This window comes from Vicia villosa, linkage group LG4, assembly GCF_029867415.1.
Source record: "Vicia villosa cultivar HV-30 ecotype Madison, WI linkage group LG4, Vvil1.0, whole genome shotgun sequence".
Taxonomy (NCBI): Eukaryota; Viridiplantae; Streptophyta; class Magnoliopsida; order Fabales; family Fabaceae; genus Vicia; species Vicia villosa.
The window spans coordinates 82,533,133-82,605,221 of NC_081183.1; the positions used below are offsets into that span (position 1 = coordinate 82,533,133).

Below are 72,089 nucleotides of genomic sequence, written 5' to 3' on the forward strand. Positions count from 1 at the left end.
CTGCACGTGGACACAACATGGCAGCCCCTAATTCTCAAGTTGTCATCAGTAGCCAATTTGTTTTGCAAGAGCTTCCAAATAAAAAGAGATTTAGAAGGGGGTAAGTCATGTCTCCAAATAGTTTTGGGCCAACTCAGAGGAGTGGAAGGATTCTTGAAATTATAAGCTTCTTGAAAAGATAAAGATCCAGAAGTACTTTGAGGCCAAACTAATTCATCTTCCATGTCCATATTTCTAAGCAAATGAGGAAAAAGCTTATCATCCAAAAAAGGAAAAAAATTCTAACCAAATTGTGGGAATCTGCCAGGAACCATTGCAGATGAAATCTGAAACCACCGAGTCAATAGAGATACCCTGCTGCTGCAGAAATTCGATAGAAGTGTGCACGACGAGAGGAGAACCACACCAGCTGTCTAACCAAAAATTGATGTTGGTCCCCTTGCCTAAAATCCAAGTCGAGTGATGATTAATGTTGAGCCATTCAGAATTAACAGAAGACCAAATCGAAGAAAAAATGTGATATTTGATCGTGGACCTGTTCTTCAAAATCCTGCCCCTATCAACTAACTTATCAGTCAACCACTATTTTTACCAAATAGATTCTAATATTCAAATCAAATATTAGTATAAACACAATTTGTACATCTTGAAAAAAATAAAGCATATATGAATATTCAAAGAGTAAATAGAATATGTTACGGTATACAATATTTTTACATTGATAAATGCTACTTGTACACTAAAGTGTACACTTACACCGTAAATTAGAACATAAATATATATTAATCAATTTTTTAATAATTTTTTTCTTACTTTGGCAACTGTGCAGGGATAAAAGAAGTATATGCATACGATGTTAAAGCATTTGGTGTAGAAAAAGAGTGTATACATAACTCTGTTGTTTTACATTTAATCAACGAAGTACATGTTTCTTTCTAAATCACATTTTTATTTTTAAAATACTAATATAATATGATAAACATAAAAAAACGTATTAATTATATATAATATTATTTTACATGAAATACCTTTAAACTCATATTCAAATCACATTGAAAATAAAAAAATTAACACACATTATTTTTTGAGAGTTTTTAATGCACCCCATACTATTTAAATTATTAAGTTTATTTTTTTTCTCTTTATTTGACATTATATATGTATAACGATTGTATTAAATCATTTAGAGTGTTTTTGAATAAGTCAATTTAAAATTCAAAGAATTTTGAAATTTCACGAAATTCAAACGCTTTATTTGAATTCCCTTCATTTTTAAAATTTATTGACTGGATGAAGTATTTGAACTGCTTCATTTTCAAAATTTATTGTTTGGATAAAGTAATGTAATTCAATTTATTTATGAAAAAACAATTATAAATTTAATTTATTTTACATAAGTTTTAGTGACAGCAAGCGTCTGTAGGTATAAGTCCAAAATAGTTGTTACCTACCGGCGTTATTCATAGGTAGAAGTTTAAAATTAAAAAAAATAGTTTTAACGTTTATAGGAAAAATCTTATTCACGTATAGAAATTCATCATATTTAACAACAAATTTACAAACTCATTATGAATACATGTAAAGCTAAACATTGAAAGCCTATAACCCAACTATTGTCTGTTTTTGTATGTTGTAAAGCAAATTCATCAAAATTCTCTGTTTTTGTATTTTGAAAAGCATAAATATTAAAAAAAGAACATATGAATAACTCAACTAACTTTGTTCTTTGTATTATAAAAGTCTAAGTATGAAGAATATATATATATATATATATATATATATATATATATATATATATATATATATATATATATATATATATATATATATATCAAATGTCTACCATAAGAATGTCATACAAAAACATAAACATTGTATTATAAATCTTATCATACTCGGCGTTAAAATATAAACTACTAATATAATAATTTCATAACAAATGTCAAATACACATGTATAAGAGAGTCCAACTAAAGCTTTCATCCTTCAATTGTTTCCCTACAAAAATAAAAAATACAAAGTTAATAAAATTCTATCTTACTTTTAATATATTAGCAACTAAAATAAATACCAAGGCATAAAAAATTACCTTGGTCTCAAGGCATGGAAGTCAGTAGATACTTTTTCTTCTCCCTCAATGGAAGAGCTTTGAGAATTGCTATTTTGTTCGGATTTTCAGTCAACCAATTTATTGCTCCATAGTGTAAAATGTCATTACAATCAACAATCATCTCCATTTCATTCAACATTTCTTGCACCACTTCTTGAACATTTCCTCCCATCATTTTTTTACTAACTTGCACAAAATCTTTCAATGACTCGGCCACTTCTCTAATAGAGCTTATCATCCCTTCTTTATCTATACTCTTATAAGCACAAGTATATTGCCCTTTTCCTTTGTTGCGGGACTTGGTTCCTCTAAATCAATATGCACAGCGGATCCTTCTTCATCTACAACGGCCTCTTTTCTCATGACATCATCTTCATCAAATACATGTTCTACTTGAACTCCATTAGCCTTATCTTTCGCACATATGTCTACAATGTCATTCCAATTCAGAATAACCTTAAATCAGAACCTTTTCTTCGTGTGACTTAAAAACAAAATAAAAACAATAATGTCAATAACTTGAAATATGAGTGTGGAAAACTAAAATAGTCATGTCAATGTTCTAATAAACCAAATAAACAACATCACCAAGACTTCTAGTTAAAGCCTATAAAAATGTGTGCTTTACAAAAAATTGTCCATAAAACAAAGCCAACTCAACAATTATTTCAACAATATGGAATAAAAACATTTGCATAGTGTTACTATAAATTTCTATCATTCTGAAGTGTTATTAAGCTATAAAGGTCTCATTCCGCTCTTTGAATATATAACATAGTTAGATGAAAATTTATATCAAAGTGCTACTATAAATTTCTATAAAAGTGTTACTATAAATTTCTCTCATTTTCATTATCAGAAATTTTTACACACTACTACAGAAACCGGTGATTAGCATTCTCGAGTCAGTGCAATTGTGTTTTCAGAAAATTACATTATATTACACACTTTGAAAATTATCTTTATAAGTCCTTGATAATCAAATATATTGCATCATTGTAACAAAAGAAAAAAAATATTTCTAGATTGCAAGAAACTATGATTATAACTCATAGATTCTCCAAAAACATATTTTATACAAGAGAGCTATTTGCATGCAGGACAATTCAGATGTTGATTTCAGGACTAGTTTTAGGATTAATATTTTGTAACCTTAAAGATGATCTAAGAGGAACAAAAGAAAAGGTTGCTCTATTTGCTTTCTTATTAACCTTTCTGCTATCAAGCAGCATAGAAGCTCTACCAATTTTTCTACAAGAAAGGGAATTCTCATGAAAGAAATATCTTTCAAAAGCTACCGCATGTCGCTTATGTTATTGCAACTGGGCTAGTTTACTTGCCATTTCTTCTAATCGTAGCCATTTTGTTCACAGTTCCTTTATATTATCTTGTTGGTATCAGCACAAACCCCATTACTTTTATGCACTTTCCCTTACAGATATGGCTTGTTCTTTATACAGTTAATTCAATTGTGGTGTGTTTTAGTGCTCATCTACCTTATTTCATTGATAGGAATTCAGTGATTAATGGTTTTATAGGTTCTTTCTTCTTGCTCTCTGGTTACTTCATATCAAACAATGAGATTCCTAATTACTGGATTTTCATGCATTATATATCACTTTTTAAGTATCCCTTTGATGGGTTTATGATCAATGAGTTCTCAAACTCAAAAAAGTGTTTGGAGTACATGTTTGGTTCATGTGTGATGAAAGGAGAGGATGTGCTTAAAGAAGAAGGGTATGGAGGAGAAGGTAGCAGATGGAAGAATGTTGGTGTCATATATTGTTGGCTTCATCATGGTTTACATATTCATTTCTTATGTTATTCTAAGATACAAATGCTCAGAGAGAAGGGTCTAAAGCCTATGGTGAGTTTGTAACACCCCAAAATTTAGAATTATCTATTTAATTGAATATTTGTGATTATTTGCATAATGTGTGATGATAGGTTGTGGGTCATTAGCCGGGGATATGTGATAATTATAATTACTGGGATTTTAATAATTTAGTTGTATTATATTAAGGATAATAGTGCAATATAGTTATTAAATAATACTACCTCTGTTCCTATTTGTAAGAGACAATTTTAAAAAATCACACAAACCAAGGAATATTTTCTTGTATTAATTTTTCTAAAAAATTAACTTGTACTTCCAAAAATATCCCTAAATTAAACATTTAGTAGTATAAATATAATAGTTAATGTTTGTGTAACTACAAAACTACACGGTTTTGGCCAATGTTGATGTCATAAAATTTGGTCAGCATATCTTCTCTATTTACAAGAATAGTTATAACAAAAATTTTAAATTTTGGCTATCCACATCCTTATCAGTAAAATTTAGATCAAATTAAATTTCCCACTATTTTTTTTCCAAAACTTCCCACCAAATTTTAAGCAACTTCCCACCAATTTTGGTCATGCATTTGTCTTCTCTATATAAAGAGAATTGGTGCTTCATTTTCCATCATATTGAAAAATACTTATTAAAATACACTATCATTTTACTTTCATCTTCTAAAATTAAGACCATGGAAAATGAAAATGGTGAGTAATTTCTTTTCAAATTCCTCACTGTGTGACACGTTATATATGGTTTTTTTTTTCAATTTTGTTTACAATTCACTATAGTGACACGTTGGTATACATGGTGATACACTTAAGCATGTTTTGATTTTTTTTAATGGTGATACACATTAATAGTACTATATGCACATGGTGATACACGTTAGTACAGATGTATACATTTTCCTTTTCTTTTCAATTTTTGTTAATTTTCTTAACCAACACATATATGAATGTTCACTGTTGTTTTAATTATACAACTATATGTTTTGATGATTTATCGCAGACTCGGTGACAAGTGAAAGTTCTAAAAAACGTGGTTTCCTTAACAACGAAGATAGAAAGGCAATATGTCAAATGCTGATTTGCTCTAGTGATGCTAATGGGAATCTAATTAGAAATGGAGTAGTAGAACGGGTAACGGCATCATATAATGTTCATAGAAGTGTTATTTATCGCATATGGAAACAATTGAAGGACACATGAAATGTTTGTCATAACAGAACACAAAATTGTGGAAGAAAAAGGGTTCAATTAGATTTAGAGAGAATGCGCCAAGTTCCGTTATCAAAACGGTCAACATATCGGTCCCTCGCTTGTGCTCTAAATATTCCTAAGACATCATTGGTAAGGTTGCATAAGGTCGGAATTATACGACGGCATACAAATACACTTAAGTCTTATTTAAAAGAGAATAACATGATTGCTTGTTTAAGGTTTTGTTTGTCAATGATTGAAAAAAATAGCTTACCTCATGATCCAAAATTTATTTCCATGCATAATATTATTTTCATCGATGAGAAGTGGTTTTATATTACCAGAAATAAAGTCACTAATTACTTGTATGTGGATGAAGAAGAGCCGCATATAACCTGTAAAAGCAAATTTTTTAAGTAAAGTTATGTTCTTATGTGCGGTGACTAGACCTAGGTTTGACAATGAAGAAAATGAGACATACTCGGGAAAGATTGGTATATTTCCATTTGTGTATGAACAACCTGCAAGAAGGAGTAGTGTCAACAGAGTTGCAGGAACAATAGAAACAAAGCCCATAGCTTCTGTTACAAGAGAGGTGAATAAGGCATACTTGATAAATAAAGTTCTAACTGCCATTGAGAATATGTGGCCAAGAGAAGATGTAGGAAAGACAACTTTTATTCAGCAAGATAACGCAAGGTCTCATATTAGTAAAGATGATCCAGATTTTTGTCGTGCAGCAAGTGAAAGTGAGTTTGATATTCAATTGACATGTCAACCCCCAAATTCACCTGATTTGAATTTTTTGGACTTAAGATTTTTCAATGCCATTCAGTCTTTACAACAAAAGGAACCAGTAAAGTCAATTGATGAGCTTACTGGTGCAGTTCAAAAAGCATTTGATGAATTTTCTACTATGCATTCCAACAAAAATTTTAGTACTCTTTAATCATGCATGATTGAAATAATGAAGATAAATGGATGTAACAAGTATAAAATTCATCATATGAAGAAAGACATGCTACTTACACAAGGTGGCATACCTATTCAAATGAGCTGTGATTCTTCACTAGTACAAGAAGTCACTGAATATCTTCAACATTGTGATTCTTAAAGTTTTTACATGTTATACATACATCAACAACTTTTCTTATTTGGAATGCTATATTATAAGAATATTTCATTTTTGGAATGGTATACCATAAAACTGCTTTCATTTTTAGTAGTGTTGATTTTTTGGAATGCTGTACTGCATGTTTTTTAAGAATTTGCAATTATCAGTATGTGATTCTAATCTTATCCTCACTTAAACTATAAATTTAAAATTAGTTTACACAATAAAATCATTCACTTTGAGATTATATCTAATTTATTGTCAAGTTTGAAGTAACCAATTATTAATTCATTAACTAGATAAAAATTGAAACGCTTCATAATGCAACACAACAATCCATGGCATTTACAATTCATTTTCATGACCCTATTCTATTCTTAAAAATTATTTTTTAATAATGAAAATAACCCAGTAAGAAAGTAGCAGAATAAAATGTACTCATTAATTATAACAAACCGCGTCGGCAACTTTTGCAATCCTTTTATCGAGTTTGTTTTTGCAGTAACATAGTTAGTAAGAGTCGGGCAAAACATAAATAATCATGTGGAATAACTATGCTTATCAGGTGGTTTAATGTGTGCATTACTTTTGGAGCGAATAAAACATGATTGTATGATCTGTTTATAACAGTAGCAATAATGTTTTGAGAGATACAGCAACTTAAGTCATTTTTGAAAGTGACAAAAAAAATATCATGATTCACCATATTGCAGAGGTTTAATTTTTTATTCACCTAATATATAAAATATCATGATTCACCATATGTAATATGGATATGTTATGAAATATATATATTTCGCGTCGGCAACTTTCGAAACTGTTACATTACATTAGATTCCATAGAAATATATTTGGAGCATATTTATAGCCTCATTCTTCAAAGCTTCACGCATACGGTCATCTTCTTCCTTCTTCAAAGCTTCGCGCACACGGTCATCTTCTTCCTTCTTCAAAGCTTCACGTATACGGTCATCTTCTTCCTTTTTACCACTGTTATTTTCTTCTGCTTCTTTCCTATGCCATGTCTGCTGTTTCTTTCTAATGATTGGTTGCCTGCCTTCTTCCTCACTCTCAATATCTAATTCTTCAACAATCTCAACACCTTCGCATGAATCGTCAGTATTGGAAAACTTATTCAAATCAAAAAGATTTTTCACTTTTCTTTGATGAGAGTTCATTTCCATACTTTTCTTTGAAATATGAATAAGATACTAGTAGTTCCCTCCTTTATAACTAGTGGGAAATTTGTTTTCCCTCCAAATAATTAATATCAAGGGAAAATGAAAAGGTTTGGCTTCATATGTATACTTCATTACGTGTATGGGGAATACACAGAGAACATTCTCTCCAAACCATTAATACACAATAAATGATAAATAATGTATATTGTTTAATAAGGGTATAAATGAGATTTCTAATTTAATAAAATTTAATTTTATAATGTGTCTCTTATAAAAAGGACCAAAAAAAAGTTACAATTTGTCTCTTACAAATAGGAACGGAGGTAGTAATAATAATAATTAAATAGATTGTTAAGGTGAGAATGTGACTAAATGCATAGTGGTAAATATGAGTGAGTAAGTGAGGGCATTATAGGAAGATCATAAGAAGGGTCCCAGGGGTAAAATAAGAATAAGCCAAGGAATGGAAGAAATTCATTTAATACGATCATGGAATAGAGAGAAAACACGAAGAAGAGGCTAGGGCTTACAGAGAACTCGGTAGAATGCGAAGGAAGGGAATCAATCGTTGTAATCTCGGATTATTATGATTGATATTGGGTTAAGTTAGTCGTAGGTTTTTGTCTTGTATGATGATTTCGTGAAAAGTATGATAAATTGCATGATGAAATTAGTGATGTTGATGAAATGGAGATGCCATGAATTGACCCTGTAGTGTGTATATGATGTGCTTGATTTTAACATGAATTTAGAGGGTCTGGACAGAGGCGAGATCGCAAACTGCGAATTGCATAATCGTGATCATCGTCGCGCGAGCTAGTCGCCCTAACATCGTCGGGCGAGCCTATGGCGAGAGAGAAAAATGAGGCCCCTGGAAAATGTATGGGGAGGGACGTATCACCTAAGCGTCGCAGGGTGAGAGTCATGTGAGGGCTTTGGGGAAATGGGTTTTCACCGGGCGAGCCTATGGCGAGAGAGAAAAATGAGGCCCCTGGAAAATGTATGGGGAGGGACGTATCACCTAAGCGTCGCGGGGTGAGAGTCATGTGAGGGCTTTGGGGAAATGGGTTTTCACCGGGTGAGGTCCAGGCGAGAGGAGAGCGCTCCAAGGTTGTCAAGCGAGGCTTAGGCGAGCAGACCTAGCAGTGACTCTTCAAAATGCTATAACTTGAGTTTCTGGACTCAGTTTGATGCACCGTTCGAAGCGTTGGGAAGCTGATGCGTAGAACTATATTATGATTGAATTATATAAGTTATTTTATGCATGGTTCCAGTACCTATGTGTTTATGAAATTGAGTTACAATATGTTGCCCTGCTAATATGTTCTATTTTAATGATGAAATTGATGATAATACTGTGAAGTTGTTGTAAAGATGCTATGATGTTATATATGACTATGTTTTAATGACATGCATGTTTAAATATGTATACATGCTAGGTGAAATGATTTATGTTAATAATGACGTAATTGACTAGCCGTGGTCAAATTTTATGACGTTATTGTGCATCATGCATTCATAGCATTTTAGGACGATGGTCCGCTTATGATGTGCGTCAATTTCATTGTCTGGATTGAGTGTGTTTGTGATGTGATCTAGTTTTAAGAAGGAATTGATCCTATGGTGGGGATCATGGAGGGTGATAAACCAGATGTTTATAAAATTTGGTACCACATGCATTGAGTCAGATTTGTGCATTAACATCCTATGCGACATTGCATAATTTTGTTGGTGAATTGTGATGTGATGACAATTGTGAGTTATGTGATTTTATGATATCCTTATGAACGAAACGTGACTAAGTGAATTGTGATGTACCGACGAGTACGAATTGTGATAAATTATGTATGTTGTGATATGATGATGTTTTGTATGACTACGAATCTTTTCCTTATATCTTTTGTAGTGAATTGTGATTACTCACCCTTTCTGTTTGAATGTTGCCTCCATGTGGGCAACGCACAAGTGACCAAGAGTAGTTGTAGAAGCGTTGAAGATAGCTTTAGAGTGTTTTATTAGTTTAGTTATAATAGTGGTGTCTTGCTCTGATATGTAACATCGGGTTGAGAACGCTTGTTTTGCGAATGATTACTATACTTTGATTAACTTGTTTCTCGAGGTTTTCGGATGTTGAAAATGGATTTGAATCTAATTTGTGATGAGACTAAATTATTATGAGCTTTGTTTATGAAGAAGTTTATTTTGTTACAATAAATATGTTGTGATGTTTTAATGAAAGGTTGAAGTATAACCTGATGTGTGTGTTGAGTTGACATAACCTGTGTTATGGAGCAGGATTTGTTATGATTTTTTATGTGAAGTGTGGCACCCTTGAGTTGGTGATTTCATTTGATTTCTTTTCGTAAATTATATGCGAAATATTTGTGGCTTTAGAAGGATGTTACAGAGTTTGTGAATTGTTGTTACTTTACTCCCTCTCTCTCTCTCTCTCTCTCTCTCTCTCTCTCTCTCTCTCACTTTCTATCTCTATGGAGTTCACATGTCTTGGATTTTACTTATGATAGCAACCAATGAATATATCAACAAAAAAGTGTAAATAATTGTAGATTCTGCCAGTGGCAACAAATTGAGGACATTTTGGCATTTTAAAATGCTTTTTTCAGAAATTGAATCATTCAAATTGAGCACACTGCTATGGCAATAGATAAACTTCTTTGAAATAACAATATCCTATTATGATACAATTCTGTTGCGTACCATAATAATAACAAATAGAATATAGGAAAAGAAATGAAAATGCATCAATACAGAATAATTGTATTGTGTTTCATTAGTGATGAAAAAGGACAATGGGTAGAGAATAAGATCCCTAACTATCCACAAAGCAATTCCAAATTAATACTATTTATAAAAATAGTAAATGCTTTCATCTTCAAAGTCAGTAGTTTAGCCTAAGAATTTATCTTAATATACTAGTACTTGATATGAATGAATGAAACAATCCTTAAATTAATGACGAACAACAAGAGAAAATATGAATTTATCAGTAGTTAAAAATGAATACCTTGACATGTTCATTCCATGTATTTTCATCTTCAACATTAATCATGCATTTTGTGCCATCCCAATCAAACCCACTTTGACTGAGAATATCACTAATTATCCCATACCATCCTCGACAAAGTTTGATGCGATTTTTGACGTTCTCTCTTATAACCTGAACATTGAAGCATGTAGATAAAACATCAGTTGAAGCGTTGTATGCTACTGTTTTCCAAGCTTCGTCACTTTGGTGGTCCAAACTTCTTTGATCTCTAGGTGCTTCAGCTAAAACACACTCCATGTCCAAATTCCATGTGAAATAACCTCTTACGTCATATTTCTTATTCTCAATATTTCTTTCATCGATCTTTTTTTCCCAATGACTTGTGGCACAAATTTCTTGCATTGGCTAAACTAGAATCCATTTCTTGAAATTAACTAAACACACATGATAACAATTAAATCTCAATAATTAAGAAACAAAAATCTATTAGTAAGATATCAATCAAAAGTAGCCACACAATATATAAGAAATTCATTAGCAATCAAAAGTAGCCGCATAATAAGATGTTAATCAAATTTCAAATCAACAAATAAAAGCAGCAAAATGAAAAATACAAACTAACAACTTCTAATAATGGTCTACAACAAATAAAAAGGAAATCAATCTAAAATCCACTAAGACTAAGAAATATTTCTTCTCTCTTGATATTAAACAAACATTTTTATCACATATGTGTCACGAAATATTGTCCGCTCTTCAGTCACTTGAACACTTGCGACCTTATCCTCACCATTAGTTGTTCCTCTTTCTATTTGTTGATTGGTTAACTCCTCATCAATAATAGATAAAATATCCAAGTCTCGAGCCTTTAAAAATTGATCACTTTTTTTTCATCTATTATGAAATTCTGCAACATGAAACAAGCATTAATAATTCTAATTTGTGTTTTTATATCAAAAAAAGAAGGAGTTCTTAAAATACTCCATCTTTTCTTCAATATACCAAAGGACCTTTCAATTACATTCCTTGCACTTGAATGGCAAAGATTAAACAATTCCTTGTAATTTTGAGGAGTGTTTCCAACCCACTCTTTGAGATGATATCTAGTCCCTCTATATGGTGCTAAAAATCCATGGCCATTTGTATATCCCACATCCACAAGAAGGTATTTACCTATAGTGATTTTTTTTCAAAATAAAGAAAAAATCATATAGTTACATTTGATCCACTAAATAAAAAAATGTCAATCTATTACCATTTGGAATTCAAAGAGAAATTTGACGATGTAAAGCATTTTGCAATACCCAAGAATCTCTTGCAGACCCTGCCCACCCCAGAAACACATAGATGAACCTTAAATATGGACCACAGACTCCAAACACATTTGTAGATATGTCACCCTGCAGCGGTGAAAAATTGAGACTAAGCCATTAATTGACTTAACTCGTTATTTTAGTAGAGTTGCCACCGCGCTTTATTGTTTCCAAAGGAAATGGGAAAAAGAGAGAAATAAAATCCAACGAAGTTTTTTTAATCAAAACTAATAAAATAAATAAAGATTTTAGGTTCGGGGGTTGGTTATGCAAGGGGAACGTATTAACACCCCTCACATCTACGGTACTCCGTAGGAACCTCTTTGAAAATATATATTTGTTATTATTGTTATTGTTTTTGTGTTTATGTGTTTTTGTTTAAATAGAGTGGGATGGTGAGAAAAGAATTTTTTAAAAGTGTGTTCGGCAAGACATTGCATCTTGTGCCTACATACCCCTTAAGTGCAATAGGGAAGTCAGGGCATTTGTAGTTCCTTTTAGAGTGAAAATAAAGAGCCAAGTGGCAAAATCTTTTTGGGTATTGAGCTTTAACAATACTCAATGGGTTTTTAAATGGTAAGCTTTAACAATACTTAATAAGTTTTAAAAGGTGTCAAGCTTTAACAATACAAGGCAAGTGTAATTTAAAAGAGTAGTGGTTGAGCTTTAACAATACAAAACCATTTTTAAAACAAAAAGAAAGTGCTAAGCTTTAACAATACTAAACACAAAGTAAGAGAGTTAGAAAAGAGAGTGAGTACCTTGACAATTTTAGTCAATACCATCTCGTTCCTTTGCATTTTAGCATCAATGAAGAATCATACATCTCAAGCATGCGTTAAGGGTGAATATCTCAAGTGGTGTGTGAGACATGGTATGTGTATCATGGACACAATTAAGGTATGAAAATTGTTATACCCCAAAATTTGCCCGCATCTTTTTCCAAAAAGAAGGCAATAGACTTCTGTCTAAAAATTGGGAGTTTCATATAATCTTGGATTTTATTTCATAAATATCCTGATTTTATGAATACTCGGTTTTTAGAATATTTCTTATACGGTATTTTGGTTCGCTGTTGAATTTATTCTTACACAAACGCCAAGTACTGTTTATCACTTCACACACGCTATTTATTTGAGATTTATTTGCAGATAAATAGTACTGACGCAATTGGTACAAAATTAAATTTTGCAGGCGCAGAGTCCGGGGATTCAGACTGTACTGGTAACAAGTAAATTATTATTAGTTTTTGTTTCCCACTAATTTTTGTACTATATTATTGTTTTCAAATCTTTTCCTTTCTTTTCAAATCTCTTTCTTTCAAATCAAATCCTAACTTTATTCCATACATCTCTCTTTTCAAACCCTACCATACACTTTCTTTCAAATCCTACTACCACTCAAATTTTCCTTTTTGTACGGTATCACTTCATTCCCCAACGTCTCTATCCTTCTTTTCACTCTATAAATACCCCTCATTTTTTCCATAAATTCTCACATCAAATTTCACTCATTTCTCAAACTTCTACCTCATAATTATTTTCTCTTCTTCCTCGGCAAAAATGGCAAAGTGGATGGATACGTTTTTTCTTATGGTCATCACTGTTTTGGTGGTGATCATGTCCTTTTTCTGTCTGCATAGTCCTGAAAAATGCGGACCTGGGTTGCTTACACTCCCGTTCATCTATATGATGTTATTTATAGCATGGGTTTTTAATCGTCATTTTTAAAGTTTGTCGTATCTTTCGCTTTCAAATAATGTACCGTTTATTTTATTTGTCGTATTGTTCATTATATTATGTAATATTTGTACTGTCAATATTAAATGTCGTACTATCTGTCGTACTGTCGTTTAATTATTAAGATAATATTATGTGTGTTTTCTGCTAGTTAAATCTTTATTTTTCTGTGCATTAAATACTTTTCAAGGTTATTATCGGTAATTTCGTTCGCGTACAGTATATTTTATTTATTTATTATGTTTGTGTTTTTCTAACAGCTCAGGTAAATAAATTTTCACCATTAACACAACAAAAAAACAAAAAGAAAAAAATTAACTTTAACTATTGAATTTTCACTTTAACTGTTATGTTAATCCTCGGACAGCCAATTAACAGTCAAACCCGATGACAGCACGATTCTCCGTGTTTTGTACCATCAATCAAGTCAATCTTTTGCATTTCAAAATTCCAAGATTTTTGTTCTAGAAGTCTTATGATAATCACATGATCAGCAGAGACTCAACACTGCACAAAAATCAGGTACGCTTAACTGTGTCCTACACAAACAGTCCCTAACTAGGGTTTTTGTTTTTTTTCAGGAGAACAAGTTTATTTTTAAGACCTCAAATGGATTTAATGGACCTCCATATGTATCAAAGTACCACCAGACAAATTTTTAAACTTCAATTCGCTCAAACGCACAGTCAGCAGCTCAAACAGTCAACAAACGACCAGTTTGACCGAAAAGTCAACAGACAGTCAAAAATGAATTTTTTTGTCAACATCCATATTTTGTCAAAAGATTCATCATTTGATCAATGGTTGATCATAATTCATCAAGAAAAAATCAGAAATCAACAAAACCCTAAGTTTCAAAATTAGGGTTTTCTCCTAAAAGTCAACTTAACTTTGACTGGCCATAACTCTCTCCTGGTTCATCCAAAAAATTCCAACCAAAGCTTGTTTTGAAGGAAATTCAATTATCTTTCAAATGAAATTGATCCCATGGTCATTGGATTTACCATTTGGAAAATATGAGCCAGGACATTACAGGTCATTTTCAAAGTCAACAAAAAGTGGTTTTTTATCAAAGGCCATAACATCAAGATAACTTCTCCAAATGCAAAAAAGTTTCCAAAGTAGCTTGTAGAGGACATCTTGAGGTTTCTAAAAAGTACAAGAACTCCTTCATATGATTAAAATTGAGGGAGATATGCCTTGTTGAAGTTAGCTATTTTTTGGGAAAGTGCATGAAACTAGCATTGATCAAAATGATTTTTTTTCCAAAAGAGGCCATGTTTTCATGATCCAAACATGTTCCCAATACTGTTAAAGGGCTTCCACGACCAACATTGGGCCCATAACATTTTTATTTCTTTTTTAATTTAATTATATTACCTTTAAAATTAAATTAAAAAGAAATGGTGCAAGATCATTATCCAAAGCTTTTGTCTCTTGCTTGAGTCACCAAGGTAGCTTAACTTCTGCAACATAGAGATGGTACAGCAGGCCTAGAGCAAGAGGGTGAAAAAAATTCAAAGCCATGGCTAAAGAATTCAAAGATTTTTATATTAAAAAATTCAAAGGTTCAAAGATCATAAATGCAAGATAGCTTAGCTTTGCTGCACATTCATTGCTTATAAATGAAGTAGAACACTTCAGTAAGAGGACACACACGAATTCAAAATCAAATCCATGCTTGTAACACACTTGTATCATACTTGAAATTTTGCAAGAAATTTGAAATTCGAATTTGAAGTTTCAGCTCAATTCAATCCAAATTAAATACTTAAACACGATCCCTGAACATCATTGAACCTTTCGAAATCAATTTCAAGCCTTGAAGCTCACTGAATCGAGCTCAAAAGCTCACGGTTTGTCCAAACTGAAATTTACAAAAATACTATTATTCATGCATATTCAATAAGATGTAATCCCATATTTGTGTTTAGTTTTGTGCCCTGATCGTTTCTGGAGCTTTAATTTAATTTTTATGAAGGTTTGAAGCATATACCATTTTAGGGTTCTTGGAGCTCGAAATGGGATCCTTCGATTTAGGCAAAATTAGAATAAACCAGAGGCATATTTAAGTTCAGTGGATCTGGACGAGTCAAATGGACATGTCGCGAAATATTTTTGTATAGGTTTGCCCCTATTCGTTATTTTGCAGGGATGAAGGAGGTGTATTACAGCGCTTTTGGTAAAAAACGCTGTTAAAAGTAGAGGCGAGAGGAAGAAGACGACGAGGTGTCATCTCCTGATTGGCTGATTCAAATTGGTTCGCGCGCGTTTTGATTTTCGTTTGCAGATGGATCACGTGTGACATGAAACACGCGTTAGCATGTACCCTCGCACCATCAGTCCTCAGATCTCATTAAAGTTTCATCCAACGTGCCAGAAGCTACAGCGCACCATGGACTCTCAAAGCTTTGCCACACAGAATCATAATTTAATATATTTTCTATTTTATTTAATTCTCTTTGTGAAATTATTTAAAAATATTTTTTAAAAATCAGAAAAATACACAAAAAATATTTTTAGGTTAATAAAATATTGTATTAATTTTTGACACAAAAATATTTGATTTTTCTTAATAATTAATATATTTTGTTTAATTAATCAATATATATTCATATATTTCATTTAAATTATTTCTAACCTATCAAAAAATCAGAAAAAAAGTATTTTATTTTATTAAATTGAGTTTATATATTATAAACTAATCTTGTACATATTTAGAATATTTTTATCTTTAATTTTAATTTATGTGTATAATTATTTGTATAATTATATGTTAATTAACTTAATAATTTCAAAAAAACAATTTCAAAAATCCCAAAAAAAATAATTTTATTTTAAAATTAATTAACAAGCAATATGAACATATTTTAGACTTAATTTTTAGGTTTAAATTTTATTTCTACCTTTTTCTCATTTAATTAAATTAATCATGCATTAATTCTAATTAAAATCAATCATCAAAAATCCAAAAACATTTTCCCTTTATCTTATTGCAATTTAAATTCATAGATAAGTGTATAGGTTGTAAAATTCATGTAAATAGCGTAGTTTACATTTCCCGCACAATCGATGTAATAGCGTAGATTTACTTTCCGCATTTTACATTCCCGCACTTTAATTTCTGTACATATAAAACTGCGTGCATGTCAAGAACAAAAACTGAAGCGCTAGATCACTAATCTCAAAGACAAATATATCTGAAACAAAACACAATCACACTTGCACCTCTTAGGGTAATCCCTTCTGTTGCTCTTTTCAAAATCAATTCCACCGTTTCAAATACAAATCCAAACTTTTGTTTACATCCTGTCAAAGGAGAATTTTCTAAAAAGAAATGGGAATAAACCTTATGAACTTAGGGTATACCTCCTAATTGCTTGCTCAATTAAAAGCTATCACATATCATTGTTTTTTCCAAAACAAAACCTTCAAAAAGACAACACTTTGTATATATCCGAACAAGGATCATTACGAAGTTAAAAATCTTTTTTCAAACCATCAAACATCTTTTGAAAGATAAAACACTTTGTATACATCCGTGCAAGGATCATTACAAAGTTAATTTACAAAGGTATTTTAAAACCACATACAAGCATTTCAAAGCAAGACAAATGATTCAAACAAGTGAGATAAGCAATTAAGAGCCCATGGATAACCATGGATACAAAGGGGTGCTAATACCTTCCCTTTGTATAACCTACCCCCGAACCCAAAATCTCTTAAAGGTCTTTTTCTGTTTCTTTTATAAACCTTTCCTTAATTGGATAAAATAAAAGTCGGTGGCGACTCTCTGATTTTTAAAAACTCAAAAATAAAAGAAGAGTCAGTTCGTATCCCACGAGGAAAAACCGAGGACGACAGAACTGGCGACTCTGCTGGGGAATTCAAAAACAAAATGTTTTCAAAAGGGGTTACCTTAGAGTTTAGATCACTTCGATGTTTTCAATTGCTTGTCTTGATTGTTCTATTTTTCAAAGGTTTGTTTGGGTATTTACTTGTGTGAAAGATTCTAACCCGAATCTCGAGATACCTTAAGTATGTGACAATAGACCAAGGAAACCATACGACATGTACCGATATGGTTGATCTGGTAGTCACCGTTAGTGCGACACTTTGGTCTGTACTGATATCCCTTGAAAACGATCAAGGAGTATGTTAGGCTTCCGAAATGTCATTAAACACTAATTTGTCTTAGAACCTTTAGTTGAACTTGACTTGTGGCCTATTAAGTGACTGGCTTTGAAGTTGATCAAAGTTGGTTATCCTCGAGGGATGTTTTGATCGGCCGTCCGCGTGCCATATTGAGATGTTGTCTCCAAGGATCATAGAACCCAAATACTATTTTAAGACAGGTTTAAACCAACTCAACTTCAGTGCGGAGGGTATCACATATAAACCTCGTGCAAGCCTTTAAACCTAAGGCTATTGTGTGATTTGTTTGTGTGTGCCACATGTTTGACATCATGACATCATAAGCATCATAAACATATCATTTTCTCACTAATCATTTCAAAGATCGAAGAGTTTACTTTTGTTCTGTGATTGCAGGTAATGGCTCCCGCTACCAGAGATTACATCCGAATCAACATCTCAACAGCACCATCTGAACTTAAGGACTTAATATCAGAATTTCCCAGAAACACTCAATTCACCGAAAAGCACGGTCACCTACTCCATTTGGTTACCTCAAAATTTGAAGAAGACATGATACGAGTCCTGTTCCAGTTCTTTGATCCCTAACATCATTGTTTTATATTTCCTGATTACTAGCTAGTACCCACCTTGGAAGAGTTCTCTGAACTAATTGGGTTACCTGTTCGAGATCAATTACCTTTCACTGGTTTAGAAAAGATTCCAATACCTGAAATCATTGCTGCTGCCTTACATTTACGAAAGTCAGAAATCGAGTCCAATTGGGAAACAAAGAGTGGAGTCAAGGGTTTACTTGCTAACTTCTTAATGGGAAAGGCTCGATCACTATTAAAAATAGAAGTTACCAAGCTTTTGAAGAAGTTGCGGCTCTTTTGATTTATGGGTTGGTTTTATTCCCTAATCCCGACCAATTCATAAGTGTACACGTTATCAACATTTTCTTAACCCGCAATCCGATACCTACTTTGCTGGGAGACATTCTACATTCTTTACACACTCGTACTATGAAAAAGCGAGGAACTCTTATGTGTTGTGTACCACTGCTGGCTAGATGGTTTATGTCATACCCCAAAATTTGCCCTCCATATTTCAATATATTATGGCAAGTAGTCTCTTCAGATTCATATAATCAAGCATGCAGTCTCTCTCTCCTAAACAATAGCCTCTAAATTAGGGTTCCTGATTTAATCAAGGAATTTGAACTTCTGATACCTCAGGTGGATTCTATGGTCTCTCATATGATTCAAAGTACCCTCATGCCAAGTCTAAAAATGCTTCATTTGAGAAATATGAGCTAATACATTACAGGTCCTTCTAAAAGATCGCCAAAAGGCATTTTTTCTCAAAGCTCATAACTTGAACATGGTAGACCCAATTGAGATGAAACCAAAAGGGGATCTTAAAGGACTCATTAAGCTTTCTAAAATGTCCTAGATTGTCTCCATATGATAAATATTGAATGAGATATGATCGGTGCAAGTTGGATAAGATTAAAGAAATGCATAAAACTCTAATTGACCAATCTTGGACTTTTAAGTTAATGGGCCTGAAATTTTGGATGGAAATATGACCTAAATAAGGAACTATAAGGCCATTCATTTATTTTCATAACATTTATTTATTTTATTTAGATTTTTTTAAAATCTAAATAAATCAAGTAAAGAAATAAAAATATTTGAATTAGTCCATAAGAAATTATTTTAATTATCCAAGGGACCCATGGATCAATTTTTATCTATTGTCATGATTTTATTTATATTTGATTTTATTTATTAAAATTAAATAAAATTATGGTTTAATAGTAATGGAGGTTATCAGTATGGGATCAAAGGAAACGTGCCAAAAGGTGTGGAAAATAAAATCAAACTAAAACAGAAAGTTTTCATGCCATATTCAATCAGATCTTTCTTCAATATTTGAGATTCAAGCCCTAATTCAGCCTTATATATACATACAATAATCCTAGAGAGAGGGGGGCCGAATTTGACAGGGGGTGGAGGCCGTCTGAAGAGTCCTATCTCAAGCTTCAAAACCGTGAATGAAGGTGCCATGGCAGAATTATTTTGAGGACGATTCAAGACCTCCTATGCATCCCAGAAGATCCCTCGCCGCTCACTGAAGCTAATGGTATCATTATTCTCGGTCAAGACCTTCGGAATTATGAAGATACGTTCACGGTTTGGTGTTTTCTGTTTTCGTTCGATTTCAATAATTCATTACTGTTTAGCGTGGATTGACTGCATATTTGTACTCAGAATGATACTTCCAAGCTTTCTGGATAGTTTAATTGAAGCCTAGATGAAAGCTCGTGAATTCGCCATGGCTAGGGTTCCAAGGTCCGATTTAGGTTTTTCTGAGATAAGCGAAATTGGCCCGGATTAAGGACACTATCGTGTCTAGAACGTGATTTCTGATCGAACCGTTTGTTTCTTTGGCATTTATATATCGTGTTGTGTGAGGTATGAAGTTTTCAGGTTTGGCTATAGAGGAAAATCGCAGCAAGATGGTAGCAAAGTCGTAGCCGCACACAGAGTCTAAATGGAGAAGATGAGATTCCTGGGGCGCGCGTTTGTTTTTTGAATTTATGAACGATTAACTTTTGTGTATATTATTATCTGTGTGTTACATTGACAGCGAATCAAAAATGGCGCAGTGGATGAGAGACGTGTCCAAGGATCTTCAGGCGGGAGAACGCAGGTTCGATCCCTGCCTCCGCCATAATATTTTGTTAACATTATTTTCTTCTTTATCCATTGCAGATCCAGCGCAGCTTGCCTACTCACCCATACCGTATGCCCTCACGCTACCAGCCTTTTGATCAAGGCTAAACAAGATCTGACGCGCCAGAGCCTACAGATATGCCATGGACACTCTTCTAGCAACCATATGGAATCAAAAGCTGAGTTTTCTCTATCTTCTTTATCTATTTACTTTAATTATATGTTACCTTCTTATTTTCTTTTAGTTTCCACCATAATTATTACTTATAGCCTTTTTTTTTTCTTTTCTTAATAAATTATTATTTATTTTCATCGGAAGTTCGAGTTTCTTACCGTTTTATTCATAATTGTTTTATTATCATTTAAAATTCAATATCATCTTCAAATAAACTTTTTATCAATTAAATATTTGGGATTATATCCAATAATTATTTAGTTGATATTTTGACTTGAATTCTCGATTTTTCTCCGTAACTTTGGTATTATTTCAATTCGATTTTATTTATTCTATTAACCATAGTTAACTTGTACCCTATATTTAGGGTTTACGAGATCATTCCTACACTGAAATACTTTCTTTATGCATCTCTTTTTCAGGGCAATGATCAGATATCCTCCGACTACCAACCATATCAGGTCAAATGCAAAAAGTTAAGTGCCCTTTATTTAAATTACTTATTTCAAATTATTGTCTCGACCTTCTTATTTTAGGGTTAGAGACATTCGCCTCTGAATTAGCCATACACTCACCCTATTTTTGGTTTGTTTACCTTTTCAGGGTTCGTTGATTGCCAAAGCTACGAGTTTGGTAACCCTAAACTCTAATCTTTTATTCTTTCTGTTTAATTATTACTTATGTCAAACCCTACTAAGGGATCCGCTGGTTTCACTTTCCCCTCCCCTTTATTGCTTTATATACTGCGTGGTTAGTAATTTAGGGAGTGCAAATTTAAACTGGATTAGAATCACTAATTTTACAAGATAATATATTCGAATATGACCACGTGATTGATGCACACACGCACGCTTTTGGGTAACCCTCTCTGTTGCCTGTTGCCTTTGTATTTTGTGCAGAATAGCCAGTCCCTCGAATACGAAGGATACCTCAGCCATGTTGCCGCCTCGATAAAAGGTCATGAGACCCTAAAATGATGCTGCCTTCGATACACTAACATGACCTCGACCCTCGGAAGTTGCCCACGAATAAGGCTGAGGTATCTTCTGGTTGCCTACAAACAAAGGCTATTCTGATCATTCCCTTTAGACTACCTACCTCTCTATGGCATGGGTCAGTCTTTGGGCGAATGATATCTCGACGACCCTTCAACCTCCAAACGAAAGGCTTCCTGCCCTCTTATGGCAAGGATTGACCCTTTCGTTCTGAAAGGCTAAAAAGAGACCTATCATCTGAGTTTAAGGTAATTGCCCCTAATTGCCTTGCAATGCTCATCTTTAATATTCTTTCTCACAATTCCTCGAAAACTGGCTACGCTCATTTACGAGCTAAAGTCCACTTTTTTCTTTCATCTACCTTTCTCTAAAAACAAACAAGCAAGCAAAGCAATTAAGAGCCCATGGAAAACCATGGATGCAAAGGGTGCCTTACACCTTCCCTTTGCATAAATTACCCCCCGAACTCAGATTTTCTTTAAAAGGTTTTTTTCTGTTTCTTTTTGCCTTTCTGAATTTGTTTGGATAAAATAAAAGTCGGTGGCGACTCTTGCTTAACCGCGACATTTTCAATTATAAAAAGTCAGTTCACCGTATTACAGTTTACATTACACCTTCCCCGATCAGTGTTGAGAAACGAGCAAAGGATGCAATGGTCTCGCAGGATTATGTATTTGTCTCATTCAGATATCCGGTGGAACAACTTCTTTCAAAGAGACATCACTCTCATTGACCATTGCGGGGAGTACCCTAATGTACCACTCCTTGGCATTAGGGGAGGCATCACTTACAACCCCTCTTTAGCTTTACGCCAATTTGGATATGCACGAAGAAATGGTCCTCATGACATGATTATCCATGGCATTGTGTTCGACTACGAAGATGATTCCCAAAGATATCGACGAAGGTTTATACATGCTTGGGGCAGTGTCTACAAAGTAGAAAGCAAGACTTTAGGACAATGGAACTCTATTCCCATGGAGCCTTACCTCAAATGGGTGCGTGCTCGTGCTCAGAAGTTCATCATGCCATATCCCGCTATTCTACCTGTGACTATTGAGCCAGAAGTCGAAGGGGAGGAACCTCGAGTTATTCTACATCCAGACATGCCAACTGACCTGGAAGAGCTGCAGAAATCTTGGGTTCAACTAAGAGGAGAAAGGGACACCTTCAAAGCACACTGTCAAGACTATGAGAGGAAAGTGTTGGAGCTCACCAGACAACTCCAGGAAGAACAGCAGATCAACACGTTCCTGGGAGTAAAGAGAAAGCGTCCATGGGAGGCTTGAAGAATCCTTTATTTTCTTTATTTTATCTTGTAAGCCCGAAAAAAGCAAAAAAAAAAAGAGACGAAAAAAAAAGAAATAAAATGTTTGACTAATAAATGTTTGTTTCTCTTTTGTTTAAACAAATTTAAATTCTGAGATCCTTGAAAACATTGCATATACATTTCATTCATAAACATTGCATAACAGGTTCACATAACATGTTTCTCATCTCCTCGCTGTTTATTTCAGTTAGAAGGGATGGATTCTGAAATTAGCATCAAGAATCTTGAAGCACAGAAAGCCCAAGTTCAGATAGCAATTTTGGTGCTAGCAAAGGGGCAACAAGAACTGAAAGCCCTGATGATCAAGAAGAAAAAGAAGCCCAAAGGATCTGTAGGCTTAAGTCACCTTGCAAGGAAAGTCAAAATCCCTGTCAGGATGCCCAGAAAAGCGCCAATCCCTGAAGTAGTCGGTGAAGGTGATCAAGAAGACAACCACAGCAACCAGGGTTCTGCCAAACTCTCTCTCTCCTGATGAAGAGGATTATCACTCCGAAGACAAACAGGGTGATAGCAAATACCAGCAGTTGGAAGAACGCATGAAAGCTATGGAGATACAGAAAATACCTGGTTTAGACTTCAATGATCTTGGACTCGTCTCAGATATTGTTATCCCTCCAAAGTTCAAAGTTCCTGTCTTTGCAAAGTATGATGGAGTCTCTTGCCCAAAGCTGCATTTAAGGTCCTATGTGAGGAAGATACTACCTCATACAACAGATAACAAATTGTGGATTCATTTCTTCCAAGAAAGTCTGTCGGGTACACAACTCGAGTGGTACTACCAGCTGGAAAGTGCAAAAGTTCACACCTGGGAACATTTGGCTGCTGCCTTCTACAAACAGTATCAATACAACGCTGACCTTGCACCAACCCGTACTCAACTACGAGGCATGACTATGGCACCAAAAGAAAGTTTCAAAGAGTATGCACAAAAATGGAGAGATCTAGCTGGAAGGGTTCAACCACCCTTATCTGATCGTGAGCTGGTCGACATGTTCATGGGCACTTTAACTGGCCCTTTCTACAGTCATTTGCTGGGAAGCTCGTCGTCAGGTTTCACTGACCTGATATTAACTGGAGAGCGTGTCGAAAGCGGCATTCAAAGTGGAAAAATTAAAGTAGGCTCCTCCTCTGGTACTGCAAAGAGGCCCATCAGTGGGAGAAATGAAGTCAATACAATGCATAGTCAGAAAGGTCGCAAAAGTGAGCATCACCAATATGTAGGGACTGTTTTGATCTCTGCATCTGCACCTCAAAAAGATCAACCGCCGAAGTATACGCGTCGACCAGATGCACCAAGAAGAAACTTCACCAGAATCAACATGCCAATCTCTCAAGCATTGCAACACTTGTTAAAAGCAAGTCTGATTACATTGAAAGATCCTCCGAAGAATGTCAACACTTCATCTCCTAGTTATCGCCCCGACGCAACATGTGCATACCATTCCAATTGTCCTGGACATGACGCAGATCATTGTTGGGCCCTGAAAAATAAAATTCAAGACATGATAGATGCTGGGGAAATTGAATTCGAACCTCCAGAGACTCCAAATGTCATCACTGCACCTATGCCAAAGCACAACAAGACCGTTAATGCTATTATAGACACTGTTTATATATATGATGTGAGAGAATTGTCAACTCCGCTCCTTGAAGTCAAAAGAAAGCTAATACGAACTAGTTTATTCCCAGGTTGTGACCCTGATTGCTTTTATTGTGCACACCTACCCAATGGTTGTGAAAATCTGAAAGGAGGAATCTAAAAGTGGATGGATCGTCGTATCATTATGTTTGAGAAGCTCCCTTCTATAGACAATTTGTGCGAAGTTTTTTCAAATGGGATGAGGATAGAGGACGTCTCAGTGGTTTCTAACATACCATTGAAAATCCCTACCAAAGCTCCTTTCAAAATTTCTGCTGCACCCAAAGTGGCATCGGTAATCATCACCAGTCCGACTCCATTTCCATACTCCTCAGACAAAGCTGTCCCGTGGAGTTATGACACTAATGTTTATATCCATGGAGTTAAGCAAGACACCTTGACTGAAGAGGCCATGAATTTTACTACTCCAACTGTTGATAATATTGTGGGTACTAGTAAGATTACGAGAAGTGGAAGGATCTTTTCACCAGAAATTTCCCCAAATGTTGCTACTAATCCAGTCCAGGTCCCAGTTCCTAATCAAGATATCAATGCTCGAGGCAAAGAGCCACTAGTTGAACCAATTCAAATACCGGTGGAAGTCACTATTGATGATCCCTCGAGGCAAGAAATGGAGGAAATACTGAAAATCATCTGCAAAAGTGATTACAATATTGTCGAACAACTGGGGCACACTACTTCAAAGATTTCAATGCTGTCTCTGCTAAAGTATTCAGAAGCTCATGCCAAGGCCTTAATGAAGTTCTTGAAAGCTGCACATGTACCACAGGAGATTTCAGTCGATCAATTTGAAAATTGTGTTGCCAATCTAACAGTAGATAACGGTCTCGGTTTCTCTGATGCTGATTTAACCCCTGCTGGGAAAAATCACAATAAAGCCCTGCACATCTCTATTGAATGTAACGGCACCACTCTGTCTCATGTGCTGGTGGACAATGGTTCCTCCTTAAATGTGTTACCAAAAGTAGTACTGGAAAAACTTGACTTCGAAGGAGTTGTGTTACAACCAAGCGATGTTGTGGTAAGAGCCTTCGACGGGTCAACAAGAACAGTATACGAAGAAGTTAAGCTCCCAATCAGAGTGGGCTCTCAGATCTTTGATTCTACCTTTTATGTGATGGAAATTCATCCAGCATACTCCTGTTTACTAGGACGCCCTTGGATACATGGGGCAAGCGCTGTAACTTCTACCCTGCATCAAAAGTTAAAGTATCCGGTAAAAGGCAAGGTCGTCACAGTTTATGGCGAAGAAGAATATGTGGTTAGCCATTTGAGTAACTCCAAGTATGTTGAGATGGATGGCGAATTCATCGAAACCCCCTGCCATTCTTTTGAGGTGGTCCCTCCAGATGTCTCTACTACCAAACATATTTCTGCTACTCCTGCTACAAAAATAACTCCAACTATGGCTTCTCTCAAAGATGCTAAAGCTGTGATCAAAGAAGGTGGTTGCACAGTATGGGGACAACTCCTTGATGTGCCTTACAAGTTCAATAAGCTAGGTCTGGGCTATGCTAATGGAACTCAGAAGAATGATCAAAGTCCTCATTCTGGAGGATTAATGTCACATTTCATCAGCCAAGGAGTAAATGCTATTGAAGATGAAGTTCCACCTGTTTCCAAGGAAGTTTGGGATACTTTGGGAGAACCAAGCGGCAGGTATGATTTTCTGGTGAAGTACACCGCTCCTCAGAGATCTTTTATTGCCATTGAAGACATCGTCCCAACTGGATGGGATGATCGGTTTGAAGATTGCAAAAGTTTCACAAGTTCCATTACTGAGCAATACCAAAGCCCACCTAGTCCGAAAGAAGTCTGGGATACACTGGGAGAGACAAGTGGTAAGTATGACTTTATGGTGAAGTATTCCGCTCCCCTGAGTTCGCAGATCGCTATTGAAGACATCACCCCAACTGGATGGGACAACCATTTCGAAGACAATATGACACTCACAAGCCCTGTCGCTCCTGAAGAAGTCTGGGAAACACCAAATAACGAGAATGATTTTCTGACACAGTACACTGCTACCCAAAGTGCACAAGTCTCCCTCAAAGACATCATCCCAACTGGATGGGACGATCTTATCGGGTATCTCTCTCAGCCAACAGAAGTATCTCAGCCTGGGCTCTCGTATCCAGCAGAGTATCTTGCTCATCCTGAAGGATCAACAGCTCATTTCACCACCAAAGAAGTCAATGCTGTGGAAGACGAAGAAGACAACTGCAACTGGAGCAGCTGGATATTCCCTACTCACAACAATGGATTGAACAACTGGGAAGCCAAAGATGTTATCTCCTTTGGTCAGGAGTAAATGCAATTTCCTGTTTTCATGTTCAAAGATAAAAATGGTTCCTGTACTATCGAACCATGAACTTAAAAGCCAGGTGCCTTGCCCGAAGCACACTGGTCCTTTTTATAAGGGTTTGTCATACCATGATCATGTTCATTCAATAAAATCATGGGACGTTTGCATATTCAAATTTTGTGATCCTTTTTGTTTCTTTCTTTACTTCATTCATTTTCAAATAGCTATGTGTTCTTACACACACCCACATAATAAATGCAGATTCACATTCACTCTGGATCCTGTTGATAACGATTATGCTATTGCCAGTCATGACTTTGAAAATCCGATCTACCAAACTGAGGACGAAAGTGAGGAAGATTGTGAAGTACCTAGGGAACTTGCAAGGCTGTTAGAACAAGAAGAAAAGACTATACAGCCGTATGAAGAGCCAATTGAAGTTATCAACCTGGGCAGTGACGAAGAAAAGAAAGAAGTCAAGATAGGGGCTGATTTAGAAGACAGTGTCAAGCAAAGACTGATTCAAATGTTACAAGACTACATTGAGATATTCGCTTGGTCCTATGAAGATATGCCTAGCCTTGACACGGATATTGTGGTCCATCGCCTGCCAATCAAAGAAGGAAGCACTCTAGTTAAGCAGAAATTGCGGAGAAGTAGGCCCGACATGTCCAAGAAGATCAAAGACGAGGTTGAGAAGCAATTCAATGCCGGTTTTCTAAAAGTTGTGAGTTATCCTCCATGGATAGCTAACATCGTGCCTGTGCCTAAAAAAGACAGGAAAGTCAGAATGTGTGTAGACTACAGAGATCTGAATCGGGCAAGCCCCAAAGATGATTTCCCTCTACCTCACATCGATGTACTGGTTGACAATACTGCACAATGCAAGGTATTTTCCTTTATGGATGGATTCTCAGGTTACAATCAAATCAAGATGGCGCCAGAAGACATGGAAAAAACAACCTTTACAACACCCTGGGGAACCTTTTGTTACAAAGTGATGCCCTTTGGTTTAAAGAATGCAGGAGCAACGTATTAGCATGCAATGGTAGCTCTGTTCCATGATATGATTCATCAAGAAATAGAGGTTTATGTCGATGATATGATTGCAAAGTCCAACACCAAAGAAGAACATCTGGGTCATCTGCACAAGTTGTTTGACAGACTCAAGAAGTACAGATTGCGACTGAATCCGAACAAGTGTACCTTTGGAGTAAGATCCGGTAAACTCTTAGGTTTCATCGTCAGCAGCAAGGGTATTGAAGTTGATCCTGCCAAGGTCAAAGCCATTCAAGAAATGCCCATACCTCGTACCGAGAAACAAGTAAGAGGATTCTTGGGACGTCTGAACTACATCGCCAGATTTATTGCCCATATGACTACTACTTGTGTGTCGATCTTCAAATTGTTGAAAAAAAATCAAGTGGAAAGATGGAACGACAAATTCCAATTAGCCTTTGACAAGATCAAAGAATATCTTCAAAAACCACCAATTTTACTACCACCAGTGGAAGGAAGACCTCTGATAATGTACCTAACAGTATTAGAAGATTCAATGGGGTGTGTACTGGGGCAACATGATGAGTCTGGCCGAAAAGAGCATGCAATCTACTATCTTAGCAAAAAGTTTACCGATTGTGAAACAAGATACTCACTGCTCGAGAAAACTTGCTGTGCCTTGGCATGGGCGGCTCGCCGACTAAGACAGTATATGCTAAACCATACCACTTTCCTGATCTCCAAAATGGATCCTATCAAGTATGTGTTCGAAAAACCTGCTCTCTCCGGAAGAATAGCAAGATGGCAAATGATCTTAACAGAGTATGACATCCAGTATACTTCACAAAAAGCGATCAAAGGAAGTGTGGTAGCTGATCATCTGGCTCATCAAGCAGTGGATGATTATCAAGCATTAAACTTTGACTTCCCAGATGAAGACATTATGCTAGTTACTGACTACGAACAACCAGGACCAGAGGAAGGACCCGAGCCGGGATCCCGATGGACTATGGTTTTTGACGGAGCCTCTAATGCGTTTGGCAATGGCATCGGAGCTGTGATCATTTCTCCTACAGGAGGACATACACCATTCACTGCCAGTTTATATTTCAACTGCACTAACAATATAGCCGAGTATGAAGCATGTATTCTGGGTCTCAAAGCTGCAATCGATCTAAGAATCAAGTTCCTGGAAGTCTATGGAGACTCGGCCCTTGTAATTTATCAAGTCAAAGAGGAATGGGACACGAAGCACTCGAATCTAATTCCATACAAAGAATATGTGCTGAGTTTGATTCCTTATTTTGAAGAAATCACTTTTAAACATATCCCGCGTGAAGAAAATCAACTGGCTGATGCCCTAGCTACCATGTCATCTATGTTCAAAGTCAGGTGGGACAATGAGGCGCCAATGATCACCATTTACAGACATGATGAACCAGCCTATTGCAATGAGGTCAATACTGAAGGAGTGGAAGAAAACCATGGTTCCATGAAGTAAAAAGATATCTCGAAACCCAGGAATATCCTGAAGGGGAATCCATTAATGATAGAAAGTTTCTAAGAAGATTTGCTGCCAAATTCTTTCTGAGTAATGGAATCCTGTACAAACGCAACCATGACTCAACTTTGCTTCGTTGTGTGAACAAGAAGGAAGCGGAACAGATTATGGAAGATATACACGATGGTGCCTTTGGTACTCATTCAAGTGGACATACAATGGCTAAAAAGATTCTGAGAGCAGGTTACTACTGGTCTACCATGGAGACAGACTGTCATCATCATTCCAGAACTTGTCACAAATGCCAGATATATGCCGACAAAGTACATGTACCTCCAGTCCCATTAAACGTTCTGACGGCTCCTTGGCCTTTTGCAATGTGGGGAATCGATATGATTGGAGAAATCAAGCCTACTGCTTCCAATGGACATCGTTTTATCCTGGTCGCTATTGATTACTTCACCAAATGGGTAGAGGCAGCCTCGTTTGCTTTTGTCACCAAGAATGTGGTGGCCCGGTTTATCAAGCACAATCTCATTTGTCGGTATGGCATCCCTGAAAGGATCATCACAGACAATGGCACAAATTTAAACAACAAGATGATTACTGAACTCTGCATGCAGTTCAAGATTAAACATCATAATTCATCCCCATATCGACCAAAGATGAATGGCGCTGTAGAAGCTGCCAACAAAAACATCAAGAAGATCATACAAAAAATGACACTAACCTACAAAGACTGGCAAGAAATGTTACCTTTTGCTCTTCATGGTTATCGCACATCAGCGTGTACTTCAACAGGGGCAACTCCATTTTCCTTAGTCTATGGTATGGAGGCAGTTCTTCCAATTGAAATTCAGATTCCTTCCCTGAGGATTATGAAAGAAGCTGATCTAGACGAAGACGATTGGATTCATACTCGGTTGGACCAGATAAATTTGATTGATGAGAAGAGGCTTGCGGCTATTTGTCATGGTCAGTTGTACTAGAAACGTATGATCAAAGCCTTCAACAAGAAAGTCAAAAGTCAGGCATATCAAACCGGTGATTTGGTTGTCAAACGTATCATCTTACCACAAGGCGACCCCAGGGACAAGTGGACTCCCACTTATGAGGGACCATTTGTAATCAAGAAAGTATTCTCCGGCGGAGCCATGTTGCTTACCACTATGGATGGCGAGGATTTCCCACACCCTGTAAATGCGGACATAGTCAAAAAGTACTTCGCTTAAAGAAAAGCTCGCTAAGTTGAAAACCTGAAAGGGCGACTTAGGCAAAAAATGAGCGTCTCGGTGGATTGAAAACCTGAAAGGGCGATCCAGGCAAAAATTAGAGACTAAATAAATAATTATCCCGGTAGGCTGAAAACCTGAAAAGGCAGCCTAGGCAAAAGTTAGGGAATAAAGCGTACGACTATGTCCCGTTTGGCTACCCACTCACCTTCAAGGTTCAACACATCAAAGGCACCAATCAGTCCAATCATTTTCTTCCAACAAGTGAGGGATGAGATACTCAAAGACAGATTGGCAATAGCAGAGTTGAAACTTGACTGGATTGTTTTCACATAGCTATTTCTCTTTATAAGTACTTTTCAAAGTTTTATGACAATTTCCTACTACTAGGATTTTGTCTCCTTGTACTAATCAGCCTATTATGGCTCTCTTTCAAAATCAATACAGCTCATGTTCAAAATCAATGTTTTCACTTTTTCTGTTTTGAACGCGTAAACGTCCCAATGATAATTTTGAATGAACATATGCATTTGAATATGATTGATGTTTATAAGAAAAACAGGAATAGCATTCAGGTAATGTCCCAATCATCTGGACGTCATCCCGAAATCAGCATCAGAAGAAAAGTTCCCCAACAGAGATACGTTTCTCAGCAGATTCCTCAATGAAATTTTTCTCTCCAACAAAGTGATTCGAGAAACCTTATTCCCCAGTTGGGTTGTTCAAGATCACTATCCCCAGAAGGTGTGATCCTCCACACCAAGGTTTGATCAAATAAGGCATCGGAGGATTACACATCTTTCTTATTCCCATTCAGGGTACATCAAAATCAGAACTTTCAAATTACCTCCATCCTCGAACGGTAGTCAAAGATCCCTCAACAGAACACCCTGGTGCGTAAGGAAGTTCCCCAGCTGAGTGTACTCGAACAAGATAGCAAAGATCATCAACAATCACAATGCCTTCGTTTCCAAAATAGCAAGCAAGGATTTATTTTCCCAATCAGAAGTTTGATACGCTCTAAACTGCATAAATCATGTCCATACATCATACATCATACACATATTCATACATAGCATATAATGTTTCATGACAAACGCATACATAACATGCACGGTTCTCATTTAGATTAAGAATCTCAACATATACATTACATGCATCATGACATTACATGTCACTAACTTGGTTTTTCAGGTAGACGAATATACTCAGCAAGCTATTCTCAATCACATGCAGTACTCTCCTGGATTCTATTCAGACAAACATTCCTCTCAGATATAATCAAACCAAAGATTCATTCTGAAGAAATCTCTCTTTCCGAACCACCTATCAACTCAAAACAAGCAACGCAGATCTAAGTCGATATCTTGGACGGCTCCTTAATGATCAACCTTCAGATCTAAGCGGATACCTCAGACGGTTCCACAACGATCAACCTTCAAAGATCTAAAGCAGATACCTCGGACGGTTCCACAACGATCAAACATTCAAAGATCTAAAGCGGATACCTCAGACGGTTCCACAACGATCAACCTTCAAAGATCTAAAGCGGATACCTCAGACGGTTCCACAACGATTAAACATTCCAAAATCTAAAGCAGAAAAACTTTGGACAGTTCCGTAACGATCAGCCTCCAAGATTTAAAGCGGATACCTCATACGGTTCCACAACGATCAACCTTCAAAGATCTAAAGCGGATACCTCGGACGGTTCCACAACGATCAAACATTCAAAATCTAAAGCGGAAAAACTTTGGACAGTTCTATAACGATCAACCTCCAAGATTTAAAGCGGTAACCTCGGACGGTTCCGTAACGGTCAACGCAGAGGTTTTCAAATCCTTCATCAAGATATAATCAAAGGATTCATTCTGATGAACAAACCATCAATACATTCGCCAGATGGCATCTGAAAGCCCCTCTCAGGTAATGTTTTGATCTGCCAACAACATTTCTCAGACAGCATTCAAAGCAATTTCCGACATCACTTCCGGTGGAGGTAAGTGCAAATTTTCAGGGCATCTAAATATTCAATCATCTTCTACCTTCAGATTCCAATCGGTCTCTTCAGGTTTAAGAAGATTGAATATGGACAACTGTTATACCCCAAAATTTTCCCGCATCTTTTTCCAAAAAGAAGGCAACAGACTTCTGTCTAAAAATTGGGAGTTTCATATAATCTTGGATTTTATTTCATAAATATCCTGATTTTATGAATACTCGGTTTTTAGAATATTTCTTATACGGTATTTTGGTTCGCTGTTGAATTTATTCTTACACAAACGCCAAGTACTGTTTATCACTTCACACATGCTATTTATTTGAGATTTATTTGCAGATAAATAGTACTGACGCAATTGGTACAGAATTAAATTTTGCAGGCGCAGAGTCCGGGGATTCAGACTGTACTGGTAACAAGTAAATTATTATTAGTTTTTGTTTCCCACTAATTTTTGTACTATATTATTGTTTTCAAATCTTTTCCTTTCTTTTCAAATCTCTTTCTTTCAAATCAAATCCTAACTTTATTCCATACATCTCTATTTTCAAACCCTACCATACACTTTCTTTCAAATCCTACTACCACTCAAATTTTCCTTTTTGTACGGTATCACTTCATTCCCCAACGTCTCTATCCTTCTTTTCACTCTATAAATACCCCTCATTTTTTCCATAAATTCTCACATCAAATTTCACTCATTTCTCAAACTTCTACCTCATAATTATTTTCTCTTCTTCCTCGGCAAAAATGGCAAAGTGGATGGATACGTTTTTTCTTATGGTCATCACTGTTTTGGTGGTGATCATGTCCTTTTTCTGTCTGCATAGTCCTGAAAAATGCGGACCTGGGTTGCTTACACTCCCGTTCATCTATATGATGTTATTTATAGCATGAGTTTTTAATCGTCATTTTTAAAGTTTATCGTATCTTTCGCTTTCAAATAATGTACCGTTTATTTTATTTGTCGTATTGTTCATTATATTATGTAATATTTGTACTGTCAGTATTAAATGTCGTACTATCTGTCGTACTGTCGTTTAATTATTAAGATAATATTATGTGTGTTTTCTGCTAGTTAAATCTTTATTTTTCTGTGCATTAAATATTTTTCAAGGTTATTATCGGTAATTTCGTTCGCGTACAGTATATTTTATTTATTTATTATGTTTGTGTTTTTCTAACAGCTCAGGTAAATAAATTTTCACCATTAACACAACAAAAAAACAAAAAGAAAAAAATTAACTTTAACTGTTGAATTTTCACTTTAACTGTTACGTTAATGCCCGGACAGCCAATTAACAGTCAAACCCGATGACAGCACGATTCTCCGTGTTTTGTACCATCAATCAAGTCAATCTTTTGCATTTCAAAATTCCAAGATTTTTGTTCTAGAAGTCTTCTGATAATCACATAGTCAGCAGAGACTCAACACTGCACAAAAATCTGGTACGCTTAACTGTCTCCTACACAAACAGTCCCTAACTAGGGTTTTTGTTTTTTTTCAGGAGAACAAGTTTTTTTTGAGACCTCAAATGGATTTCATGGACCTCCATATGTCTCAAAGTACCACCAGACAAATTTTTAAACTTCAATTCACTCAGACGCACAGTCAGCAACTCAAACAGTCAACAAACGACCAATTTGACCAAAAAGTCAACAGACAGTCAAAAATGAATTTTTTTGTCAACATCCATATTTTGTCAAAGATTCATCATTTGATCAATGGTTGATCATAATTCATCAAGAAAAGATCAGAAATCAACAAAACCCTAAGTTTCAAAATTAGGGTTTTCTCCTAAAAGTCAACTGAACTTTGACTGGCCATAACTCTCTCCTTGTTCATCCCAAAAATTCCAACCAAAGCTTGTTTTGAAGGAAATTCAATTATATTTCAAATGAAATTGATCCCATAGTCATTGGATTTACCATTTGGAAAATATGAGCCAGGACATTACAGGTCATTTTCAAAGTCAACAAAAAGTGATTTTTTGTGAAAGGCCATAACATCAAGATAACTTCTCCAAATGCAAAAAAGTTTCCAAAGTAGTTTGTAAAGGACATCTTGAGGTTTCTAAAAAGTACAAGAACTCCTTCATATGATCAAAATTGAGGGAGATATGCCTTGTTGAAGTTAGCTATTTTTTGGGAAAATGCATGAAACTAGCATTGATCAAAATGATTTTTTTTTCCAAAAGAGGCCAAGTTTTCATGATCCAAACATGTTCCCAATAATGTTAAAGGGCTTCCAAGACCAACATTGGGCCCATAACATTTTTATTTCTTTTTTAATTTAATTTTATTACCTTTAAAATTAAATTAAAAAGAAATGGTGCAAGATCATTATCCAAAGCTTTTGTCTCTTGCTTGAGTCACCAAGGTAGCTTAACTTCTGCAACATAGAGATGGTACAGCAGGCCTAGAGCAAGAGGGTGAAAAAAATTCAAAGCCATGGCCAAAGAATTCAAAGATTTTTATATTAAAAAATTCAAAGGTTCAAAGATCATCAATGCAAGATAGCTTAGCTTTGCAGCACATTCATTGCTTATAAATGAAGTAGAACACTTCAGTAAGAGGACACACACGAATTCAAAATCAAATCCATGCTTGTAACACACTTGTATCATACTTGAAATTTTGCAAGAAATTTGAAATTCGAATTTTAAGTTTCAACTCAATTCAATCCAAATTAAATACTTAAACACGATCCCTGAACATCATTGAACCTTTCCAAATCAATTTCAAGCCTTGAAGCTCACTGAATCGAGCTCAAAAGCTCACGGTTTGTCCAAACTGAAATTTACAAAAATACTATTATTCATGCATATTCAATAAGATGTAATCCCATATTTATGTTTAGTTTTGTGCCCTGATCGTTTCTGGAGCTTTAATTTAATTTTTATGAAGGTTTGAAGCATATACCATTTTAGGGTTCTTGGAGCTCGAAATGGGATCCTTCGATTTAGGCAAAATTAGAATAAACCAGAGGCATATTCAAGTTCAGTGGATCTGGACGAGTCAAATGGACATGTTGCGAAATATTTTTGTATAGGTTTGCCCCTATTCGTTATTTTGCAGGGATGAAGGAGGTGTATTACAGCGCTTTTGGTAAAAAATGCTGTTAAAAGTAGAGGCGAGAGGAAGAAGACGACGAGGTGTCATCTCCTGATTGGCTGATTCAAATTGGTTCGCGCGCGTTTTGATTTTCGTTTGCAGATGGATCACATGTGACATGAAACACGCGTTAGCATGTACCCTCGCACCATCAGTCCTCAGATCTCATTAAAGTTTCATCCAACGTGCCAGAAGCTACAGCGCACCATGGACTCTCAAAGCTTTGCCACACAGAATCATAATTTAATATATTTTCTATTTTATTTAATTCTCTTTGTGAAATTATTTAAAAATATTTTTTAAAAATCAGAAAAATACACAAAAAATATTTTTAGGTTAATAAAATATTGTATTAATTTTTGACACAAAAATATTTGATTTTTCTTAATAATTAATATATTTTGTTTAATTAATCAATATATATTCATATATTTCATTTAAATTATTTCTAACCTATCAAAAAATCAGAAAAAAAAATATTTTATTTTATTAAATTGAGTTTATATATTATAAATAATTTTGTACATATTTAGAATATTTTTCTCTTTAAGTTTAATTTATGTGTATAATTATTTGTATAATTATATGTTAATTAACTTAATAATTTCAAAAAAACAATTTCAAAAATCCCAAAAAAAATAATTTTATTTTAAAATTAATTAACAAGCAATATGAACATATTATAGACTTAATTTTTAGGTTTAAATTTTATTTCTACCTTTTTCTCATTTAATTAAATTAATCATGCATTAATTCTAATTAAAATCAATCATCAAAATCAATCACACTTGCACCTCTTAGGGTAATCCCTTCTGTTGCTCTTTTCAAAATCAATTCCACCGTTTCAAATACAAATCCAAACTTTTGTTTACATCCTGTCAAAGGAGAATTTTCTAAAAAGAAATGGGAAAAGACCTTATGAACTTAGGGTATACCTCCTAATTGCTTGCTCAATTAAAAGCTATCACATATCATTGTTTTTTCCAAAACAAAACCTTCAAAAAGACAACACTTTGTATATATCCGAACAAGGATCATTACGAAGTTAAAAATCTTTTTTTCAAACCATCAAACATCTTTCGAAAGATAAAACATTCTGTATACATCCGTGCAAGGATCATTACAAAGTTAATTTACAAAGGTATTTTAAAACCACATACAAGCATTTCAAAGCAAGACAAATGATTCAAACAAGTGAGATAAGCAATTAAGAGCCCATGGATAACCATGGATACAAAGGGGTGCTAATACCTTCCCTTTGTATAACCTACCCCCGAACACAAAATCTCTTAAAGGTCTTTTTCTGTTTCTTTTATAAACCTTTCCTTAATTGGATAAAATAAAAGTTGGTGGCGACTCTCTGATTTTCAAAAACTCAAAAATAAAAGAAGAGTCAGTTCGTATCCCACGAGGAAAAACCGAGGACGACAAACATCAAACAACAAGTATGGATAATCATCAAGCAAAAGGATCATATCAAACATATAAACATGGTAAGATCAAAACAAACATTATTCATGCTAATCACCTTAAGCATACAAGGTTAATCACAAATATGTGGCAATATCAAATGAGAAACCCTAAAAGATTATCATGGTATAAACTCAAAGATGAACAAGTGAAAACATCAAGGCATGATATCAAGTCAGTAAAATATTACATGGATTAGAGTTTATGAAATTAGGGTTTTCAAGACAAAAGTTTCACATTCTAATCATGCTTTAATCATTTGAAAAAGAATAAAGTCTAATAAACAACAAAAGATAAAAACATCCAAATGTCATGGTATTAATATCAACATTTCATCAAAAATATTATATTAAACATTATTAAAAATATAAACAAATTAATTTAAAGAAAACATGTTTTTAATGATTTTTGAATATATTAAATATAAATATGTATAAATATTAATCATTTACTAAAGCATCAAACAATTTGAATCAAACACGTTCATGGTATTAATCTTCACTTAAACATGGTATAAACCCGAAAGAAACAAAAGTCATACTCAAGTAAACAAGTTAATTATAGTATCATGGCATCAAGATTTTATCAAGAAATTAGGCCACACAAACTTTCAATAAGACCTAAATGATTTAAACAAGAAAGAAACATATTTTTAGCTTTTTATTTAATACACTAAATAAAACCAAATCAAATCAAGACTTGATTAAATAAATAAAAAAATTGGATTTTTTATTATAATAAAATTAAATTAAATCATAAATGATAAATGAATAAATAAAGTCAACAAAAAGGAAAATGAAAAGACAAAAAGAAATAGAAAAAATAAGTTCAAGTGAGCAAAAGGCAAATGACATAAAGATAAAATGCTATGGAATGTAAAGAGCATAAACTAAAGAGCATAAAATAAAGTGTGAAAATATAAAGTGCGGAAATGTAAATTGCGGAAATACAAAGTACGGAAATATAAATTGCGGAAATATAAAGTGTAAAAATGTAAAGTGCGGAAATATAAATTGCTTTAAAAGTAAAAGTTAGTACTGTTAGAACAAGATTTGTTCTGATCAATTATCTTAGTTTTGATGATAACAATAATATGAATTTTGCTTAAGATAATATGGTACTCTAATCCAATGCAATTTCCTTTTCAGGAAATATATAAAGAGTACGCATAATTCAGCGCTCAGAAGCTTTGTCTCAAAAGGGTTCAGCATGCAACATCAGAACATGGTCTGGCAAGACATCAGAAGATGGTCGAAGCAGAATCAGAACATGGGTCTATGGAAGCATCAGAAGAACATGAGATCAGAAGCACTGAAGTTCTGATGGTATCACGCTCAGAAGCACTTCAAGGTCAGAAGATCAGAAGATGCTTTGCACCAAGCTGTTTGACTCTGATGATATTCAAACGTTGTATTCACAAACATCAGATCAGAAGGAAGTACAAGTGGCAAGCTACGCTGACTGACAAAAGGAACGTTAAAAGCTATTATAGGCAACGTCAGTAGACACAGCGTGAACAAGGCTCGAGGTAGTTGACAAAAGCGTATAACATTAAATGCGATGCTGTACGGAACACGCAAAGCATTAAATGCACTCAACGGTCATCTTCTCCAAACGCCTATAAATATGAAGTTCTGATGAGAAGCAAGGTTAACGATTTTGAACAAAAACAACGCCTATTAACTTGCTGAAACTCTGTTCTACTCAAAACTCAGAATCTTCATCTTCATCAAAGCTCACTACATTGCTGTTGTAATATATTAGTGAGATTAAGCTTAAACGTTAAGAGAAATATCACAGTTTGTGATTATAGCTTTTAAGAAGAAATTGTAATACTCTTAGAATTGATTACATTAAGTTGTAAGGAACTAGAGTGATCGTGTGGATCAGAATACTCTAGGAAGTCTTAGAGGTTATCTAAGCAGGTTGTAACTAGAGTGATCGTGTGGATCAGAATACTCTAGAAAAGTCTTAGAGGGTATCTAAGCAGTTGTTCCTGGAGTGATCAGTGTGTGATCAGAAGACTCTGGAAGACTTAGTTGCTGACTAAGTGGAGAACCATTGTAATCCGTGCGATTAGTGGATTAAATCCTCAGTTGAGGTAAATCATCTCTGCGGGGGTGGACTGGAGTAGTTTAGTTAACAACGAACCAGGATAAAAATAACTGTGCAATTTATTTTTATCTGTCAAGTTTTTAAAGCTACACTTATTCAAACCCCCCTTTCTAAGTGTTTTTCTATCCTTCAATTGGCATCAGAGCGCCGGTTCTAAGGTGCAAGCACTTAACTGTGTTTAGAAAAGATTCAGGAAGAGAAAAACGCTTCAGTAAAAGATGGCTGATGAAACTGCAAAGTCTACACCTGCATCTACATCTGGCTCTGCTGAGCAACACAACGGTAACAATGGTTATACTAGACCGCCGGTATTTGATGGTGAAAACTTTGAATACTGGAAAGATAAACTGGAAAGTTACTTTCTTGGTCTAGATGGTGATCTATGGGATCTTCTGATGGATGGTTACATACATCCAGTAAATGCCAGTGGCGTAAAGCTGACAAGGCAAGAAATGAATGATGATCAGAAGAAGCTTTTCAGGAATCATCATAAATGCAGAACTGTTTTGCTGAATGCTATCTCTCATGCTGAGTATGAGAAGATATCTAACAGGGAAACGGCCTATGACATATATGAGTCCTTGAAAATGACTCATGAAGGAAATACTCAAGTCAAGGAGACTAAAGCTCTCGCTTTAATCCAGAAGTATGAAGCCTTCAAGATGGAGGATGATGAAGACATTGAAAAGATGTTTTCAAGATTTCAAACTCTTACTGCTGGATTGAGAGTTCTTGACAAGGGATACACCAAGGCTGATCACGTAAAGAAGATCATCAGAAGCTTACCCAGAAGATGGGGTCCTATGGTGACTGCATTCAAGATTGCAAAGAATCTGAATGAAGTTTCTTTGGAAGAGCTTATCAGTGCCTTGAGAAGCCATGAAATAGAGCTGGACGCAAATGAGCCTCAAAAGAAAGGTAAGTCTATTGCATTAAAATCCAATATCAAGAAATGCACTAACGCTTTTCAGGCTAGAGAAGAAGATCCTGAAGAATCAGAATCTGAAGAAGAAGATGAACTGTCCTTGATCTCCAGAAGGCTAAATCAACTCTGGAAGAACAAGCAAAGGAAGTTCAGAAGCGTCAGAAGTTCAAAGAAATTTGAACGTGGAGAATCTTCTGATGACAGAAGATTTGACAAGAAGAAGGTCATGTGCTATGAATGCAATGAGCCTGGACACTTCAAGAATGAATGTCCAAAACTTCAGAAGGAAAATCCCAAGAAGAAGTTTCATAAGAAGAAAGGTCTTATGGCAACCTGGGATGAGTCAGAAGATGATTCAGACTCTGAAGATGAGCAGGCTAACTGTGCGCTGATGGCGACAGAAGATGACGGATCAGAATCTACATCAGAATCAGATTCTGAAGAGGTATTTTCTGAACTTACTAGAGATGAGTTAGTTTCCGGTCTAACTGAACTTCTGGAATTCAAGTCTCAGATTAGTCTCAAATACAAAGAGCTGAAAAAGCTATTTGAATTTGAAACAAAGAAGCTTGAGTTGGAGAATTCTGAATTAAAAGAAAAACTTTTAAAATTATCCAATAATGTTGGATCTCCTTCTGATTCAGAAAAATCCACTCCTAGTCTAAACCATATTCTGAAAGAATATGATTTAAGTTTCAGGAAGTTCTTATCTAGAAGTATTGGCAGAAGTCAGCTAGCTTCTATGATATATGCTGTGTCTGGAAACAAAAGAGTCGGCATTGGTTTTGAGGGTGAAACCCCATACAAACTTGAACCTGTTGATGAAATGAAATTCACATACAAGCCATTGTATGATCAGTTCAAGTATGGCCACTCCCATGATATTAGGCACACTTCACATGCTCAAAGCTTTCACATAACACACACCAAAAAGCATGTGACACAACCTAGGAAATATCATGAAACTCACATTAAAAATTATCATGTTGTTCCTCCTATTGCTTACAATGTTAAACCCAAGTTCAATCAGAACTTGAGAAAATCTAACAAGAAAGGACCCAAGAAAATGTGGGTACCTAAGGATAAGATTATTCCTATTGCAGATATCCTTGGCTGCAAAAAGGACAAAGCACAACATGTCATGGTACCTGGACTCTGGATGCTCACGACACATGACAGGAAGAAGGTCTATGTTCCAAGACCTGGTGCTTAAGTCTGGAGGAGAAGTCAAGTTTGGAGGAGATCAGAAGGGCAAGATAATTGGCTCTGGAACTATAAAGTCTGGTAACTCTCCTTCCATTTCTAATGTACTTCTTGTAGAAGGATTAACACATAACCTCTTATCTATCAGTCAATTGAGTGACAATGGTTATGATATAATCTTTAATCAAAAGTCTTGCAAGGCTGTAAATCAGAAGGATGACTCAATCCTATTTACAGGCAAGAGGAAGAACAACATTTATAAGACAGATCTGCAAGATCTTATGAGTCAGAAGGTGACTTGTCTTATGTCTGTTTCTCAAGAGCAGTGGGTCTGGCACAGAAGATTAGGTCATGCTAGTTTGAGAAAGATTTCTCAGATTAACAAACTGGATCTTGTCAGAGGACTCCCTAATCTGAAATTCAAATCAGATGCTCTTTGTGAAGCATGTCAGAAGGGCAAGTTCTCCAAACCTGCATTCAAGTCCAAGAATGTTGTTTCTACCTCAAGGCCATTAGAACTCTTGCACATTGATCTGTTTGGCCCAGTCAAAACAGCATCTGTCAGAGGGAAGAAATATGGATTAGTCATCGTAGATGATTATAGCCGCTGGACGTGGGTAAAATTCTTGAAACACAAGGATGAGTCTCATTCAGTGTTCTTTGATTTCTGCATTCAGATTCAATCTGAAAAAGAGTGTAAAATCATAAAGGTCAGAAGTGATCATGGTGGTGAATTTGAGAACAGATCCTTTGAAGAATTCTTCAAAGAAAATGGTATTGCCCATGATTTCTCTTGTCCTAGAACTCCACAGCAAAATGGAGTTGTAGAACGAAAGAATAGGACTCTGCAAGAAATGGCCAGAACCATGATAAATGAAACCAATATGGCTAAGCATTTCTGGGCAGAAGCAATAAACACTGCATGCTATATTCAGAATAGAATCTCTATCAGACCTATTCTAAATAAGACTCCTTATGAATTGTGGAAGAATAAAAAGCCAAACATTTCATATTTCCATCCTTTTGGATGTGTATGCTTTATTCTGAACACTAAAGATCATCTTGGTAAGTTTGATTCCAAAGCACAAAAATGTTTCCTTCTTGGATATTCTAAACGCTCAAAAGGCTACAGAGTATACAATACTGAAACATTGATTGTAGAAGAATCAATCAATATCAGGTTTGATGATAAGCTTGGTTCTGAAAAACCAAAGCAGTTTGATAATTTTGCAGATTGGGATATTGATATATCAGAAGTTGTTGAGCCAAGAAGCAACGCATCAGAAGCAGAGCTTCTCAGAAGCAAAGAATCTGAAGATCAAGTATCAGCTTCTCTGGAGAATCTAAGCATTTCTGAAGAACCATCTGTCAGAAGATCATCCAGACTCATCTCTGATCATTCAGAAGATGTCATTCTTGGAAAGAAGGATGATCCAATCAGAACAAGAGCATTCCTTAAGAACAATGCAGACTGTCAATTAGGCCTTGTATCTTTGATCGAGCCAACTTCTGTTGATCATGCTCTAGAAGATCCAGACTGGATAATTGCTATGCAAGAAGAACTGAATCAGTTTACAAGGAATGATGTTTGGGATCTTGTTCCTAGACCAGATGGATTCAATATAATCGGTACAAAATGGATCTTCAGAAACAAGCTCAGTGAGAAAGGTGAAGTGGTAAGGAACAAAGCCAGACTGGTGGCTCAGGGTTATAGTCAGCAAGAAGGGATTGACTATACAGAAACCTTTGCACCAGTGGCCAGGTTAGAATCTATTCGTCTATTAATTTCATTTGCCACTCAACATAACATCACTCTCTATCAGATGGATGTTAAGAGTGCCTTCTTAAATGGTTATATAGATGAAGAAGTTTATGTCCATCAACCTCCTGGTTTTGAAGACTCTATGTCTCCTAATCATGTTTTTAAACTAAAGAAATCGTTGTATGGATTGAAACAAGCTCCCAGAGCTTGGTATGAACGCTTAAGTTCTTTCCTTCTGGATAATGGTTTCACTAGAGGAAAAGTGGACACTACTCTCTTTTGTAAAACCTTTAAAAGGGATATTTTAATTTGTCAAATATATGTAGATGATATTATTTTTGGAACATCTAATGCTACACTTGGAAAGGAGTTTGCTGAGTCTATGCAGGCTGAGTTTGAAATGAGCATGATGGGAGAACTCAAGTATTTCCTTGGAATACAAATAAATTAAACATCAGAAGGAACGTATGTTCACCAAACCAAGTATGTGAAGGAACTTCTGAAGAAGTTTAATCTTATAGACTGCAAAGAAGCCAAAACTCCTATGCATCCAACATGCATCCTAGGTAAGGATGAGGTAAGTAAGAAGGTAGATCAGAAGTTATACAGAGGAATGATTGGATCTCTTCTATATTTGACTGCTTCTAGACCTGACATTCTGTTCAGTGTTTGTTTGTGTGCTAGATTCCAATCAGATCCGAGAGAATCTCATTTAACTGCTGTTAAGAGAATTCTAAGGTATCTGAAAGGTACTACTAATGTTGGCTTAGTTTACAGAAAATCTAAAGAATACAACTTAGTAGGATTCTGCGATGCTGACTATGCTGGAGACAGAATTGAAAGAAAGAGTACTTCAGGAAGTTGCCAATTTCTTGGAAGTCATTTGATCTCCTGGTATAGCAAAAAGCAAGCAACTATTGCTCTATCAACAACAGAAGCAGAATATGTCGCTGCTGCTGGTTGCAGTACACAGATGCTCTGGATGAAGAGTCAGTTAGAAGATTATCAGATATATGAGAGTAACATTCCTATATTCTGTGATAATACTTCTGCTATATGTTTATCTAAGAGTCCTATTCTTCATTCAAAGGCTAAACATATTGAGATTAAACATCATTTCATAAGGGACTATGTTCAGAAGGGTGTTATATCTTTAAACTTTGTGGATACAGACCATCAATGGGCTGATATCTTTACAAAACCCCTGGCTGAAGATAGGTTTAAGTTCATTCTGAAGAACATCAGTATGGATTTATGCCCAGAATGAGAAGATGAGAAGTTCTTACGTATGAGTATCTTCTGAAATGAATGTGGATTTTTTAATCAGAAGTTCTGATTGAAATCTTTTAGAAATTATGATTAAGTTATTACTAACGTTTCATTGTCTAAGTTGATTCAGAACCTCTTTTAAAGCAAAACAGCTGTAACGTTTTATCTCGGGATGGTAAACCTGTCGTTACTGTTCATGGATAAGCGCGCGTGCAGTTGAAGGGACGCCAACCATAGGTAACTGTGGTAGTCACCTCATTTGTCTTTATTATCTCTCCTCATGTCACGTAACATTAAATGCTATCCATCATTTGGTTCATTTTATTTTCTTTTAAATACTCTTCAAACGCGTCTCCTTCCCTCTTATATTTTCTCTATTACACTCTGTCTGTGTTTTCTTTCTCTATCTTTTTGCATTCATATCAAACCCTAGCTGTTCATTATCTGCAAATCCATCATGAACTCCTCATCAAGCCCAGGAAACCATGGAAATGATCAAAACAAAAAGAGAAAAGCTGTTGAAACATCTTCGTCCAAACTCAAAAAGATAAAGATCACCTATGACCCTCTCAAGGTGAATCCATTCGAAGCAAAGTTGTCTGGAAACTATTCTAGACGTGTGTTTCAACCCCCTGGTGAAAGCCCTCCATCATCTCCATCTTCTTCCTCATCTTTTTACCTTCAAGACTCAACTTCCTCTTCATCTAACCTTTCCTCTCCCTCAACTCATTCCAAAGAAATCTCTTCATCTTCACCTGCTGAGAATGTTGTTTCTGATAGAGATTGTGGAAGATCTGCATCAGAACCAAGTCTCCCTGACCCCTCGCCTGGAAGCCCAAGAAGCAGTCAATGATGCATTTCACTCCTTCATGGCAAGGAAAACTGCAACAAATGACAGGGTTCAAGACATGCTGGCACAGATTTTGTCTTAGCTAGGGTCTTAGTCTTTGGTCTTAGTAGTTTTCTTTCCTTGTTGCATCTGCTTGTTAAACATCTTCTCATGTAATATCGTTTGATTATCAATGAAAAGTTTTCTTTGTTTTTACATTCCAGTGATTTTATTTGTCGTTTTATTCATCTGAATCTTTTGATATATTCTTTTTGATGTTATGACAAAAAGGGGGAGAATATAAATGATAAATGATTTGATTAATCTATCAGTTGCTGGGTAAAGCTCCCACACATTTACTAACAAGAACTACAAGTTCTATATGGTTTAAGTGTTTTGCAGGTATAAAGAAGTGAAGAGAATCTTCAAAGCAAACACAAGAAGCAAAACCATAAGAAGTGTTATTCTGTAAAAAGAATAAGCTCATGGAAACTGAAGCAAGCCAAGTGCTATCAAGCTTCAGAAATCAGAAGCTGTGAATGTTCTGAAGATCAAAGAAATTCAAGTTCTGAAGCTGTCCTAAATGGAAGCAGAAATCAGAAGCTGTGAATGTTCTGAAGATCAAAGAAATTCAAGTTCTGAAGCGGTCCTAGATGGAAGCAGGAATCAGAAGCTGTGAGTGTTCTAGGGATCTAAAGAAATTCTAGTTCTGAAGCTGTCCAATGGAAGCAGAAGTCAGAAGCTATGAATTCTCTGAAGACAGAAGCTTATGTGATCGTCTCTACCGAAATAATCAGGGAAGTCTTTTATTAAAGTTCTTCGAGTATTTATTTCAGGGGGAGATTATTTATCTCAGGGGGAGATTGTTAATCTCAGGGGGAGACATATTCATATGCTTATGCTATAGCTGTGTAATTTGTCTTTTGCCGTCTGCTCTTTCTGATCGCAAATTCATATCATTTATATATGTTTTTGTCATCATCAAAAAGGGGGAGATTGTTAGAACAAGATTTGTTCTGATCAATTATCTTAGTTTTGATGATAACAATAATATGAATTTTGCTTAAGATAATATGGTACTCTAATCCAATGCAATTTCCTTTTCAGGAAATATATAAAGAGTACGCATAATTCAGCGCTCAGAAGCTTTGTCTCAAAAGGGTTCAGCATGCAACATCAGAACATGGTCTGGCAAGACATCAGAAGATGGTCGAAGCAGAATCAGAACATGGGTCTATGGAAGCATCAGAAGAACATGAGATCAGAAGCACTGAAGTTCTGATGGTATCACGCTCAGAAGCACTTCAAGGTCAGAAGATCAGAAGATGCTTTGCACCAAGCTGTTTGACTCTGATGATATTCAAACGTTGTATTCACAAACATCAGATCAGAAGGAAGTACAAGTGGCAAGCTACGCTGACTGACAAAAGGAACGTTAAAAGCTATTATAGGCAACGTCAGTAGACACAGCGTGAACAAGGCTCGAGGTAGTTGACAAAAGCGTATAACATTAAATGCGATGCTGTACGGAACACGCAAAGCATTAAATGCACTCAACGGTCATCTTCTCCAAACGCCTATAAATATGAAGTTCTGATGAGAAGCAAGGTTAACGATTTTGAACAAAAACAACGCCTATTAACTTGCTGAAACTCTGTTCTACTCAAAACTCAGAATCTTCATCTTCATCAAAGCTCACTACATTGCTGTTGTAATATATTAGTGAGATTAAGCTTAAACGTTAAGAGAAATATCACAGTTTTTGATTATAGCTTTTAAGAAGAAATTGTAATACTCTTAGAATTGATTACATTAAGTTGTAAGGAACTAGAGTGATCGTGTGGATCAGAATACTCTAGGAAGTCTTAGAGGTTATCTAAGCAGGTTGTAACTAGAGTGATCGTGTGGATCAGAATACTCTAGAAAAGTCTTAGAGGGTATCTAAGCAGTTGTTCCTGGAGTGATCAGTGTGTGATCAGAAGACTCTGGAAGACTTAGTTGCTGACTAAGTGGAGAACCATTGTAATCCGTGCGATTAGTGGATTAAATCCTCAGTTGAGGTAAATCATCTCTGCGGGGGTGGACTGGAGTAGTTTAGTTAACAACGAACCAGGATAAAAATAACTGTGCAATTTATTTTTATCTGTCAAGTTTTTAAAGCTACACTTATTCAAACCCCCCCTTTCTAAGTGTTTTTCTATCCTTCAAGTACAAAATAAGGTTAGTGTTAATGATCAATGTTTGAGACTAATGTAGCTTCAAGGAAGTATTTTGATGTATTTATCCTTATATGTTTTGAGAAATGACACTTTAAGGTTATTTTCCTAACATATGATACAAGTGCAAACATGGGTGGATCAAGACCTAAGTCAAGAAAGCTTGTGGGATCATTACATCAATCAAGCATTTTTTAAGACCTTAGGACAACCTTATCACCATCCCAAAGTACTCAAAGTAATCTCATGATCACCTTAAAGTAGATTTGAAATGATGAAAGTTCATCAAGCCTTAATATGTTCTTAATTGAACAAGATGAATCATCAAAGTCCAATTGATCCAAAAAGAAAAAAAAGAAAAGGAAGAAGATGGAGATGGAGGTTCAAGAACACTTTTCAACTATTGATTTAAAATCAATTGAGTTTTTAATAAAAAACGGTGATGATTAAGGTAATAAATAAACAAAGCAAGAGTAAAAATGCAATAGAATTAAATAAAGAACAAGCATAAGAGCCTACCTATTTAGTACGAATGAAATAACTTGGAAGAAAATAATCAAGAGAAAAAAATGAAGAGTTTTGGCTTAGTTTGCATAGAAATTGCTTGAAACTAAAAAATCACAAGTTTATGTAAACTGAAATTTTGGGACTTTCAAGTGAGGTAGTGACTTTGAAGTTTTTTTGTGTCCTTAAAACAAGAGGCAATGGCCTCTATTTATAGGGAGGATTTGTGGTTTAGGAGGGGGAGGGGAATGATATAAAAAAGGTGTGCCAAATTCAAATAGTGTTAGCTTGCTTCTTTGTGAAGAAAAATGGAAGTTATGGTTCCCATGAACTTTGGTAAACTTTAATCAAGAACAATAAGGTGGCTCGTATATTATTATATGGTTGATTGTTATTTTTGTGATGTTTCAAAGTTAGAAGCAATCAAGCATGGACTTAATGCATAAAGTTTTGTGATTAAAGTGGTTTTTCCAAAATGGCAATGGTGCCTTTAGTACAAAAATGGAATGATTTAATGGACAAACCGTTAACCACTTGGATAATGGTTCAATTAATGGTGTAAAGATCAAATTATGGATAGATTTATAAGAAATATAGGATGCAAAAAAATATTTGTAGAGGAATGGCTTGAGTTTTGCAACTTGGTTGATCATGGAAAAACAACTTCGTGGTGCCATCTTCATAAACTCAAATCTCCTAGCTCACAAATTCTATGGAGGAGTTCTTGTACTTTCTAGAAATCCCTAAACATGCTTTACGACTTTCATGGTTGGTGTTTTCTCAAATTCTTAAAGGAGCTTGATGGAAAATGACCTCAAAGTTAGGCATAAAACATGCATTTCTTCATGAAAAAGTCAAAACCCCAATCTTTGACTTTTGATTCCTTGACTAATTTTCTTGATTTTATTTGATAAATTTACTTCAATAATATCATATTCATGATTTTGATCTTCAAAATTCCATGGTTGAGCAAATTTCTCAAAAGTCAAAGGTGATCTTGAACAGTTGACTTTTCCTAGATAAATTGCATTCTTCTAAGTATCAATTGAATCAAGCTCTTCTAGACAAATGAATGTTATGAGTGGATTATAATGAGGCATTGGAGATCCTTGAATCATGATTTGAGCCATGAAACCATGCTTTGACCAAAAGTCAACTTTCTAGAGAATTAGGTCAAAAACCCTAGTTGTATACCAGATGAATTTGAAAGTTGTTAATCTTGAATTGAACCACACTTGAACTTGAATATTGATGAGGGAAATAAATTGTGAATATGAGACACACAACCCTAATTTGCCTAAACTCTTTGATCAATCACCTATCTTGTGAAACAAGTAACAAATAAACACAATTTTTTTGTATATTTTTGGTTACAAAATCATGAATGATTATGGATGAGATGAATAATGGTGATAAATGAAGTGATATCTTTGTGTCAAAAATTGTGGTATGACACACCCTTTCTATTACGGTATCTAGGCATATCTTCTGCAACAACTGTTTTTGGAATATGTGTCCCATCAAGTTCTCCAATTGAATTCTAAAAATAATTTAAAAAGTTACTACAATTATAGATACCTAAAAAGGGTTATAAGTTGTAAAAAGAATCAAACTTACCTCAAACCATTTCTATTTATTTGCCTTAAGGCCGTCCTAATTATAGTCGTGAAACTTTAAATAATCTCGGCTTACTTTTATAACAGCTCAAACGACATTATTGAATTGTCTACTCACTGTTTTTTTTATCTACAGTAGTTAAAGTGTATGACTCTATATTTTAGGTTGTGAGCAAGGATATGCAAAAACATTTCCACAACTTCACTTGTTGGAACATTTGTTGTCTTTAACAACTGCCCTTTTTCTTCTAAAATTCTACAAAGTTTAAAAAATGCCCCTTTACTAACTCTTAATTGCTCCATGCAATCAATTTTCGTTCCTCTGTATAGACGGTTAAGAAAATTGTGCCTTTCCAATTCCCAATTACGAGTTGGTTCCTTAACAAAATATTTGTCATTTTACCAAGCCATTACTCTTAATAACATAGTAACAATACTAACAACAATTACTGTTGTTTCCTCAAGCTCTTCCATTTCTTCTTCATTTCTTTTACGCTTTATTGAAGTGTCAACTATACTAATGTCCATTTCTTAAAATAAAGATTATGTTATGAGCATATGGGAGAGTAACATTCATTTTGTAAGTAAAAATCGCCATAGAACCTTACACATTGATCACTAGAATTCAAAGATTAAAAAAGAGACAACAAAATAGCTACTCCATATACAGGTAAACAAGACCCCTAATTATACTTATATTCAAATCAATTCTCTTATAATTTCTCAGCAAATAAGTTTAATTTTTAGTTTTGAAACAGTTCGAGCAAAATCATCCAATTTCTTTCTTTGTGTATCAAATTTTATTTGTTAATGATGAATATGTATCATCCAATTTACTTCAATAACTTTGATCGCACAAGTGCAGTCACTACGTCATAATATAATTTTTATATCCTTATGAAATTGATTAATGACAACTCCTTATAATATATGTAAAGTGTAATAATTAATTATAAAGAACATGATTTTGTCAACACTTCAAACTAACATAAGATTTTACGGTGTACCCGAATATAATTAAAAAAAAATGCAAACTTCATGAGTGTATTTTTTAAAATTGATTCAAATAAAAATCCTGAAGTCAAATTCTATGTTGAATTATCATTCTACGTTTAGATGTAGTTCTTTTGAATTATCCAATACATTAAAATATTCCAGACTGTAGAGTATATGTTTTTATGCATGTCCGTTGAATGTGCTATTTTACTTTATTTATATTAATATTTATTGTTGAGTAAGTAAAGAAATATTGGCAGACTTTGGAAATTTTATGATAGACCCTTACTAACACTCAGACATTCTAATATGTGTCTATATCAAATTAACTAATATTAACTTTTTCTTCTAGGCTCTAGAAAATATTATGACATTCACTTTGGTTCTGAACTACATAAAACCTATTAAAACTAGATGATTTCAATTGCATAGTGCAGACTCAGTTTCGATGATAAAGCTATACTTATCCTAATACAATCTTTGTGATTAACTCATTAAAGATAACACTTGATTGAAGTGTATACCATTTCAACCACACTATAAAAATCTAGCTTGACTCCATATATGATAACTCAATAAATTCACAATCAAACATGTTCAGATTTTCATAAGTTCTGTTATGACAAAAAAATAATTAAGAAACTGAATTGATTTCATAGAAACTCACCTATACCATTAAGACAAGCCATAAAATATATTAAACACACTTCAATTACTTTTCGGTGTGGCTATAAAATTAGTATCTTCACTTTTTTTTTACCAAAGCAAAACTAACTTCTTTCATTCAATAAAATAGTTTCAAATCAAGGAGGTATAACATTAACAGAACTACTTCGACACCAAGAATTGACCGCCTTTGTTAAACAATGAGCAACCATATTCGCTTGACGCTTGACAAACTCTACCTCAAAGTTTGGAAAATTAAGTAACAACAGCTTAATAGATCGAATAATAAAACTAAATTCGGAACCTCCGGTAACATTGGATTGGATGACTTGCACCACCTTTTGCGAATCACTCGCAAACACTACATGATCAAGATGAAGTTCTAAAGTACCTTGGATAGCTTCTTTCAACTCCAACGCCTCTGCTTCTAGAACGGATAAAGTACCAACATCCCATGTAACATCCGCTTTAACAAAGTTACCCATATTATCCCAGATACACCAACCTCTATTAGTAGTTCCTTGGTTGTGATTAAAACCCGCGTTGACATTGCACTTGAACCATCCCAAAGGGGGAGGAAACCACTGTTGATTGTTTGGGGGAACAACCTCTCTATCTTGAGTATTTTGTGCCAACAGCCATTCCTGCCACTTATGAGAAGCTAACCGACCAAGTCTTGATGCTTCCTCTTTCTCATTATTCCAAATAAAATTATTTCTATTCTGCCATAAAATTTCGAGCATGATCGCTAAGCGCCCAGTCACCTTTCTATCCTCCTTGCTACACACTTTCAAGATAAGAGATTTAATATCATTAAAATGAGTAATATGAGGTGCGACGGTGTCGTGGAGACCTGCTGCCCTTCAACAAGAATAAGTTTCTGGACATCCGAAAAAAAAAATACCAATCATCCTCATCTAAAACTTCGCAAAACATATCTTCACTTAGAATCAAACCAATATTAATTGTGGTTGTAGCAGTACTCTCAACCACATCAACAGGAAAATACGGCTTACAACAAATGAAAATCACAACATAGAGATATCACATCCAAACAGCCACAATGCTTTAGATTTTACTCAACATAATCACACTTTATGGAACACACAGCTACAATTTTCTTCTGCAAAAAAATGTTTCTCCAAACTCAGTTTGAAACCACAAAATAAATAAATAAATAAAATAGATTAAAAATAAAAAAATAAAAATAAAAACCATATATTTAAAAATGAAGACAAACAAACCAATTTTTAGTTGGTTCAGTGGCGATTGGCGCTGAACTTGGTAGCGAGGATCACGGTTCGATCCCCACAACTGCGATCGGGAGGGAGCCGGAACCACTTGATACCAGAACTGGCCCCGAATCGGACTATACTGATGGTGATAAAAAAAATGAAGACAAACGTTTGTATCAAACTTTTGGAGTTTGTTTTAGATCGTACAGTGCCTTTTGTAGTTTGAAAACATGATCAGAGCATTAATGTTCTCATTTTAATGTAACATTAATTTAGGATAGAAATTATGTGTCTGTCGGTAACTGGGAGAATCTGTGGAACATTATGGCTCCGCCTAGAGTTAAACATCTTTTGTGGAGAATTTGTAGAGGTTGCTTGCCATCGCGCATTAGACTCCGACAACATTTTGTTCAATGTCCGTCGGAATGCCCTGTTTGCGAAGCAAATGAAGAGGAGGATTGGCATGTGTTTTTTGGGTGTAATTATATTATTAAGTGTTGGCGGGCAGCAAGTTTGTCTTCTATCATTGAGCCTCGTTTACAAGTTTTTAATGATGCTAAATCCCTTATTCTCGATATCTGTAGTAGAGAAGATAGGAAGGATGCGAGTCGTTTTGCTATGATGATTGAGGGAATTTGGAAGAACCGTAACAATATAGCGTGGAATGATGAAAGGGAGAGTCTTTCTAGATTAGGCTTGCAAGCCTATTTAAATTGGCAGGATTGGTACGCACCCCAGGATAATCACGAAAGCATTATTAGCAATCATATTTCTTCAGTATGGTCTCCTCCTGTTGAAGGTTGGGTGAAATGTAATGCCGATGCCGGTTTCAACAAGCCTCACCATTCTACTAACATAGGGTGGTGTTTTTGCGATAACATGGGTAGATTCATTACTGCAGGAGTTGCTTGGGATATTGGTATTATGTCCCCGAAGGAAGCTGAGGCGTTAGCATTGAAAGAAGTTACGTTGTTCAACACGTTGTTACCTTGAATTTGGATCATGTGACATTCGAAAGCGACTCTCAAGTGGTTATTCAAGGCATTCATTCTATATCTACTGGTAGTTCCGAATTTAACTGTATTCTTCTTTCTATTAAGCGTTTGTTAGCTTTTATTCCAAGCTTTGAGGTAAAGTTTATTAAACGCCAAGTGAATATGGTTGCCGATTCATTAGTTAAGGCGGCCAATTCTTGGTCTAGGCGTAGTATCGTAAATGTTGTTCCTCCTTGTATTGAATTTCATTTGATAAATGATATGAGTTAATTTTGTTCTTGTCAAAAAAAAAATTTGAAAACTTTTTTTAATATATTAAAAAAAAATTAATTCACTTTTTATAAATTGAAAGATTGTAACTAAACATACATTATAAAGTACAACTCAATTTTTTTTTTAAAAAAGTATTTAAAAATGTTTTTTATGAAAAAATATTTGAAATAACTTTAAATTTATAAATTTATATGAATTTTGATATGCAAAAAAAAAATTATAGTAAAAGGTTGAAATATTAAAAATAATATTTTAAAAATAGCTATTTAAACTAGTTTTTTATTTGAAGTTCCTTTTTTTAAAAAAAAATTACAATAATGTTTTTACAAAAATTATATGATATTATAAAAATCATTTAAAATAAATTTAAAAAATGAAAAAAAATACTATATATATATATATATATATATATATTAAAATTATTAGTTTTTATTTATATTTATTCTCGGTTGTCTAATCAAAGCCATGAGATAATATATCTAATTCAAAAGTATAAAAAAATGACATGACAATAGATATAATTGATTTATTTTGTAAGAGAACTTATTAAAAAAATGATAAAGTTCAATTTCATAACGTCAATAAAAATTCCTTAAACTTGGCAACTTTTCCTTCCGAAAATCCCGTGAAGAAAACAAAAAATGTTTATTGAGATTAAAGCAAAGGTATTTTGGATTGTTGTGGTTGTTCAATTGTCCAAATTATTAAGATAAAAAAACTAGACCATATTTAACCACTTATGATTATCTTATTGAAAGCATACAATATCACAATCGTTGTCATAGTTGAGTTTAATCTAATCTTGTTTTGGACGTGACATTAATATCTTATATGGCCGTCAAAAAAAATGTTTGATGACTTTTGAAGTCCTTTTAGTAGTGTTGGTGACATTATAAATCTGATAATGTGGATTGGATTGGATTCTCTTATCTTTCTATTTTTTGGCATACGTATGCAGCTTTTCCTACTGCTCATCCCTACTTTAAAGTAACACAAAAGTTATTCTTTTTTTGTGAGTGAAGAATTAGTGCAAAGTTTATTAGAACGTCTAAGCACAAACCACTTGTGTGTTTAATATTTTATTGATAAAAACTTGTATGTTTAATATGCTATAGGATGTGAATTAGGGCATGTTTGTTTTAGTTTAAATTTTTTTTTGTATTTTTAAAAATAGAATTTTTAAAATCGTTATATTACAAGTTTTTTTATTTTTGTTTTTTTAAAAATGAAACACTAATTTTGATATCCTATAACATAAACATCCATTATTGAAAACCAAAATTTATTTAAAATTAAGTGAATTTTTGAAAATTTGATGTCTAAATTTTTTTTCCATAAATAGATGGAATACCTAAAATCACATTTTAAGAATAACTATTCATACCAAATTTTCTTTTAAAGCTTTTACAAAAAATTTCTTTGTAAAATTTTTTTACACAAAATTATGTAACATTATAAAAACCATTTTTAAAAAAAAACCAAAACAAATGGGCCCTCAAACACATCTTTTTATAACTTTAAAATAATTGAGCAATGAGTTTTTCTCCTTTTTTTGTGTGCTAGCAACACTTCACTTTGATACGACATCTAATTATTTTGTCGATCTAAAAATAGCAAAATGTTATTGTTTTGGGTTGATCAAATGCCTATTACAGTCGATTTAATTCATCGGTTGAATTCAATAAATGGCACTCTTTTCATTGATACACATGTGGATTTTCACTTTTGAACACCACATAAGAGAATGACCTCATCTTAACCGTTGATCACATGCAACGATTGTTTATACTTTACGTCAAACAAAATTAAAACGGTTCTAAATGTCTCCTCTAATATAAGTGAGTCTAAGTCATGTCTAGATATTCTTTTTCACACACTTACAAAATTCCACTTCATTCAAACATATTATCTATTCTTGACTCAAAGCATATGACCGGTGATAAAATTTTATTCTCGTTTTGTCTCTTATGCAAATACTAATAAAAGAATAGTCTTAGGGTTTGACACAGTTGTAAGTCCCCCAACCCAACGATTGGAGAAGTCTTTTTGGTTAAAGGGTTAAAATATAATTTACTTAGTCTAAGTTAATTATGTGATAAATGCAATAGTGTAACGTTTGATTCTTCTGGTTACAGGGTTATAAAATCTAAATCAAACAAAACTCGATTTACGAGTTCAAGAAATGAAAATATCCACACAATGAATTTAAATAAAATTCCTTCAAACGATGCATGTCTCCTGAGCAACGAGGATGAGTCTTGGTTATGACATATGAGAATAGCCCACATACACATGGATAACTAGAATAAGTTGGTCCACAAAGATCTCGTAGATAGTATGCCAGACTTACATTATGAAAAGAACATATTATTCAATGCGTGCCAAAAAAACAAGAAAGTAAGGGCCTATTTTAAAGCTGAAAATATTGTTTCTACAAATATCAGCCCTTATAACTGCTTCACATGGACCTCTTTGGCCCATCCAGAACTGTAAGTCTAGGTGGAAACATACGCTCTTGTAATTGTGGATGACTACTTTCGCTATACTTAGACATTGTTCTTGTATTAGAAAAGAGACGTGCTTGTTTCCTTTCAAACACTAGCCAAGGTTATCCATAACGAAAAAGGAGTAAATATTGCATCCATCAGAAATGACCATGGTGGAGAATTCCAAAATGAGGAATTCAAAAAAATTCTATAACGAGAATAATAATCTACACACCTTTTCCACTCCATGAAATCCCAATAAAAAAAGAATAGTGGAGAGGAAAAATATATCTCTAATAGAACTTATGATGATGATGCTCAATGAGACTAACCTTCCTAAATATTTCTAGGCCGATCTAGTAAGCATTGTTACTATGTTATGAATTGTATCTTGATAAGACCAATTCTAAAGCGTATTCCATATGAACAATATAAAGCAAGAAAGACAAATATCTCTCACTTACATGTTTTTGAATGCAAATGCTTTATCCTTAACAACGAAAAGAATAACCTCGAAAATTTTGATGCAAAAGCTAATGAAGGCATATTCATAGGATATTCCACTTCTATTAAAGATTTTAGAGTATTTAACAAAATAACTCTAACAACATAAGGATCAGTTCATGCTACCTTTGATGAATATAACCAAAAACCATTAGAAGTATAAGTGATCGATTGTGCATGTATCTTGGAAAAGACGAATCTGGAGGAAAATGATCAAGAACCAGTTGAAGACCAAATTTTGAATCAAGTTGCATATGAAGAACTGACACTAAAATAAATCATAGATATCCCACCATATCACCCAGATATTCAAAAATAATGGAGATTACCAAAAGACCATCCTATTCAGAACTTTATTGGATACATCTTAAAGAAAGTCACTACTCGACGATTCCTTAATCAGGTATGTAACTTTGTAGTTTTATTTCACAAATTGAGTCAAAGGAAATCGATGAAGCTATTATCGATAAACATTGGTCTCTTTCTATGCAAGAAGATTTAAATCAATTATAACGAAACAACATTTGGGAACTCATTCTCAAAGCTTAGGCTAATCTAGTGATTGACACCCGATGGGTCTTTCGCAACAAAATGGAAGAAGATGGTAATATTTTAATATAAATCTAAACTTGTTTCGAAATGATACAATCAACATGAAAGAATAGATTTCGATGAAACCTATTAGAAACCATAAGGATGTTACTGGATTTTTCTTGCATCTTGAATTTCAAACCATTTCAAATGGATGTAAAAATTGTTTTTCTAAATGTCTACATCTAAGAGGAGGTATATGTTAATCAAACTTTAGGATTTATGAACTCGATATTTCCAGATCATGTTTTCAAGTTTAAGAAAGCACTATATAGACTGAAACAAGATCCTAGAGCTTGGTGTGATCATCTAAGCAAATTCTTACTTGAACACAAGTTCCAAAGAGGGAAAGTTGATGAAACTCTCTTTACCAAATAAACCGAACATGACATCTTACTAGTTCAAATTTACATCGACAATATCTTATTTGATGCTACTAACGAATCCTTGTGCAAGGATTTTTTTGAATTGATACAGAATTAGTTGAAAATGCCAATGATGGGAGAGCTTAGATACTTCCTAGGATTTTAAATCCACCAGAATAAAGAAGTAACTTTCATAAATTAAGCTAAATACTATAAAGAATCGCTAAAACGGTTTGACATGAAAAAGTCCAAAGTAATAGCAACCGCAATGTCAACATCATGCAACCTCGACAAGGACAAAAATGGAAAACCAGTGGAGGAAAGAAAATACTTAGGTATGATAGGCTTTATTATCTATCTAACTGGATCTCACCCTGATATCATGTTTGCTATATGTTTTTTCTGCTCGCTTTCAAGCATCCCCGAAAGAATCATATCTCACTAAGGTTAAACGCATCATGAGATATCTCACTAAAACACAACAAATGGGTCTATGGTACCCCAAGAGAGCATATTATGACTTATTTGGGTACATTGGCTCTGATTTCGCTGGGTGCATATTGGATATGAAAAGTATCAGCGATACGTATTGTTAAAAAATTAATTTAAAATGAATGGAATCGAGGCTAGAATCGTGTACGAAACACTTTCCTTATAGTATTTAGAGCACTCTCAAATTGTCTTAGAGTTTCTATGCAGGAATACTCAGGATAATTCAGCCTTCTCGAGTCTGCGTAAGACCGACGAAAACTCGAATGTAGCAAAGAGTTTCTAGAATTTATTCTAGAGGATTTGCGTTTTTATGTTGTGTTTTTCTGAATTCAGAATGAATTATTTATAGGACACATTGGTATGGTTTCACGAGGTAGCGATCCTTGGTGAAACAATGTCTTTTACCAAAAGTCATAATGATTGGCCTATAACAACACACTTCAAAAGTTGCATGGTTTCATTCTACAACACTTCATAAAGTGTTGTCATTTTTCAAATCCACTTCTCTTGTCATTTTGGAACAACTATTATAATAATTACAACAATCCCCCACTTGTTCTAATAATGACAAGATCAATTCTAGAAAGTAGAAAGCAAAAGAGTGTTACAGTTAGGTATCATTCAATTTGAACTTAACCTTAGTAAAGACAATGCAAAGCCTAATCGAAACGTTAGGTAGCTATGCTTTGAAACGTTATCCCATGTGATTAGACCGACGTTACTATACACACACTCTTTAAAAGTTCTCCGCCTACATATCTCGTCTAGCACTATTTATGGCCATGTGCTTTTCCTGTTTTCATGAATTTTTCATGAGAGAAACTCCAACTCTCACTTTGAGACGGCACCATCTCGAAATTCACATAGGTGAAGTTCATATTGTGTCATTTTCCATGAGACACGTACCCTCGGTATTAAACTTCATTAAGAGTTTAAAAGAAAACTCAACCCTCATTTTTAAGGTCAACATTATCACGAAATGTTTGACAATTATCTAAATCAACGACTTGTTGTTACCCATTGAATCTTAGGTTAAGATGTATTAACTTTAGATTGGGTTGCTATCATTGTCAGAACGCTTATTCAAGGAGTTTCAACCTCACACCTCTCGAGGTTGTCTTTACTAAATCCCTGGCCAGTAGTTTAGTAAATGCATTATTCAAATTATATATCGATCGTATATATGTGAATGAAATTATTACATCTTTAATAAATTTTCTCATGAAATAATGTCTAAGGCCTCAGTGCCCAGACTTTTCATTTTACACTTATCTGAATTCTCTTGCTAAATTGGCTTGACTATCACATTGTGTTAACACCTTTGAAACTTGTCTTTAGTCAATGGAACTTCCAACAGAAGGTCCCTAAACCATTCAACTTCTTTGACCAATGGGAGCGAGATCCACACACTATGGCTCCATGGTAAAGAGAGCAATGCATGTTTGTTTCTTTCTCTTCCAAGAAATATCACCCCAACTAGTGTAAATATCCACTTAGTTGTAAATTTATAATCTCCAACACTCGACATCCAACTTATATTGGTATATCCTTCTAATATGGCAAGAAACCTACCATAATGGAGGTCAAGACTTTGGTTTTTAAAAGATAATCAAAATCCTTGTGATCGAAAATCCTTGTGATGGCCTTCCAATGCTCACCATTTGGATTGCTAGTAAATCTACTCATTTACTAATTGCAAATGCTATGTCGGATATAGTACATTGCACTAGAAAACCAAGTTCACTTGTGTATTCTAATATGACCACAACTCTTCCATCATTACTTTGACACTAAGATCAAATTGAATATTCACTTTCTTGAAATGTGACAGTTTGAACTTATCAAGAACTTTCTCAACAAAGTGTATTTGACTAAGTTTATAACCCCCACTATTTTCGCATTACTTTGATCCCCAAAAGAGTGTCAACTAGTCCAAGATCTTTCATCTTGAATGTGGAAGTTTTCTCAATATAGTGTGTTTGACTATGTTTTAAACCCCCACTCTTTCGCTTTACTTTGATCGAAAAGAGTATCCATTATTTCAAGATTTTTCATCTTGAATGTGGAAGCTAGAAACCTCTTTGTTTCTAAGATTCAATTCATCTCGTTGCTAATGATCAACATGTAATTAACATAGAGACAAAATAATTTCATTATATTCTCATACAATTTTGTTTACACACACCTGTCACAAGATGTAGATGAAGAAGGTTTTTAGATAATCATGCATGATGATGCAAGAAGGTTTTAGATGAAGTGAGAGATAAAATTATGAGGAATTTAGAATAGTATAAATTGCGATGAGTACCTTATTTATGTTCACCTCTCTCAAATCTTGACTTGAATTTCTATGTTAAACCTTCTTGGTCAACTTCACATTGACGTGCATGACACTTTTGATATTTTCTTTCTTTGATAATCTTTGTCTTCATCAAAATTATATATAAGATGTATTCTTCATAATCTCCCCCTTTTGATGATGACAAACTCTTTGAATTCTTGTTTTGATAAGATTGAAAATTCTCCCCCTAAGTTGTGTGTCTCCCCTTTAATTTGTGAATCTTGCAATGATAGAATCAAACCTTTGGTGTCACTGTTTTAGTGCTTGTTTTATTCCATACAAAGATTTGATAAGCTTCCACACCTTTTGTTCATTACCAAGAAGCACATAACCTTCTGGTTTTTTCATGTAAATCTCCTCATCGAGATCTCCATTTAGGAATGTTGTTTTGACATCCTTTTTAGTGGTACATATGTGTTGAAATGATCAACACGTTCTTTTTTTCTAAAACCCTTGTTTACTAATTTAGACTTGTAGGCGTTTAGTGTACCATCTTTATGATACTTCTCTCTAAACACTCACTTGCATCCAACCAAGTATGGTTCGACTTTGTTGAATCCATTTCATCTTGGATAACATCATTCCAAGAGAAGTCCTTTGAAATTACATCTTCATTGTAAATATTAGGATCATCTTCTAGATGATCATAATAAAGATACGCAATGGTTAAAAAATTGTCAAACAGTCAAGAAAATGATTTAAAGGTCACGTTCCTTAGTCACATCTTACAAATGCAATTTTGCATTTGTATACTATTGGTGTGATTTTAAACATTGCAAGTCAAATTCTCAATTTCAATTTTCCTTTTCTAATGTTTCATTCATGATTTTCCATTTTAAATTAATTTAAAAATAATAGTAATCCATGAACAAAGCAACTTTACGTGAAACGTTTATTTTCTTCTCAATTATACATACCTATGAATCCATATTACTATAAATCTAATAAAATAAATCATAACAAACCAATATTCTAAATTTCAATTTAGTTGCTGTTATAGATATGTTAAGACGTATGCCGTGTGGAATACTTTAATGGCATGAATACATACGTAGTAATAATTAATGATCGCACAATACTGTTATTATTAAAACCAATATGTTTTCCATATGCAATCATACATCACTGTTTTAAACTATTTCTTTTGCATGCAGAATAAACAAATTCATGCGAAAACTGAATATATTACGAAAATAATCATTACCGAAAATTATAATCTCATTAACTCACTTTCGATATCACTTTTTAGAAAATTTTCAATTTAAAATTTGATATTATAATTTTTAACGTACTTTAATTTGAAACAATAATAAGAATGTACCCGAATCTTTGATCTCAAATCGTTTTGTGTCCTACCTTCAGTTTTTCTCTTTGATACTTGAAACTTAAACCTCGATAACCATTATTTGAAATACTATAAGATTGTTAGAAAATTAATTTAAACCGAATGGAATCGAGGCTAGAATCGTGTACGAAACACTTTCCTTATAGTATTTCAAGCACTCTCAAATTTTCTTAGAGTTTCTATGCAGGATTACCCAGGATAATTCAGCCTTCTCGAGTCTGCGCAAGATCGACGAAAACTCAAATGTAGCGAAGAGTGTCTGGAATTTATTCTAGAGGATTTGCGTTTTTATGTTGTGTTTTTCTGAATTTAGAATGAATTATTTATAGGCCACATTGGTATTGTTTCACGAGGTAGCGACCATTGGTGAAACAATGTCTTTTACCAAAAGTCACAATAATTGGCCTATAACAACACACTTCAAAAGTTGTATGGTTTCATTCTACAACACTTCATGAAGTGTTGCCATTTTTCAAATCCACTTATCTTGTCATTTTGGAACAACTATTATACTCTCTACTCATATGAGAAGGAATTTAACCACTCCAATTATATATCTATTGTTTTCCTCTTACAACCTCCTTGAGAGATGTGTTGTCAACATCAAAAAGAGCAGAGAATATGGATCTATGTGCTTGCAAGTATGAAGTTCCTTCCTGAAGTTTTGGTGAAAACAACACCAACGATTGTTGAAGTCGATGGTAATAACTTTCCAACTCTCTGATAATGGTAATAAAATTTGGATACATTTCAATCATCGTCTAGTAGGAGAATCAAGATTCTATTTAAGTGCTTGTATTACCAATGTATATAAAAAAGGATATTTAAAGTAGGGAAGTAACTCCTAAGAAATTAAGGCAACACACACACACACAAAACCTACTTTCTAATTATCAAATATCTTAAAATGTTTTAAAGGTCTAGCCAATTGATTAGGAAACTCTTAGCTTCCTTTTAAAATCATTTTTGAACTACCCAATCGATTGGGACCTTAAGCCAATCAATGATTGGAAAGACTTTTTTGAACTACCCAATAGATTGGGAAGTTACTATACTCCCAAGGGAAGTAGAATATACTCTCTACTCATTTGAGAGGGAATTTAACCACTCCAATTATATATCTATTTTTTACCTCTTACAACCTACTTGAGAGATGTGTTGTCAACATCAAAAAGAGCGGAGAATATGGATCTATGTGCTTGCAAGTATGAAGTTCCTTCCTGTAGTTTTGATGAAAACAACGCCAAAGATGGCTGAAGTTGATGGTAATAACTTTCCGACTCTCTGATAATGGTGATAAAATTTGAATACATTTAAATCATCATCTAGTAGGAGACTCAAGATTCCATTTAAGTGCTTTTATTACCAATGTATATAAAAAAGGATCTTTAAAGTAGGGAAGTAACTCCTAAGAAACTAAGGCAACACACACACACACACAAAACCTAGTTTCTAATTATCAAATCTCTTAAAATATTTTAAAGGTCGAGCCAATTAATTAGGAAACTCTTAGCTTCCTTTTAAAAGCATTTTTGAACTACCCAATCGATTGGAACCTTAATCCAATCGATGATTGGGAAGGCTTTTTTGAACTACCCAATAGATTGGGAAGTTATTATACTCCCAAGGGAAGTAGAGTATACTCTCTACTCATATGAGAGGGATTTTAACCACTCCAATTATATATCTATTTTTTTCTCTTACACCCTCCTTGAGAGATGTGTTGTCAACATCAAAAAGAGCGGAGAATATGGATCTATGTGCTTGCAAGTATAAAGTTCCTTCCCGAAGTTTTGATGAAAACAACATCAAAGATTGCTGAAGTCGTTGGTAATAACTTTCCAACTCTCTGATAATTGTGATAAAATTTGGATACATTTCAATCATCGTCTAGTAGGAGACTCAAGATTCCATTTAAGTGCTTGTATTACCAATGTATATAAAAAAAAATCTTTAAAGTAGGGAAGTAACTCCTAAGACACTAAGACAACACACACACACACACACACACACACACACAAAAACCTACTTTCTAATTATCGAATCTCTTAAAATGTTTTAAAGGTCGAGCCAATTGATTAGGAAACTCTTAGCTTCCTTTTAAAAGCATTTTTGAATAACCCAATCGATTGGGACCTTAAGCCAATTGATGATTGGAAATACTTTTTTGAACTACCCAATAGATTGGGAAGTTAAGACAATTGATTAAAAGAAGCGTTAGTGATTGTATAATCAATTATCATCAACAACTCTTTTTCAAATCTTTCCAAAATAGGCTAGAATAATCAATTATTTTACTCATTCGATCGATTGGGTTTATGAGCCAATTTCGGTCATTAAAAATGTCCATAGATCTTTTCCTTTTTTGGATTTCCTATTCTTATATAAAGGAGGGTCTCCTCCTCACTTTATACCTCTTTCTAAATCTCTCTATTTTCTTTAGAATTTATTTCTCTCTTTGAAAATATTATTCTCACTTAAATTGCTTTAGTGCCTTTGATGTGAAAAGCTACTTACGAGGAATTGTGTTAGTGTCTTGCTATTGTTATAACTCTCAAGGGTGTGATACTCTCGAATAATCAAGTTTGGTTCTTGAGATAAACCAGTCATATAATCCCTATTTTGTTTTTAAAACATTGTTGAATTTTTTGTTTGGTTATTAAGATAAGCCAGGAAAATTTCCACTACTACAAATAATACATTTTATGAAATTTATTTTACCTCACCTAACAAAAAACGAGGTATAATTCCTGGACGCGCCATGTTTTTTTCTTTCTAAAATTACAATATATTTTGTCGGTTGTCGTAGATAACCAAGAAGTAAAACAATTCTAGGCACATACATCAAATCCCAACAACAACAATTTATGTTTTTATTTCATTAAATATGGCACATTCCTTCATATTTTATTTTTAATCCAAAAATAAGTCAATTTTCACCTTAGTTTTATTTCACAACCGAGGTGAAATAGTTTACTCTTATTATATATAGCTTAGCTTGTAGCTTTAGTTTCACTTTCCTAAAACAACAAGTTCATAACTATAATAAAGAGCACTAAATACATATCATCTCTAGAAGGATGATATGTGTTTAGGGCTCTCTATCAATACTTTCCATAATGAAAGACGAAATCATTTCTTTCACTTCTTCTTTACATATGTGGTACATCAAACATCACTACTCGTGTTACATTGTTTTTATTGTTGTTGTTGTTGTTGAGATCCTAAACCCTTAAGGTTTAATCTTGTTGTTGTTTTAATTGAGATAACATGTTATAGGTTGTTGTTTTTGTTGAGATAAGCAGGTTTATTGTTGATGTTGATGTAGTTTTGCTGAGAGATTAATTTTTTTTAGTTGTTGCTTAATATTGTTGTTTAGATTGAGATTGAGATTGAATGTTAATGTTGTTGTTGTTTATTGTTGTTTTTGAGTTGTTAATGTTGTTATTGTTGTTGTTGTTGTTTAGTTATTATTCCTAGCCATGAAAAATTTAGATTGACAGAAAATACAATTGAGTTTATCATATCTAAAGTCGATTATTTGTTTCACTAACCCCTCTTTGAACATATAACCTATTCAATTGATTTTGAAATTATTAGTATGAAAAATTATGTTGTATTTGAAAAACATCTTACACGAATTAATGTTTTTCGAACATTTTGTAACTCATCATTCATCTGACATTCTTTAATAATTAAAATAAATCACAATTCTTCTAGTAATCGTTCAATGAAGAACTTGAAATACTGAACGAGATTCGAACCATTAAAAAATCAGATATGAATAACGAGTTACAATATGTTTTAAATTCATTGATTAGTGTAAGTTGTTCTTCAAATATAACATAATTGTTCATATAGTTATTTTGTAAACCAATTTAAAAAGTTATGTGTTCAGTTAGAGTTTGGTGAAATAAGAAATTCACGTTAGATATAATAAACTCAGTTGTGTTTTACGCGTCATTTAAATGTCAAAACCGAGGGAAATGTGTTTTCGCCATTTAAAAGTTCCAATAAGGTTATGGCTAGGGATCGAACCCAAGACCTTTACACCTTACATGTTGGATTAACACCAACCGAAAGGTAATGTGGCACATTTTTTATGACGCCATTCGTTACCTCGCATATGAGAGGTAACACCTCATATCCAACCAATGTTAAATGTGTTTTTCTATAGTAGTGCCCTAATCGGTTCATTGGCTTAGCTTGGGTAAAAGCTTTTGTTTTGGCTGGGGATAAACTTTATAAAATCTCAAGATCAACTTGTATCAATGTCCGTTGGCATAACCTATAAAAGCTTAAGTTTGTAGTCCAAATCTCAAGAAGATCTCTGATAACACGAATTTATATCATATATTTAGCTTAAATTCCATAAATATTATTAGCATTTTCATTTAATTATATTGTTTTATTATGGTAATATGCGGGTATTTGCGATGTTTCAGGTATTATGTTCGTGTTGAAAACTATTTGTCAAAAGAAGAAGAAATAGAAAAAAATCAATTTAAAATACAAGTAAAAGATGAAGGTGAAGCATTAGTAAAGGATGGAGGTGCAAAGAACAGTTGGCCCAGCCCAAAAGGGTAAGCACGTGGCCCACCCAAGGAAGAGAAGACGCCCGTCTTGGGCCTGAAGTGTGGAGGAAGACCAAGTAAAGGAGTGGAGACGTCCGTCTCTCACTCCCCTTTCCACGTAACATGACCCACTCAAGAGGATATGCCCGTCTCCTAGATTGTAGGCACTTGAGACGCACGTCTCAAGCCACTTTTCCACAACGTCTCTTTTTTGGTCACGTGAACGCGGGCTTCAAGGAGAAAAAGGAGGAACGTGAAAGACTGAAAGTGGAGAGTACTTTGCAAACCTATTCCTATAAATACCAGAGGCAAAGTACTTGAAACGGGTCCGAATTTCTGCAACGAAACTCTGCCAATCTTATTTTCTGAACACATTATTTTCTTTGCAATTTAATTCTCCGTCATTCTTTTCTCACAGCAATTTCTACACTGGAAATTGTTGTGAACTTTCAATAAATCTAACCTTACGTTAGATTTAGTTTTTTTTATTCCTTGCTTTACTATTTTTTCCGCCGAATAATTTTCTGAAGAACGATCCAACCGATCTGTGGTGGAAGTTCAAGTACTCGAAGATTCGAAGTTTAATTAATTCAGATTTCATTATTCGGGTTTCTATTTACTATTTTAATTATTATTGCATGATATATTGTATGCCAATTAATATGCATATTATTATGAACCGAACCAATTTATGCATGTTTAACCGTATCAATATGTATGGCTAATTTAATTGAGATATCGGTATGTAGAGTAAGTTAACTGTAGGGATCCGAAATAAGTTGGCTTAAATATGTTTAATTAAATATCACTTGTTTTTGGTTTTATGTCTAATCTAATTTTCTAAAGTTCTAAAATCAACAGAGCGAGAGTTTGAGACTTTAGGACTGATAAAGGTTAAAATCAATAGAGCGAGAGTTTGAGATCTTTAACTGGATAGTAGACATAGAACATTAGTTTTAAGGATGGCGAAAGCGTATTAAAACTAATTAGAATTTATTTATTTTCAAAAAGTGTTTTTAAACCCGACGCGTGACAGCGAGAGCGTATGTTAGGGAATACTAGCATGATCCGAGTCAACAGAGCGAGAGTTTGAGACTAGGAGATTTAAGTAGGTAATGTCTTCATGAAGCGAGCATTTTATTAAATATGATGTTTTCAAAAAGCTTTTCTAAATCTAATGGGATGGGGAGAGCGTACATTACGAGTTAGGATAGTAGTCTAAATCAACAGAGCGAGAGTTTGAGAGGAGGGCTTTTAAACGACATACTTAATGGAGATTTTTAATTATATAAGAACCATAGCCAATGGACCTTCGGATCACCTAAGTTAGACGAAATACATACTGATATCCGTTTATCATTATATCCTTAGAATTAATATTTTAAATTTTCCCGTTAGAAACAGCCCAAGTATTAGTAGCCTTAGCTTTACATAGTAACCTTAGATAACAGTATATCGATTCATAGTCCCTGTGGATTCGATATCTTTTAAAACTACACGACACGACTGTGCACTTGCAGTTATCAGATTTATAGACACGTAAAGTCACGATCAAGTTTTTGGCGCCGTTGCCGGGGACTATTTAAGTTGATATCGTAACTCACTGTTACACCGTAGAGACTATGGCAATTCCGTTCCTTTTCTTTAAACGATCGTATGCCAAATACTCGTTTACAAGGAGGGGAATTAATACAACGAATAAACAAAATCGAACGTTTTATTAACGTAAGACGTCGAATTCATCATCTTCCCGAAGTAGAACCAATTCCAGTTTCTCAGGAATTGATCTTTGCTGATCAACCAACCCCGAAGTTAGAGATGGCTGCTCTTCGTCCTCTTAGAGACTATGCCGCTCCTTCACGAGCTGAACCTCACTCAAGTATCGCACCACCTGCGATTGAGGCAAATAATTTCGAACTCAAACCTTTGTTGGTGCAAGCTGTCCAACAGAACCAATTCTTTGGAAGCCCTGCAGACGATCCTAATCTCCATTTATCCGTGTTTGTGCAATATGCCGACACTGTCAAAGCTAACAATGTCAGTCCTGAAGCTATTCGATTACGTATTTTTCCCTTCTCCTTGAGAGATAGAGCTAGAGCATGGCTTCAATCCTTACCCTCTAACTCCATAACAACCGGGGATGAATTGAAGAGAGTTTTCTTGGCAAGATATTTCCCGCCTAGCAAAACTGCTATGCTAAGAGGTCAAATCAACGGATTTACCCAAAAAGACAACGAATCACTCTTCGAAGCTTGGGAACTATATAAAGACATGCTAAGATTATGCCCTCATCATGTACTTGAACCATGGCTGATCATCCATACTTTCTATGGTGGTCTATTATATAACACTAAAATGACCATAGATACCGCTGCTGGCGGAGCTCTGATGGACAAAACTCATGATGAAGCATATAAATTCATAGAAAACATGGCACAAAACCATTACCAATGGGGAGGAGAACGAACCGCTGTAGAAAAATCCCAAACCAAAGGAGGAATGTACGAAGTAAGTGGTATAGACCGCGTTAACGCCAAAGTAGATGCTTTAACTCAAAAGATTGAAAACTTAACCATCACTCGTGCAGCCACCACGGCCGCTGTAGCTCCTAACTGCGAGATATGTGGATTAGCTAGACATGTCGTTGCTGAATGTCAACTTCTAACAGGTATTCCACCTAATCAAGTAAATTACGCTCAAGGAAACCCTTACTCAAACACGTACAACCCTGGATGGAAGAATCATCCAAACTTTTCATATAAGAACAACAATGCGTTGTACGCACCTGGACAAGCACCTGCTATCCCACCTGGCTATCAAAAGGCACCCGTAGCTGCTCCAAATGCCCCTAGGAAGTCGAATCTAGAAATTATGATGGAAAACTTTATAGCTTCCCAACAACAAACTAACAAGGACTTCCTGAATCAAAACATTCACAATAGTAAGCAACTAAAACAACTAGCAAACAAAGTAGACGCTTTAGCTACACATAACAAAATGCTAGAAACGCAAATTTCCCAAGTAGCTTAACAACAAGCACCTACTGCTGCCCCTGCTGGCACATTTCCTGCTCAACCACAACCTAATCCTAAAGGACATGCTAATGCGATTATGCTGCAAAGTGGAACAAACTACGATGGACCTATCGATCCTAGAACTCAAAACGCACCCATGTCACAACAAGAGGCAAAGGAAACTAAAAATACATCAACTGATGACAAACCCGTTAAGATAAATGAAAACAACACCGAAGTGGAGTCTGAAAAAGAGAAACCTTATGTACCACCACCACCACCATATAAGCCACCTATACCTTACCCTCAGAGGTTAGCTAAATCTAAAACTGAAGCGCAATTTAAAAAGTTTGTAGAACTTCTGAAACAGTTAAACATAACCATACCTTTCACAGAAGCTATAACTCAAATGCCTTCATATGCTAAATTTCTCAAAGAAATCCTCTCAAACCAAAAGAAACTCGAGGATAACGAAACCGTAACGCTTACCGCAGAATGTAGTGCCATCATTCAAAACAACATGCCTCCCAAACTAAAAGATCCTGGTAGTTTCTCCATACCTTGTGTAATAGGAAAACTATTATAGATAAATCCTTATGCGATTTAGGAGCTAGTGTTAGTTTGATGCCTCTTTCAACCTGTAAGAAACTAAACTTAGGTGAGCTTAAATCAACAAGGATGTCTCTTCAACTAGCTGACCGTTCAGTTAAGTATCCTTTAGGAATGTTTGAAAATATCCCTGTGCAAGTAGGTCAATTCTACATCCCAACTGATTTTATCATCATGGATATTCAAGAAGATTCTAACATCCCAATCATACTAGGAAGACCATTTTTAGCAACCACTGGTGCAATCATAGATGTTAAACGTGGGAAACTAACCTTCGAAGTAGGAGAAGAAAAGATTGAATTTATTCTATCTCACTTCTTAAAATCACCCGCAATTGATGACACTTGCTGTTTCATGGATATCACTGACAAATGCGTCAAAGAAGCAAAAACTGAACCACTCGAAAACCCTAAAATTCTAGAAATCCCTATAACCAAAACACCGGACGATAACAAGCAAGAAGGAAGCCAAAACTTAAGCTTAAACGAATGTTTAGCATTAACACTTGATCCTACACCTTCTCCTAATAAATCGAATGACGAACTCAAGACGCTTCCTAAAAATCTAAGGTATGAATTCCTAGAAACCGAACTCGAACGACCTATAATAATCAGTGCTGACCTAGGACCGATCGAAACCGAAAAATTGTTAGAAGTCCTAAGGAAATATCCAACAGCTTTAGGCTATAAGATATATGATCTCAAAGGAATTAGTCCCTCTGTTTGTATGCATCGAATTATGCTCGAGGAATACTCGAAAACCTCTAGAGAACACAAGAGGAGACTTAACCCAATCATGAGCGAAGTGGTTAGGAAAGAAGTTTTAAAACTTTTAGAAGCTGGAATAATATACCCCATATCTGATAGTAAATGGGTTAGCCCAGTTCATGTAGTACCTAAAAAAGGAGGAGTCACAGTGATAAAAAATGAGAAAGGTGAAACTATAACCAAAAGAGTTGAATCTGGGTGGCGAATGTGCATAGACTATAGAAAATTAAATAAAGCCACTCGTAAAGACAATTTTCCCCTTCCATTTATAGATCAAATGTTAGAACGCTTAGCTAGACATTCTCACTTCTGTTACTTAGACGGTTATTCTGGTTTCTTTCAAATCACAATCCATCTTGATGACCAAGAGAAAACAACTTTCACCTGCCCATTTGGAACCTTTGCCTACCGACGAATGCCATTCAGATTATGTAACGCACCTGCGACATTTCAAAGATGTATGATGCCAATATTCGCCGATTTCCTTAATAATATTATGGAATTCTTTATGGATGACTTCTCCGTATGTGGACAAAGTTTCGAGGGATGCCTTGCGAATTTAGAAAAAGTTCTAAAACGTTGCGTGAAACTTAACCTAGTTTTAAATTGGGAAAAATGTCACTTTATGGTATAAGAAGGGATTGTGTTAGGACATATCATGTCAAGCAGAGGAATTGAAGTAGATAGAGCTAAAATAGAAGTTATTGAAAATCTTCAACCTCCAAAAACCGTAAGAGAAATACGAAGTTTCTTAGGACACGCTGGTTTTTATCGATGCTTTATCAAGGATTTCTCAAAGATAACTAAACCTTTAACTGAATTATTAATGAAAGACGCTGATTTTATCTTTGATGACAAGTGCTTAGAAGCCTTTAAAACCCTTAAGGAAGCATTAATCTCCGCACCCATTATGCAACCCCCCGATTGGACTGAACCATTCGAAATAATGTGTGACGCAAGTGATTACACCATAGGCGCTGTTCTAGGTCAACGAAAGGATAAGAAACTTCACGTCAATTACTATGCTAGTAGAACTATGGACGAAGCTCAAATGAATTATGCTACAACTGAAAAAGAGCTTTTGGCGGTAGTATTTGCTTTAGATAAATTCCGTTCCTATCTAGTAGGAGCCAAAATAATCATATACACCGACCACGCTTCAATTAGGTACTTATTGACTAAAAAAGACGCTAAACCGAGACTCTTAAGATGGATCTTGCTATTGCAAGAATTCGA

General features: G+C 34.6%; 1 protein-coding gene and 1 pseudogene across 1 annotated transcript; one reads left to right on the forward strand and one right to left on the reverse strand.

Moving 5' to 3' along the window:
- Positions 1 to 5,576: 5,576 nt before the first annotated feature.
- On the forward strand, positions 5,577 to 6,101 carry LOC131597428 (uncharacterized). The gene has a single exon (XM_058870129.1). The coding sequence runs from the start codon at positions 5,577 to 5,579 to the stop codon at positions 6,099 to 6,101; it is 525 nt and encodes a 174-aa protein (XP_058726112.1).
- A 5,060-nt stretch (positions 6,102 to 11,161) lies between these two features.
- LOC131597429 (uncharacterized) lies at positions 11,162 to 49,792 on the reverse strand (annotated as a pseudogene).
- Positions 49,793 to 72,089: the final 22,297 nt, after the last annotated feature.

Bases quoted from the DNA above. Each gene is read 5' to 3' on its own strand.
- LOC131597428 (XM_058870129.1), top strand. From the start codon at position 5,577: ATGTTCTTATGTGCGGTGACTAGACCTAGGTTTGACAATGAAGAAAAT.